The 55,535-nt window shown below is 45.6% G+C and overlaps 3 protein-coding genes across 5 annotated transcripts; 1 reads left to right on the top strand and 2 right to left on the bottom strand.

Moving 5' to 3' along the window:
- Positions 1–16,083: 16,083 nt before the first annotated feature.
- On the bottom strand, positions 16,084–19,296 carry LOC119276230 (amino-acid permease BAT1 homolog). The gene is made up of 8 exons (XM_037557253.1): positions 19,147–19,296; positions 18,800–19,060; positions 18,045–18,063; positions 17,741–17,960; positions 17,369–17,550; positions 17,003–17,292; positions 16,781–16,910; positions 16,084–16,627 (listed from the first exon to the last, which is right to left on the bottom strand). Exons 1-8 carry the CDS (start codon positions 19,269–19,271, stop codon positions 16,280–16,282), a joined length of 1,575 nt encoding a protein of 524 aa, XP_037413150.1. The 5' UTR covers positions 19,272–19,296; the 3' UTR covers positions 16,084–16,279.
- Positions 19,297–22,089: 2,793 nt separating this feature from the next.
- LOC119276231 lies at positions 22,090–23,377 on the top strand. Its single transcript, XM_037557254.1, has 3 exons — positions 22,090–22,396; positions 22,481–22,579; positions 22,656–23,377. The coding sequence occupies exons 1-3, from the start codon at positions 22,337–22,339 to the stop codon at positions 23,010–23,012; spliced, it is 516 nt and encodes a 171-aa protein (XP_037413151.1). The 5' UTR covers positions 22,090–22,336; the 3' UTR covers positions 23,013–23,377.
- A 7,114-nt stretch (positions 23,378–30,491) lies between these two features.
- LOC119276229 (amino-acid permease BAT1 homolog) lies at positions 30,492–39,876 on the bottom strand. 3 transcript variants are annotated; one of them, XM_037557251.1, is made up of 3 exons: positions 39,591–39,725; positions 35,733–38,038; positions 35,324–35,661 (listed from the first exon to the last, which is right to left on the bottom strand). In XM_037557251.1, exons 2-3 carry the CDS (start codon positions 37,626–37,628, stop codon positions 35,473–35,475), a joined length of 2,085 nt encoding a protein of 694 aa, XP_037413148.1. In that variant the 5' UTR covers positions 37,629–38,038; positions 39,591–39,725; the 3' UTR covers positions 35,324–35,472. The 3 variants fall into 3 exon arrangements, with proteins under 3 accessions (XP_037413149.1, XP_037413148.1, XP_037413147.1); XM_037557250.1 differs by lacking the exon at positions 39,591–39,725 and adding an exon at positions 38,487–39,358; XM_037557252.1 differs by lacking the exons at positions 35,324–35,661; positions 35,733–38,038 and adding an exon at positions 30,492–30,759 and having other exon boundaries at positions 39,591–39,876.
- Between the last annotated feature and the right edge of the window lie 15,659 nt (positions 39,877–55,535).

Here is a 55,535-nt window from a genome sequence, read left to right as displayed (position 1 = left end):
CCGGGCGTGCCCCCCTGTCTTGTGGGTCCCCTGATGCTCCACCGACCTCAACTCCAACTCCATATATTTCGTTTCGTGGAGAAAAAAATCAGAGAGAAAGTTTCATAGCATTTTACGATACGGAGCCGCCGCCAAGCCCTAATCTCTCTCGGGAGGGCTGATTTGGAGTCCGTTCGGGGCTTCGGAGAGGGGGATTCATCGCCGTCGTCATCATCAACCATCCTCCATCACCAATTTCATAATGCTCACTGCCGTGCGTGAGTAATTCCATCGTAGGCTTGCTGGACGGTGATGGGTTGGATGAGATTTACCATGTAATCAAGTTAGTTTTGTTAGGGTTTGATCCCTAGTATCCACTATGTTCTGAGATTGATATTGCTATGACTTTGATATGCTTAACGCTTGTCACTAGGGCCTAAGTGCCATGATTTTAGATCTGAACCTATTATGTTTTCATGAATATATGCGAGTTCTTGATCCTATCTTGCAAGTCTATAGTCACCTATTATGTGTTATGATCCGAGAACCCCGAAGTGACAATAATCGGGATACTTCTCGGTGATGACCGTAGTTTGAGGAGTTCATGTATTCACTATGTGTTAATGCTTTGGTCCGGTACTCTATTAAAAGGAGGCCTTAATATCCCTTAGTTTCCACTAGGACCCCGCTGCCACGGGAGGGTAGGACAAAAGATGTCATGCAAGTTCTTTTCCATAAGCACGTATGACTATATTCGGAATACATGCCTACATTACATTGATGAACTGGAGCTAGTTCTATCTCACCCTATGTTATAGCTATTACATGAGGAATCGCATCCGACATAATTATCCATCACTGATCCAATGCCTACAAGCTTTTCACATACTGTGCTTCACTTATTTACTTTTCCGTTGCTACTGTTACAACTACTACAAAACTGCTATCTTTACTTTTGCCACTGTTACCATTACTATCATACTACTTTGCTACTAAATACTTTGCTGCAGATACTAAGTTATCCAGGTGTGGTTGAATTGACAACTCAACTGCCAATACTTAAGAATATTCTTTGGCTCCCCTTGTGTCGAATCAATAAATTTGGGTTGAATACTCTACCCTCGAAAGTTGTTGCGATCCCCTACACTAGTGGGTTATTAGGCAGCAAGTCACGTATTGTATTGTTGCCATCGAGGATAAAAAGTTGGGGTTTATATCATATTGCATGATTTTATCCCTCTACATCATGTCATCTTTCTTAATGCGTTACTCTGTTCTTTATGAACTTAATACTCTAGATGCATGCCGGATAGCAGTCGATGTGTGGAGTAATCGTAGTAGATGCAGGCAGGAGTCGGTCTACTTGTCACGGACGTGATGCCTATATACATGATCATGCCTAGATAATCTCATAATTATTATCTTTTCTATCAATTGCTCGACAGTAATTTGTTCACCCACCGTAATACTTATGCTATCTTGAGAGAAGTCACTAGTGAAACCTATGGCCCTCGGGTCTATCTTTTATCATATAAGCTTTCAATCTACTTTTATTTGCATTTTTACTTTTCCAATCTATATCATAAAATACCAAAAATATATTTATCTTATCATATTATCTCTATCAGATCTCACTTTTGCAAGTGGCCGTGAAGGGATTGACAACCCCTTTATTGCGTTGGTTGTGAGTTCTTGTTTGTTTTTGTGGATGTGTGGGACTTTTGAGGGGCCTCCTACTGGATTGATACCTTGGTTCTGAAAAACTGAGGGAAATACGTACGCTACTTTGCTGCATCACCCTTTCCTCTTCAAGGAAAACCAACGCAAGCTCAAGACGTAGCACAGCCTAATCCTTGATGTGAAGCATCGCAATAGATGACGAAGTCCTTGCGAGAATCAGGGGGAGCAAGCACTGGGGCAGAAGTCAGCTTGTCCTTGAGTTCCTGGAAACTTTCCTGACACTTTTCAGTCCAATCAAACTTAACACCCTTGTGAAGCAGATTGGTCAGTGGCTTGGTGATCTTGGAGAAGTTCTCGACAAAGCGGCAACAATAGCTGGCTAGTCGGAGAAAGCTTCTGACTTGCTTGACAGTCTTCGGAGGGGTCCAGTCAAGAATAGCCTGAACTCGCTCTGGGTTGACAGCAATACCATCCTTGGAGATGACATGACCAAGGTAGGTGACTTTGGGAAGCCAGAATTCGCATTTGGAATACTTGGCATATAGCTGATGTTCTCGAAGCTTCTCTAGAACAAGTCGAAGATGTTCAGCATGTTCTTCTTTGTTCTTTGAATATACCAGGATATCATCCAGATAGACTACGATGAACTTGTCGAGGTAATCCGTGAATATATAGTTCATCAGATGAGAGAATGTAGCTGGAGTATTGGTTAAGCCAAAATACATAAATGTGTATTTGTAAGAACCATAATGAGTCACGAATGCGGTCTTTGGAATATCCTCTTCACGAACACGGATCTGGTGGTAACCCAACCTCAAGTCGAGTTTAGAGAATATCGATGAACCAGCCAGTTGATCATACATATCATTGATCCGAGGAAGGGGATATTTGTTCTGAATTGTAGCTTGGTTGATAGGACGATAGTCTTGGACCAAACGGTTCGTTCTGTCCTTCTTCTTGACAAAGAGAGAAGGTACTCCCCAAGCAGAGGAACTTGGACGAATGAAACCCTTGCAAAGAGATTTGTCGATTTCATCCTTAATTTCAAGGAGCTCATGAGGCGGCATCTTGTAGGGTCATTTAGCAATAGGAACGGTGCATGGTTTCAAGTCGATGACGAACTCGACGGCCCAGGTAGGGGGTATCCCTGGAAGTTCATCTGGAAAGACGTCTTGGAAGTTGCGAACGACTAGAATCTTTTCAATTCCCTCAAGAGGTGCTGCGTTCAACGCATTCAAGGCATAAAGTCGAGCTTCAGCGTTTTGAACCAGACGAGCATTGTAGCTTACTATCTCATCTAAAGGGTGCAGAAGGTGGACGGTTTTTCTTGGTGCAAACAATAGAAGCCGTATGTGCTTTCAACCAATCCATTCCCAGAATGAGGTCAATATTGGAAGACTTCAGAATAAAGGGGGTGCAAAAAATTCCAACCCTTCGATTTCAACTGAAACGTTGTGGCCAACCATGGAGGTTTGGCATTGGCCCGCGGGTTTTTTTTACCACTAGTGGATTGTGCATCTCTTCGTATTTAATGCCATGCATGAATGCAAACTCTTCTGATATGAAAGAATGTGATGCTCCTGAATCAAACAAAACGCATGCTGGTACTGAATTAACAAGAAGAGTACCCATCACAGTGGCAGGCTGGTCTTGGGCTTCATTCAGATCAATATGATTAGCCTGACCACGACCATAAGGTCTGGCATTGTTGTTATGGGGCTGATTGTTATGGTCAGTTGAAGGCAGAGCCAGCTGATTCTGATTCTGAGGGCATTTCTTGGAACGGTGACCTGGAAGGCCACACTTGAAGCACAGACCATCATTGGCATTGGGAGCAGGAGCTTGGGGTGGTACAGCTCGAAGAGGCTACCTCTCCGGAGGAGGAGGTAGACGAGGTGCAACATAGGATTGTCTCGGTGCAGGTGCAGTTGGACGATACATGTTGTGGGGAATCCATATCCGACGCTTCTGCACTGATGGGCCCAAAGATGGGCTAGCGTCACGGCTACGCCTGAGGGATCCCTGGTGTTCCTAAAGACCAGTCTCAACCTGAATAGCCTTGTTCACCAAGGTGGCGAAGTCGGCAAAGTCATGAACGAGCAGTGCTAGCTTGATATCTGGGTGAAGTCCATCACGAAACTTTTCTTGCCTATGAGCATCAGTTGCAATGCCTTCTTCAACATAACGTGACAAGTCCAGAAATTCCCGCTGATAAGCATCTACAGTCTTGTTGCCTTGGGTGAGGTTGCGGAACTCTCGCTTCTTCCTGTCCATGATTCCCTGAGGAATGAAGTGGGCACGAAAGGCAGCTTGGAAATCCAGCCCAAGTGATGACCGTTCCAGTAGGTAGGGTACGCCTGTGGTTGTCCCACCATTGAGCAGTGGGACCCTTGAGGAAGAAGGATGTGAAGGTGACATAGCTGGCAGGGGCAACACTAGCAGACTCCATTTCATACATGATGTCCCGGAGCTAGTCATCAGCATCAAGGGGCTGAGTTGAGCTGCGGTAGATGGTCGGGTTGAGGCGTAGGAAGTCCTACGGAGTAACTAGAGCTGGCTGCTGGTTCATATTCGGACGAGGAAACCGAGCCATCATTCCTTCCATGAACTGGCGGTTCAGCTCAAACTGTTGCATCATTCCAGCAAAGAATTCGGGCGGTGGTGGATCGTTGCCACCATGGCCACGACCGACGGGTCTAACCATCCTGCTAACATGTAACAGGGGTAGTTTAGCATTGAGCATTTGTAGATAAAAAGGAACATTCATGATGAAACATGCATAATGAAAGAGGTACGATGGATACCACATAGCAGTCAACACGACAGTGTGTGTACTATTCAAGATGTTATTCTAAGGAGTAACTATGGCTTATCCAACTTTGGGGTGAATGTGGTCACGGGATCCTAATGTTAGAGTTAGTAAATTCGTTTAACCCGAGTAGAAGAGAGTTCAGAGTCCCAGAGTAATGACGAGGAATAAAAGATCCTAATTCTACCCAATTGGCATCATGGGCCCGTAAACCACACAGCCATGTTAGTAAAAGTTTTTCAGTGACTAGACTCAACTTCGGCCAAGGAGATGGAAAGGGGGCTACCTATAGGCAGTCGGCTCTGATACCAACTTGTGACGCCCCCAATTCAATCATACACTAATCATACACGCAAATGTGTACGATCAAGATCAGGGACTCATGGGAAGATATCACAACACAACTCTAGACACAAATTAAAATAATACAAGCTTTATATTACAAGCCAGGGGCCTTGAGGGCTCGAATACATCATCTTGAATACAAACGAGTCAGCAGAAGCAACAATATCTGAGTACAGACATAAGTTAAACAAGTCTGCCTTAAGAAGGCTAGCACAAAAGCAACATTGATCGAAAAGGCAAGGCCTCCTGCCTGGGAGGCTCCTAACTACTCCTGGTCGTCAGCGTCTGTCACGTGGTAGTAGGCACCCTCGGGGTAGTAGCAGTCGTCGGTGGTGTCGTCTGGCTCCTGGGCTCCACCATCTGGTTGCAGCATCCGAGAAGAATGGAAAGAGGTGGAAAAGGGGAGCAAAGCAACTGTGAGTACTCATCCAAAGTACTCGCGAGCAAGGATCTACACTACATATGCATCGATATCAATGAAATGGGATGTATCTGTGGAATGAACTGCAGAATGCCAGAAGAGAAGGGGAAAGCCTAGTCCTATCGAAGACTAGCATCTTCAAGCAGCACCAAGCATCTTGCAGCATCAGATGAGAGATAAGAGTAGCATAAGTAAAGTAGTAGTAGTGTTATCAACCTCGCCAGAGATCCTTTCTCGACTCCCTGCGAGAAAGCAATCCCAGAGCCATACTATCCAGTTATCACCTCAATTATGCAGTTCTAGTTGTATCGATCAGGATACAACTCCAAGTGTTCGTTACCATAGGATAGGCTATCGATAGATGTTTTCTTCCCTGCAGGGGTGCACCAACTTACCCACCACGCTCGATTAACTCCGGCCGGACACACTTTCCTGGGTCATGCCCGGCCTCGGCCAAACAATACCCCGCAACTTGACCTAGGCTTAATAGAGAGGTCAAGCACGCCGGACTAAACCTATGCCCCCATGGGTCATGGGCCATCGCCCAGGGAACTCCTGCACGTTGCGAACGCAACCAATGAGCAGACCTAGCAACCTCCTTCAAAAAGGCAGGTGCTTACGCAGTCCAACCCGGCGCGCGCCGCTCAGTCGATGTCTATTAAGCTTCATCTGATGCATACGACGCAGAACGCCCATACTATGCCCATGTGATGGTTAGTTCTATTAGGCCAAAGGCCCCTCGGATCAATTATCCAAATCGTAGTGGATTAGGAGCACGCGGTAACAAGCAGAGACTCACGAAAGATGTGACCCCGTTGCCCCGTCTCGAGGACTTGCGGCAAGGGCTAGGAATGCCCGGCCATGCCTCGTAAGTATCTCGCGGGCACCTTCCATGTCAACTCGTCTCCACATCACTCGCGGGTGCCCCTCAGGGTCGACCCGCCTTTTCAAGTAATAGTTGTAAGGTCCAATTATCCGTGTGTCCAAACATCAAGGGGAAAACCTGAGGAATCACCCCCGGTGAATTCCACTCGATGTAATCATCAAGGTCAACGTAAGAGGATCCACCCTCGAGGTCCACACTTGAGGGGTTGCACGACAGAGTCGTATCGGAAGTGGTTAAAGAGGAAATCACCCTCGATGACCATGACCGAATAGCTACACTACAGGGTTTACATCATAAGTGTTGATGAGGTCTCACCCTTGGCACTTGATAGTAACCCAGTAGTGTCGAGCAACTAAGGGGAAGTGATGTGCGGTGCCGGGGCCTGGTCTTTGATCCCGTTGATCGGGTCTTCGATGATGAAGCAGGGGCAACAAGGACAAGGTGGGGTCACTGATGGATCACTAACCAACCTATACTAAGCAGTTTAGGATAAGCAGGTAAGGTACAACAGCAGATACAAAAGCAGGCTATGCATCAGAATAGGAGCAATCAATAACAATAGCAAAATCTAATGCAAGCATGAGAGAATGGAATGGGTGATATCGGGATGATCAAAGGGGGGGGCTTGCCTGGAAGCTCTGCTGAAAAGGAAGAAGTGTCATTGTCGACGTAGTCGATCACCGGGGCATCATCGGCCTCGGGGCCTACCGGAGAGAAGAGGGGGAAGAAACAGTAAATATAAAGCAAGCATAGCATCACAAAGCATAACATGGCAATATGTTGTGCCGGGGGTGACCTAACGTATGGCTACACGATAAAGGTGAAGGGGGAATTCAACCGGGAATGTATTCCCGGTTCCGGACCTATGTCACACAGATGAGCAGAGGGGGAATGTTCCATGTTTAGACATATAGAGGCATCTGACAGGTAAACGGATCGCGCATCCGGATTCGTTGGATTTTTTTGAGCAACTTTCATATATATAACATTTTCATCCGAGTTACCGTTTATTTTCTATGAATTTTCAAAGATTAAACCATTTTTAGAAATTATTTGACTTAAAAAAGAAATATTGCACCAGCATGACGTCATAGTGACGTCAACAGTCAACAGCCGCACTGACCAGGTCAAACCTGCCCAGTAGGGCCCACCTGTCATTGGAAGTGGGCTAACAGCAGTTCATTTTAATTTAGATAGAGTAATTAGTGACTGGACCCCACCAATCAGTGACTCATTAGTTTAGCTAATTATTTTTATTTAGGAAAATGTTTTAATTAGGTTAATTAGGCGGGGGACCCATGTATCAGTGGCACTGAGTGCCTAGTCAGCATAGTTGACCATGATCAATGTGGTCAACTGGGTCCAGGGGGCCCACGGGCAGTGACCCAGAGGCGGGCCCTGCCGGTGCTAGGTCAGCGCCGATGCCGGAGCAACGCCAGCGAGGCCATCCGCGGCGGCCGAACGCCGGAGATGGACGGAATCGCGCTACGGTGCATCATTTGAGCAGTGGTCGGGCATGTTCGGAAGCTGATGATCTCGCTCGTCGAATGGTACCAACGTTTGGGCCTGGGAATGGCCGGAACATCGCCGACATCGACGTTTGGCGGTGGTGGTTTTCGGGCGAGGATGGGGATCGTGCTAGGAGGCACGGGAGGAGGCGCGGACGGCTGGGAGGCCTCCTGGCAGCGCTACGGGCACGAAGCCGTGCTCGAAAGCAAGCTCGGTCGGTGGTGGCCGCGACGGAGAGGCTCGGCAGCGGCGACGAGTTTGGCCACGGCGGAAACGATGGCCTACAGGCATGGGAAACGACAGGGGAGTAGGGGGAGGAGAGGGAGGTGCTCACCGAGTGGCTAAGAAAAGCCCTCGATGGGTTAGGAGCGCAGGGGAAGGCCGAATCGACGACGGCGGTGTCGCGGTGGCCGGAGATGGGGACGAGGACGAAGGGCGGCTGCGGTGCTTCCCGGTTCCAGTGGAGGGTGCCAGTCGAAGGAGTCGACCCCGGTGGAGCTCACCGTCAGGGTCAGCGGGCGCGGGGCCGCCGGTGGCCGCGACAACGACGGAGGGCGGCGGCGACTGCGCTCGGAGGTGGACGGGGAACGAGGGGGAGGCGAGGAGGAATCTCGTGGGGAGAGGGAGAGGTGGAGCGGGGCAAGTGGTGAGGTGAGTGGGAGAGGCGCTCAAGGCGTCGCCCTTATCCTCTCCCAACGAGGCCGGCGAGGTGGTCGGGTGTCGCCGAGGCGCCCAGTCAGTCGAACAGTGGGAGGTGGGAGACGACAGGGGAGGGGGAGTGGGCCACATGGTCTGTTGGGCTTAACCCGGGGGGTTAGGCCCAGGGGGGTCAGGGGCCTTTTCTCTCTCTCTCTCGCCTCGTCTTTTTATTTTCCTTTAGTTTTTCTTTTTAAACTTTTTAAACTTCTGTTTCAAATAGTTTAGGCCAGTTAAACACTTTGCAAAAAAATGTTGGTTCACCACCAATATTAATTATGCATTAATTGGCACAAGATGAACATTTAGTTTTCATGTTTGAGCATTTTGAATTCCACACATAAATTGAAATTGAATTCAACTGGAATTTGAAATGGAATATTGATCAAAGTGACTAAGCACTATTATAGCAAATGATTAGCTTGATCTCAGGGATTACTATAGCATCATTACACCGGGGTGTTACAGGCTCCATATTAATTTTGTGCTCACATATAATGGGACTAATGCCCTTAAGATCATCAAAAGTATATCCAATAGAGGCACGGTGCTTCTTCAGAGTTTTCAATAATCTCTTTTCTTCATGCTCTGAAAGGTTAGCACTAATAATAACAGGATATATCTTATTTTCATCAAGATAAGCATATTTCAAAGTATCAGGTAACTTTTTAAGCTCAAACACAAGATCACCCTTGGGTGGAGGAGGGTCCTCAAGGATTTCAACAGGCAAATTGTGTTTCAAAACAGGCATTTGGTTAAATAATATTTCATCTAATTCCTTCCTCTCATTCATAAACATATCATTTTCATGGTCTAGCAAATATTGTTCTAAAGGATCAGTAGGAGGCACGGCAATAGAAGCAAGACCAATAATTTCATCCTTACTAGGCAATTCTTTATCGCGGGACTGTCTATGAAATTTAGAGAAAATAAAATCATGAGACACATCCCCAAAACTGAGAGTAACAATATCTTTCTCGCAGTCTATCTTAGCATTAACCGTGTTCATGAATGGTCTACCAAATATAATGGGACAAAAGTCATATTGTGGGGAACCAAGAACAAGAAAATCAATAGTGTATTTTACTTTCCCACACAAGACTTCAACATCTCTAACAATCCCAATTGGTGATATAGTATCTCCATTGGCAAGCTTAATAGTAACATCAATATCTTCTATCTCGGCAGGTGCAATATCATTCATAATTTCTTGATATAAAGTAAAAGAATTGCACTCACACTAGCACCCTCATCACATAAGCCATGATAACAATGATCTCCTATTTTAACAGAAACAATAGACATGCCAACAATAGGTCTATGTTTATCTTCATCATCATGTTTGGCAATTGTAGCAGCTTCATCACAGAAATAAATAACATGCCCATCAATATTATCAACCAAGAGATCCTTAACCATAGCAATACTAGGTTCAAATTTAATTTGTTCAGGGGGTGTAGGTGTTCTAGTATAACTCTTATGAACCACAGTTGAAGCTTTAGCATGATCCTTTACCCTAACAGGGAAAGGTGGTTTTTCAATATAAGAAGTATGAACAACATGATCATCATTATAAGTAATAGTTTCTTCTTCAACTTTAATAGGTTCTACTACTTTCACTTCAATGGGAGGATGATATTTAAACCACTTCTCCCTGGGGAGATCAACATGTGAAAGAACATGCGGTGCCCCCATGTTTGGTTTTGGTAATTGATGACAATCTCTATGGACTAATGGTTGCCTTGAGTTATATTTGAAGGATTTTTTCATAGGTGTTTTTTGAAGTCCATGTGTTCGTTTCAAGGAGTTTATGTGTTGACCAAGGTTCTATTAAGGATTTATCCAAAGATTGGTCATGTGTGAGTTGAGCTTATTGCAAGCATGTCTTGAAGAAGAAGATTGTGTGAACATTCATGTTTACCTTCAAGACATCATCTTAATGGAGAGAGTTGGAAAGATTCAAGGTTGATCATGACTATGTACAAAGAGTGATCCAAGTTGATCAACACACAAACTGTAGAAGATGTACCAAGCAGGATCAAGTGATCTCATGGTATGGTAAGCATTGTCCATTGCGCATTGTGTACTAACCCGTGGTCTATCTGAGAGTTGTTTGTGGGGTTAGGTATGTTTCCATGGTCGTGCATCAAAAGGAAGATATAATATAACCCATGGCAGATGACATCAAGTGGTGATCGTCATCAAGATTGCGGTGTGCAAGTTCAAGTGGAGTATCAAGAAGAGATCATGCTTGAAGCTTGCCATCCATTTGGTGACAATGAACTTGTGAAGATGTGCCAAAGAGTGGCTCACCCAAAGTGGAGTATGGCGGAGCAATCTACTTTTCGTCATCAAGCCAACGCAATCAAGAAAGGTGGTCCAAGTTGAAGAGGTCAAGATCTTCATCATCTAGCTCAAATGGATTATGCACAAGGCAAAGGTTTGTCCTTGATAGGTTTCTATTTTACCAGTCTCATGGTGTTAGTTGGGAGACCGGATTATAGGATCGCTAGTCGTACTATCAAGGGGGGGGGCTCTCGAGTGAGTAGCTTATTCGTATCGTTCATAGAGAGCTCAAACCTTTGCATATTTGGCATCATATTTCTTGGTTCTTGTTTGGCTTTTCTCTTTGCCAGATTTTAGAGCTTGTGGTTATCTTCGTGACAAGCTCTAGTTCCTCGAATACTGATTTCGTTTGCATCTTCTTTTGCATTTTTAGTGTTGGAGTTTTTACTGGTCTTATTTGAGAAAGGGTTCTCACCATTTTATTTTGGGTATTTTCTCAATTGCTATTTCTTGATATTTCTATCAAGATTATGTTAGGCCTTGTCTTTAGCTTTCCAACAAACTTGGTTTCATCAAATTCGGAGTTCGTTTGCAAAAGTTGTGGTCGTTTCAATTTTACCGGTTCCCACATCTCTCTGCCTAGTGCGGGTGCCCGGGGTCACCGTCCGGGTGCCGGGGGTCTCGCCCTCGGGTGCCCGAGGTCATCCGGGCCGCTCCCTCACCTCCTCTCCCATTCTCTGTCCGGTGCGGGTGCCCGGGGTTTGGGCCCCGGGTGCCCGGCCCCTCCCCACCACCTCCTCATCGCTCCTAGTCCGATGCGGGTGCGTGGAGTTTGGGGCCCCCGGGTGCCCGGCCCATCCCAGTAGCCCCTCTCAGCCTCCCTCGGGTGCCCAGCCTATCCTAGCAGCCCCTCTCAGCCTCCCCCGGGTGCCTGGTCCCCCTGCCCTGTTGCTTTCCTTGTATGTCCAGATGCCCGGGGTTTTACCCCCGGGTGCTCGGGGTTGTATGGCATTTTTCTCTGTTGGGTCTGGGTGCCCGGACCCCTTTTGTCTGGGTGCCCGTTGTGGCGGCTGTGTGCAACGGCCACATTTTTCTTGGGGGTATTTATACCCGCTTCTTCCACCTTCAACCCTAATCCTCTTGCAAGTTTTACCCCACCATTGTTGACCTCTTGGAGCCTTCTAACTCTTGATTCCTCCTATGATTCTTGATTCCTTTTTAGTGAAAAGAGAGAGGAGATCTAGATCTATATTTCCACCAATCATTTTCTCCTCTAAGTGAGGGGAACCTTGTGGATCTAGATTTTGGAGTTCTTTTGTGTTCTCCTTGTTCTTCCTCTCATATTCCTCCATAGCTTTTGTTGCTCTGGTGGGATTTGAGAGTAAAGGACTTGGGCACTCCATGTGCCCTTGCCATTGCATTAGTTGCATCGGTTTGAGTTCTCCACGGTGATACGTGGAAGTGAAAAGTTGAGAAACTAATTACTCTTGGGTGCTTGTTACCCTAGAGCTTGTTCCTCTGGGGTGCTTGGGCGTCTTAGACGGTTAGTGGTGCTTCGGAGCTCAATCATTGTGGTGTAAAGCTCCGGGAGAGCATCGGGGTCTCCAATTAGGTTGTGGAGATCACCCCAAGAAATTTGTACGGGTTCCAGTGACCGCCCCCAAGGGTTGCCAAAGTGTATGGGTTCAGTGACCGCCCCCAAGGGTTGCCATTTGTACGGGTTCGGTAACCGCCCTCAAGGGTCCCTTAGTGGAATCACGGCATCTTGCATTGCGTGAGGGCATGAGGAGATTACAGTGGCTCTAGTGGCTTCTTGAGGAGCATTGTGCCTCCACACCGCTCCAAATGGAGATTAGCATTCGCAAGGGTGTGAACTTCGGGATACATCGTCGTCTCTACGTGCCCCGATTATCTCTTACCCGAGCCCTTTACTTATGCACTTTACTTTGTGATAGCCATAGTATGACATGTTATATATCTTGCTATCACTTAGTTGTTTATCTTGCTTAGCATAAGTTGTTGGTGCACATAGGTGAGCCTTGTTGATTTAGGTTTTGTGCTTGACAAATTAAACGTTAGTTTTATTCCGCATTTGCTCAAGCATAAACCGTAATTATTTTAAAGCGCCTATTCCCCCCCCTCTCAGCGACATCCACGATCTTTTAATTGGCATCAGAGCCTCGTCTCTCTTTATTAGGCATAACCGCCTAGAGAGTAAAGATGTCGACTAGGAAATTAGGATTCTCTGACACTCTTAGTTTCGGTGGCACAAATTTTGATGTTTGGGTAATTCACATGCTTAATCCTTTTTGTAGCAATGGACAAGCCTGGACGAACTCTTATATAAAGCAAAGCACTCCCAAGGACACATGGGAATTACTGTCAAGCTAGTTTTCATCATGCTCATATGATTCGCGTTCGTTACTTTGATAATTTTATATGTGGGGGGACCGGTGCTTGGGTGCTGTTCTTTCTTGGACAAGCCTCCCACTTATGATTAACCCCTCTCGCAAGCATCCGCAACTACGAACGAAGAATTAAGATAAATCTAACCATAGCATGAAACATATGGATCCAAATCAACCCCTTACGAAGTAACACATAAACTAGGGTTTAAGCTTCTGTCACTCTAGCAAACCATCATCTACTTATTACTTCCGAATGCCTTCCCCTAGGCCCAAATCATGGTGAAGTGTCATGTAGTCGGCGTTCACATAACACCACTAGAAGAGAGACAACATACATCTCATCAAAATATCGAACGAATACCAAATTCACATGATTACTTATAACAAGACTTCTCACATGTCCTCAGGAACAAACGTAACTACTCATAAAGCATATTCATGTTTATAATCAGAGGAGTATTGATTATCATTAAGGATCTAAACATATGATCTTCCACCGAATAAACTAACTAGCATCAACTACAAGGAGTAATCAACACTACTAGCAACCCACAGGTACCAATCTGAGGTTTTGAGATCGGATAAAAGAGATGAACTAGGGTTTGAGAGGAGATGGTGCTGGTGAAGATGTTGATGGAGATTGACCCCCTCTCGATGAGAGGATCGTTGGTGATGATGATGGCTTTGATTTCCCCCTCCGGGAGGGACGTTTCCCCGGCAGAACAGCTCCGCCGGAGCCCTAGATTGGTTCTGCCCAAATTTCGCCTCGAGACGACGGCGCTTCGTCCCGAAAGCTTCACTTTGATTTTTTTTCCAGGTAAAAACCCTTCATATAGCAAAAGATGGGCATCGGGGGCCTGCCAGGTAGGCGGCAAGGCATGGGGAGCGCCTAGGGGGGTAGGGCGCCCCCCCCCCCCCCGCCCTTGTGGCTGGCTGGTGGGTCCCCTCAGGTGCTTTCTTCGCCCAATATTTTTTTATATTTCAAATTAATTCTCCATGAAGTTTCAGGACTTTGGGAGTTGTGCAGAATAGGTCTCTCAGATTTGCTCATTTTTCAGTCCAGAATTCCAGCTGTCGGCATTCTCCCTCTTCATGCAAACCTTATAAAATAAGAGAGAAAAGGCATAAGTATTGTACCATAATATGTAATAACAACCCGTAATGCAATAAATATCAATATAAAATCATGATGCAAAATGGACGTATCAGCACCCAGCAGGCGCACTGCAAAGGCAGCCGCCAGTGAGTACCACCATATGACCTCCACGGACGCTACATCACTGACATCATGGAAACTCGCGTGGGGGCGGGGCGCCGTGGGTGGGGGTTGGTCAGGGTGGAGTGGGAGGGCACCGTGGCCCGGGGCGGCCAAGGCCAGCCGGCAAGGAGCAGCCATCGCGGGGAACCGTCGTGAAGTGCTTGCAGAGAGGGGTGCGTGAGGAGGGAACCAGAATCGCGTGAGAGGAGCTCAGAGCTGCGCTAGGGGCCGGCCAGCGAGAAGGGCCGGGAGCCGGTGGTGCAGCATGTATAGGGCTCGCGGGAGGGGTGGTGGTGAGTGAGCACGCAAGGGGCCAGATCCACCCCTCCCCCCTCCCCCGCCACTATCCTAAGGTCCGGTGCGGCTTCGCAGGCTGGGCCTCTAGCGGCGGTAATGCGGGAGAGCACGACGAGGGTGGCTTCTGGCGGCGACAGCTAAGGTTCCCTTCGTGTCGCCAGAGGTGGGTGACACGGGGAGGGAGGGGGGATTTTGAATTGCATCGGTAAAAGCGTTTAGCTCCAAATCATTACATCCGGGCCGTCGACCTTTCTTTACTTGCTTCCTTCTGGCACTTGGATAATTGACAAAGCATTGAATCTGCGGTGCTCTTCAAAGTTCTTCAGATGTTGATGAGGACATGGCTACCTTGGATACGAACAAAAATATTGCATACATGCATATTTATGAGGTGATTTCTTATAATAATTATCCAATAATTTAATTATGTTATCCGGAACAAAAGTACTTCGCATATTTTATTTCATGCCTAAATGCAGAATTGTTGAAAACTTGTACGAATCACGTGTGAAGATAAAGGAAAATCAAATGATTAGGCGTTGTTCAACAAGTCCTCTCGCGTCAAAGGAAATGATTAGGTGTTGTTCAAGAAGCCACATCACATCACTTTTGGCTCAAGAGAAGATAGAGACTAAGTTCATCATATTCGAACTGCACAGACATACCTAACTCAAACCGTCAACAACTTTTACGTCTGGACACTGAATTGGGTGATTCTTTTTTCGTTGGAAAGTTTTTTTTGCTGTACTTTCAACCCAATTGGATTCACCTCCAAATTCGCCCGAAGAGTGGAGATATTTCCGAAACAGTCTGACGATGCAGCAGAATCCGAGTTAAACTACAAGTTCAATGGTGTTGTCTCACGTTCACTTGGGCCCATGGGCCTTATACGACCTAGGGTTAGTTTTAGGCTGCCTTGAGACGTTCTCCCACCTCCTTGGCCGTCACTCTTTGCTCCTATATAAATAGATCAATCTAATAGGTATCTGCTTGGGATTTGTTTAGTTAAAAGTTAGCCATTGCAACTTCGTGTACTTTGTTTGTGTGCAATGACAAGACCAAGGCCGCTTTCGGATCCCCACTTCTATCAATACTTCATCTATATTCGCAATATTTAAATTGCTTTATCATATTCTTGCTTGTTCTTCGATTGCATGCAGGAATAGACCTTCGTGGTCAGGTTGATTGTGCTTCCGGCGTCAGTAACCTCAGGAGATTGGTTTAACAATTGTTGAGGCATAACGTTGTGCACATTTCTAGTTGGATTGTCCAAGTAGTTCTCCATCAAATCTATAATTATCATCTCATTCAAAGATCGAGACCCTCGCCTCTGTCAGATGTATATAGTTGGAAGATTCAGGGTCCTAACAGAGCCCCGCCCTCGACCACACCAGTCCGTGAGTATCCAAGGCTAATCAACTTTGGGTATATAATCCAAGGCTAGTCAACTTGCTGGTAAATACTGAGAAACGATACAAGCACGGTAATGGGTAAGTTCAAAGAAGTTTCTTAGCCAAACATTTTGCCGGGTTAACTGGCAGTATGAATTAGTCCATGTTCCTATCTTGTTGAAGAAAGTAATTACAACGTCTCGTCGCCTCCACCTCATGTCTTGTGAGATACAACCAGCCTAAAGCGTACAACTAATTACATCACGTGGCGTTCCCACGTGAAATCACGTGACAATAATTCCACACGCGCGAAACTAGCCGCTCAAATTCGTGACGGGTCCCTTGAACCAGTGCCTGGCACTGACGACCCACGACGTGAAGACGAGGATGAAAAGCCCACCGACGGCGACCGGCGTGTAGTTGAGCGTGTCCTTGGTCACCGGGTACGTCACCGGCAGCGAGAAGAGCACGGTGATGGTCACCACCCAGAGCACGGCCACCCATCCCACCAGTACACCGTACCGTCCGAGGTTGAAGGGCCCCTGCACGAAGTGCTTGCGCGCCAGCGTCACCCGGAAGAAGATGGGCAGCGCGTACGCGATGTAGAGCCCGATCGTCGCGATCGACACCATGGCCTGGAACGCCACCAGGCTACCCAGCGACTGCAATCAATTTATTTTCAATCACAGACCAGGATTATCAGAGCAGGATCAATTTATTTGGAGGTACTCCTACTCTGCCGGAAATGAAATACTACTACAGTAGTATGTAGTAGTAGTTGCAGTGAAATGCAGTGTTGTCGAACAATGGTTTACCGGCAACGCCATGCAGAGGGAGACGAAAGCCGAGAGCCAGACGGCGTTGATGGGCACCTCGTGCTTGTTCACTCTGTGCCACACGGGTGACAGCGGCATCGCCCCGTCTCTCGAGAAAGCATACACCATCCTAGTCATTGATACAACGAGCGAGTGATCTCATCAGAACTACGTTCCGAGAAGAGAAATGCAGCGTGAAGCAAGCCAGCAGAGGACGATCACCTCGAATTACTCGTCACGGAGCTCATGCCGCAGAAGTATATGGCGACGGCGACGATGCCCAGGCAGACGATCCCGCCGACGCCGCTGCCGTAGCGGCTTTTGAAGGCGAGGTAGAAGACTTGGGCGATGGCATACCCCCCAGCTTCATTGTCAGGGCTCAGCAGGTAGGGTATGTCCTTGACGGCAAATGTGATCCCGATTATGTATCCCCAGCCGACCACTATGGATATGCCGATGGCGCTGATTATCCCGATGGGGCCGTTCCTGTCTGCGTTCTTGGTCTCCTCCGTCTGCATGCATACACGATCATATCAACACTGACAACGAGATGAGATTTCTTCTTCTTTGGCTTAATCAATTAATTACCATATGCGCCGATGCGTCGTATCCTGTGAGCGTGTACTGGCTCATGAGGAGCCCCAGGACAAAGATGTAGAGGTTGCTGTGTATTCCAGCACTGTTGTCAGTGTTGAAATGGGTGAAGACGAACTTGGCACTGGCCCTCTCGGTAGCAACAGCCGGCACGGCAATCATCAGGACAAAGACACCTACAGAGACAGAGAAGCGTGGAGAGCCATCCATCTCATCCGTTAATAAAGTGGATGCCAACTGCATGCTCTCTGATTATTTATTCTCTAGCTAGTAGCTTGGGTGAGAATCAGTGCTCGCGAAGTAGAGTAGTAATCGTGTAGGGCAAGTGCGAATGAAGAGAGGTACGTAGTACTAGTAGGAGAGAACCTAGCATGTTCCAAGCAGCCGCAAACTGGCCAAAGAAGGAGAGCCATGAAATGGGGAGGCTGTTGATGAAGGCGTGGCTGAGCAGGATGGCGGCGTGGAAGGCGATGACCACGTACTTGGACGCCAGGTAGCCTCCGCCGTTGTTGCCGCCGGTGCTGAGCAGGATGATCACCTGGATCAGCTGCGCCAGCGAGAAGTCCACGCTAGTTGTCACCGCCCACTGCAGAGCGTGCAAACTGAATCAGCACAGCAGTCACTCACAAAGTGAGAGAAGGCATTCAAAGTTGAGCCACTGGCTGGTTACCTGTCCAACGATGTTAAACCTGCATGCAGCACAACAATCCGTCATGAGAGGCCGGGAATAATTGGAATGGGGATGCATGAGCAATCAATAGCGTATATCTATCTACAGTAAGAAAAATGGGCCATGCGTATATGTGCGTTTGTTGCAAGGACGTCTTTGTCTCAACTACAAGAACCATGCTGATACTAGCACATTTTCAACCACAGGTCGCTGTCAAAATCAGACTTTATTTGCAGTTGGCACTGGTTCTGCTACCAAAATGTGGCCACGGGAGCTGCACATGGTCAAAGCACGCAAGCACATGACCTTATGAACACAAATATTCTGTTCTGCATTGCCAAGGAGCACGTCGTTAAACAACGACACGATTATTCTATTTTGCATCCCCGATGATAACGCTGTATTTGAATGAACTATTTGTACTAAATCAGGGATAATTAATACGCATGGATCAAAGGGAATAAATGAGTAATAAACTATTCATTCTGCAAAAAGAAAAAAAAAGACAAGCGGAAAAAAAGAAACACAGAAGAAAGAGATGCAGAAATTTCGCACGCACCAATTTGATGTCACACGAGACAAAAAGAAAACAAACAGAAAGCGGTTCGTTCACACGTGACATGATCCTCTCCTTCCGTTCTTCCCTTCCACATGATCCCAACCAGAGAAGAAATCGATATACATTCGAGAACATTGAGAGGTAGCAAAAGACAAGAAAGATTTGAGTGGAGTGCGTGTGTGATTGAGTAGCGTACCATCCGGTGATCCATGAGGCGAAGGGCGACCATCGGTTGCCCGAGAGGCGCGCGCTCCAGTAGTAGAGGCCGCCGGAGGTGGGGAAGGAGGAGCAGATCTCGGCCATGGAGAGGCCGACCGTCATGGTGAAGGCGCCGGCGACGAACCAGCCGAAGGTCATGGTGGCCGGGCCGCCGAAGTTGAGGCCGGTGTTGTACAGCGTGGTGACCCCCGTCAGCACCGAGATGATGGTGAAGGAGAAGGCGAAGTTGGACAGCAATCTACACACGCCCTCAATCAATCAATCAATCAGTTAAGAAGCGACGAAACCAAGGGAGAGGAGAGGAGAAGAAGGGTGGTGACGTACGAGAGGTCCCGCTTGAGCTCCTGCTTGTAGCCGAGCTCGCCGAGGCGGGCCTGGCCGGTGTCGCCGGAGCCATCGGCGTCGACGGCGGTGGTGCCGCTGCCCGCCGGGGACTTGCTCCAGGTCATGGCGCCGTCGCGTTGTGGGAAGAGATGGGGTCAGGGGACAAAATTACTGTTATGACCTTTCTGGCTAACAAAATTCCGATTTGACCTCGCTTTGGAAAAAATTTCATTTCTGATCTTTTTAGGTAACGCCAACATCCCTGGCGTCTGGGTTGCGAAGCAGACGCCACGAACCCTGGTGTCTGGCCCCTGGCCCGCATTGCCCGCCTGCCCGTTGACCCGCTGACGTGCCAAAGGGGCCAGACGCCAAGGACCCTGTCGTCTGGCCCTGGTAGGTTTACACCACGCGCGGGCCCAGCCCACCCATCCCCAACCTCTCCCTGGCGGCGGCCGAACGCAAGAACAGAGGAAACTTTTCTCTCGCCCCTCTTCTCCCTCACACCAAATCCCCCCTTGATCTACTCCATCCTCCACCCAAATTTGTGGATCTGAGGCCCCCAAACATTCTTGAGGTATTCTCCTCCATTCCCTCCAATTTGTTTTGATTAGAACATCTCTTTTTGGTTGCATTATTCATCATTGGGAGATGTTAGATGAGTACTTGTTGTTTTTGTTTTAGTAAATTTTGTGTAGTTGTTAGATGGTATAGTTGATTTGTAGATAGTAGATGATGTGTTGTTGAATATGTATGCAATTTGAAATTGTTTGGTTCATATGTAGATTATCCTATTGGCTTATTTTTTTTTGCAAAAGAGATGATGAAATTGATGGTTGTATGTGACATGATTTGTTTCACAGATTGGGTTGTATAAATTAGATGTTATGTATTTGCATATGTTTTTAATATTAGTGTTTTAAGGGAGAGAGATGTTGCATATGATAAAATTGTGCATATGGTTATGTGACACCATATTGTTTGAGAATTTTATTTGATTGAAAGATGATGTGCGTATATTTGAGAAGATGATGTATGCATGTGCTAGTAAATTAGCTATATGTTGAATATATAGATGGCATAATATTTGTTTGAATCTGAAAAGACTACTTTGGCAAGCAAATATATTTACAAAAAATATTATATGTGTGAAGTGGTATGACAATATAGTTGAATATATAGATGGCAAAGTTTTTTTTGCAAAGAGATGATGAAATTTGATGATTGTGTGTGCCATGATTTGTTCAATAGAATGGCGGATGATGATTATGAATTTATTTGATGGTGAAATTTGGTACTCTAGATGATATGTGTGCATATGTAGAAGAAAGAAATGATGTGGTTATGTGTGAGAAGAATGGTGTTTTTATATGGCATAACTTGAAGAAGGAAATAGTATTGTTTGATATTGTTCATGTATTCATAGATGTTTGTGATTTTGTTTGTAGGATGGCGGATGATGATGGACCTTGGTATGACGGATTAATCGATGAGTGGGATAAGGAGCATCGTGCTCGTGCCATTGAGAAGGGAGATGTAAGAAGCTAGACTTATCAATTTTCGTTGTTTCTCATTTGTGTTCTTGTATTGATTAAAACATCACTTTATTTACAGCTTGTAGTTGCTATGCGCATAGGGGTCATTCTGCTGATGACTTTACTTACGACCCGCGGTACGAGCCTTACATTCGGAGATTGGGTCTTCTCCCATTTGTGTTGCAGTTTAAGCGACGCGCTCCGCCGGTGAACCACGCGGCGCTGACCGCACTTGTGGATCGTTGGAGGCCGGAGACTCATTCGTTCCACCTTCCATGTGGGGAGATGACGATGACCCTACAGGACATGGCTATGATAAGCGGCCTTCCTATCAACGGACAAGCTGTTACCGGTCGTGTGAGCGTTGGTAATTGGCGAGAACGGACTGGCATTTTAATTGGTGTTGAGCCCGACGGCCCTCAGGAAGGCAAGGCCGATACCGCAAGAGTGAGGCATTCCTGGCTAAAACTGGTCAAAGGAAACACCAATCCGTGCCCTTAGGGTGCCAATGATGTGGTTGTGCAGCAGTACACGCGGGCCTATCTTTGGTATGTACTAACCAAGGTAGTCTTCTCAGATGCAACCGGGAACTCAACCCTCTGGATGTTCTTGGAGCTACTCAATAACTGGGATACCCAGTATAGCTGGGGTTCGGCCGCACTAGCATATTTGTATCGCCAGGTAAGAGATATTTGCAACCATTTATCTTGCATTTGTCATGCGCCTCCATATCTAACATGTTTGTTTGATTGCAGCTTGACTTGGCGTGTCGGAGGAAGGGAGATACATCCTCATTGTCTGGGTTTGTTTGGAGTCTATCCGTGTGGATGTGGGAGAGGATCCCGGTAGGACGGCCCGGTTTCAAGAACCCCCTCATGGCAAACCCACGGGGTAATCATGACGGGTTGCATGATGATGATCCTTATCGGCGCCCTACGCTTGCTTACTATTGGGAACAAGTGACAGTCTACACAGGAAGCTCGCATGTGCGATACAAGTGCTATATGAACGAGCTGGACACCTTGACTGCTGAGCAGGTTTTGAGAAGTTCGATGAGATAAAATTTAGTCAAGAATGAAACTTATGTAGCTAACAATGTATCTCTTTGTTTTGCAGGTATATTGGTTGCCTTATGTGGAAGATCGTGACTTTGATCTTAATGAGATGTGCACGCGTGATAGCCATCTTTGGCGGGCGAGGTGCCCAATGATATGCTTCTTCGCAATCGAGTGGCACTTTGTAGACCGTGTGGCAAGACAATTTGGAAGAAGACAAGGTATTCCAATTAAGGAGAGCAAGGAGGAAATTCTATCTCTGCATCGGTAAGCAAGCATGCCTTGAGTATGTAGTAGAGCATTGAATAAGTCAATGTTTGCTAATGCTTTGTCCCGTGCATCATTTGTAGGTTTGATCGAAGGAACAATCAGGATATATCGGATTGGGTAAACAAACACCGTGCGTGGATAGAAATTTGGAATCAAAGAGACACGTTAGTGCAATCAGAGAATAGACCTCACAATCAGTCAGCATATCAGAACTACCAAGTGTGGTATGCGGATCGTTACCGGTTAAAGCTGAAGCCTGGTTGGACTCATGAGGAGTGGTCGGAGTTGGTGTCTGAAGAGCCGGAGACTGCACAAGATTATCAAACCTTCAACATGGCTGTGAGAGACACCAGAGGGGCTCACGTTGACTATGCACCGATGCATGATGAAATGGTAGTCTGTTTGACCTATTCTAACATACTTGCATCATGTTGTCTTCTTTCAAATACATAAGTTTGGTGTGTTCATGAATTGCAGGGCAGAGAGTTGCTTCTGTGCGTCAACGATGCCAATGTTGCACTGAGTCATCCACCTGGTGGTGCATTATCTGAGAGGACTCTTAGGAGCACGATGGAGGTGTGATCAATATATTATAAAAGTTTCTTTTCGCGGATTATTTATGTGCATCTCATATCATAGCATATTTTTGCAGAAGTTCAAGAAGCGGTTTCATAAGATGGCATCAATGCTTTCTTGCCATGGTGCTCAGTCCAGTGACGTGTATGCACCTGGTAGCCGCGCCGCCACAGCTAATAGACGGCGTTATCTACAGAACAATGAGGACATGGAGGAGGAGTTCCATGAAGAGGAGCCATCACATCAAGAGGAGCCAACACATCATGAGGAGCATGAGTATGATGCAACACATGAAGAGGATCATGAGTATGATGTTGATGCTCCACAACCATCACAGGCTACACAACCAACACAAGGCAATGCTTCACAACCATCTAGGAAAGGCAAAGCCATAGCTAAGAGACCAGGCAAGAAAGGTAGAAAGAAGACATAAAACACACAATTCCATAGTCCGGAGTATCCTCATAAGCTTATCCCAATAGGAATGCAAAGATATAAGGCCAACACTGAGGCGGAGGAGGAGGCATACAACGAAGAGGAGGAGGACGAGACTAGCGAAGAGGAGGAGCCTGCACTTGCAACCATGGTGAAGAGAGGAAGGAGGAAGTGAGCTTCTTGTTCCGGTTTGGCCCACTCCAGCGTGGGAGAGGCGATGACGGTGGCGCACATTTGGTGTCTTATGTGCTATCTTCTATGTTCTATGAACCTGTCATACTATTATGAATTCTGTGAACCTGTGTATGCAAGAAGTGAGCTTGTTGTAGTTTGTTTCAATGAGCTTGTTCTAGTTTGTTTCGATGAACTTGGTGTAGTCTCTTTCCATGAACTCGTTTAAAAGTACTACTCAATGATGTGATTTATGTGAATTGTTGTTTCCTGTGATGTCTATGAATTCATTGATTGCCATGAAATCTGTCAAAAGGAGGACTCATTTACTCATTTATATGCACAGGGTAGGTACCAGACGCCAGGGTCCTTGGCGTCTGGCTATAAGTCAGGGGACCAAACGCCAGGGTCCTTGGCGTTTGGCTATAAGTCAGGGGACCAAACGCCAGGGTCCTTGGCGTCTGGCTATCGACTTACACCAGAAACAGGGTAAAGCAGGGGAGCCAGCATAGGGTAGGAACCAGACGCCAGGGTCCTTGGCGTCTGGATATAAGTCAGTTTTGTCTTTTCACTTGTAGTCTCGAATAACAAACATACATAAGCATTGCATAGTCTTTTCATACCACTATAGTTGAACACACACACAAGGTTCATTACCACGTTTGTCTACGATAATAGCAAATGACAAACATAGTTCATGACCACGATGGTCTACGATACAATGTCTCGAATGACATAGCAAATTACAAACATAGTTCAAATTACACAAATAGTCTCGAATGAGAAGTTCATCACATACAATGAACATCACATATAACTCGGTTTCCTGTAGCAATGCAAGTCAACAACCCTTTTCCATTTCCATTCTTCCAGCATTTCTTGGATCTTGTCATCATCAGTTATGTCAACCAATTTTCTTTCCCCGGGGCCATCTGACTGCCTCCTGCTGATGTAGTACACAAAATCCTCTTCCTTCAACCCTTGCTTCAACATGAATTTAGTCTTCAACCAATCGAAAGTGAGGTCCACTTCACTAACTTGCACAATACATGGAGACAAGCCTTGCACATGAACAACAGGGCTAAGCACCCACTGAGTTTCCTTAGCCATCTACAACACACAAATCTCTTAGTAGCTAACCTATGATACATTAGACCACGAGGAAAACAAACTAGGGTTTTCACAAAAGTATGATAAATTAAACCAACCATAAAATGGGGGTGGAGTTGATTTACCTTCTAGTCTCGAAATCCTAAAGATCCAACGGTGAAACTGGACCGATTTATGAGAGATCTGAGGGGGGGGGGTTAGGGTGCTGGATGAGGGAGTGACGTTGGCAGGGCTAGAGGTGAGAGTGGGTGGATATGAGTGAAATGAGAGGGGTAGAGGTGGAGATGAATGGATGAGAGGGCTAGAGGTGGGCCCAAAAAATCTTATCCATCAGACAGATAACTGCAAGAATGCTCTCTGGACACCAGATGCCATGGACCTTGGCGTCTGGATGGCCATCAGACACACCAGCCAGCTTGCCTGGTCACCTGCGCGAGCAAAGCAAGCCAGACGCCACGGTCCCTAGCGTCTGGGTATGGGAGGAAGACGCCATGGACCGTGGCGTCTGGGTGTCCATCAGACACACCATACAGCTTGTCTGGTCACCTGCGCGAGCAAAGCAAGCCAGACGCCAGGGTCCCTGGCGTCTGGGTGTGGGAGGCAGACGCCATGGACCGTGGCGTCTGGGTGTCCATCAGACACACCAGCCACCTTGTCTGGTCACCTGCGTGAGCAAAGCGAGCCAGACGCCAGGGTCCTTAGCGTCTGGGTGTGGACCTGGTGTTTTTACACACGCTTCTGTCTTTTGTTAATGTTTTTTCTTAGCAACTTGTAGCAAACACTGTTAAATATGAACAAAGCATGCTAGTCTCAACCAAAAATATGAACAAAGCATACTAACTAGTCTCGAATGACGAACATAGTTTGCACATAATCTCAAATAGTCATGGACACAAGGTCTCGAATAACAAGTTCATACATTAAACAAAGTCTCGACAGTTCATGGACACAAGGTCTCGAATAACAAGTTCATACATTAAACAAAGTCTCGACAGTTCATCATCGACGCCGGTGCCTTTCCATTTGTCTACTGAGTAGTACGGGGCCACTTTCCCTTCTTGTCACGTGCCTCGTCCTCCTCTTGTGCATCGCGAGCCCTTGCAAGTTTTCTTGCCCTCTCTTCTTGACGAGCCTCCTTCTCTTTGCGTGCCCTCTTTTCCTCACCTTCTTGCGCTCACGAGCCTCCTTCTCACGACGCTCCCGCTCCAATCCCCGTGCATAGGACTCCTCGAATAGGCGCTGCCTCCGTAACCAATCTCGACGTTGGTCCTCTTGGACATCTTTTGGTACCTCGTGATCTATCCAAGTGAAGTACTTGCAAAGTGGAGGAGGGGACTACATATAAACCATGTTTTTGTTAGACATATGAGTGACAACCTGTTGATGTTTTTTGAATGTACACCTAACATACCGGTGGTATGTCATATGCGTTAGTTGGCCTTCGACGATCATGTGCATAGTTGGGACACACGAAAAACCTTCTACCTTATGTCCATGACTTGTTGCGGTCAGTGGACACCTTCAGCTTACAAACATCAGCACACCAACATGATGGTGTGTGCACATCCTTCTCCTTCTCCTTGTCCAAACTGGCCTCCATCCACGTCTTCGGCATGTCCTCTTGGTCCGCGCACGCCGGCCTCGTCCTGGAACCGGATGAAGCCATGCCTACAAAAAGAACAATTGTTAACACAAGACATAAAGAGAGTAAATGCGTAAATACAGTAAATGAATAAATGCTAGGAATTGTATGAACAAATAAATACCATTATTATTAGATCAACCATCTGGATTAAGCAAAAAACCGAAGGCCGATCCATTATCAACCATTCCTCTACGACGACCACCATCTTGCATGTCCGCTCATTGTGTCCCCCTTCACCGCACACCCCACAGTTGATAGTGTCAGGAGCCTCCATGAAATGACCGCTATCAAATTGTTTCATGCCAGTGTATCTAGCCAGGTCATCCATATCACCCCTGAACCTCTTAGTTCTCCTTCTACCCTTTGTCTCCACCTTCAGAAGAGGGTCTGGCCTAATATGAGGGCCATGGTACTCAGGCCACTGTGATTGGTCCAAGAAAGGGCGAAATCTTGGCGCCCATGTCAACCTAGTAGCTTCCAGATGGAACTCTTGCATCTGCACAGTTTTTCCATCACAAACATGTATGTTTCTCGCCTTCGCCGCCGTTATCAAATGCGAGCATGGCCAATGATACTTACTAGGCCTCTCGCACTGGCACCACCGAGTCTTCAGTTTCACCTCAAATGCAGCACCATCATATTGTCTACCGTCTCGTGTTGTGCCACCTGGCTCATCAATTTGATAGATCATTTCAATTCTATCGAATATGATAACTTGTTGCCGTGAAGACTTGCTTGCTTGTAACTGCAACCATTCATCAACCTTTCCCGGATAATCTTTTTTTTCACCTATCCATTTTGCAGTCTCTTCAGAATGCCTCTGAAAGTACTCATTAAGCTTGAAGGTGTACTCCACTATTGCAGTCACCGGCAATGCACGAGCACCCTTCAACACATTGTTGAAACATTCTACCAGGTAGCTCGTCATGTCGCCATATCGCCAACCACCATCGTCATGAGCGCGTGCCCACTTGTGCTTCTCGCTTAAATTCCTAGTTAAGAAGTCTTTTCCCCCTTCGTTCACCGCTGCAAAGAGTTTGTTGTACCGAGCATCGAAACCTTGGGTGGTGAAGGCCACACATACATGGGTAAGGTTTTTGCTGAGCTCCTTGCTCTTACATGCCCGGTAAAAGTTGGCCACGAAATGCCTCATGCACCATCTGTGGTGAAGCTTTGGAAATCCTGAAATAACAATGTCCATTGCCTTGAGTATGCCATGATGCCGGTCCGATATAATGCATACCTCCCTAGCCCCAATCACGTTATGCCTAACATGACCCATGAACCACTCCCAGTTGTCTTGGTGCTCGGAAGGCACCAAAGCAAATGCACACGGCAACACATTGTCGTTTGATGAGTGCGCCATTGCTACCATTAGTGTGCCCTTGTATCTACCGGTCAAGAACGTGCCATCTATAGACAAGACCGGACGACAATGCTGAAACGCCTCCACACATTGTCCATAACTCCAGAAGGCACGGTGGAACACTCCCTCGTGATCCTCAACCACATGAAACATGCCCGGGTTCCTATGTGCAATGGCGGCCAACAACCTTGGGAGCTGGTTGTATGCTTCTTCGTAACCACCATACAACATCCTAATAGCATTTTCCTTTGCCTTCCATGCCTTCCCATACTTGACTTCATAACCAAATTGTTTTTTCACCGTCCGCATGAGAAACCTCACTTTCACAGTGGGATCAAAGCCTATGTCTTTCATCCATTTGTATCCGAGATACTCAGATGTGAGTTGACGGTGTGTCTTTCTAAGTCGTTTAGATGGAGGTTTGCATCTATGAGTGGCAACACAACTTTTTAACACCCATTCTTCGGTTTCTTTAAGCTTTCTTGCACGAACCTTCCATGGGCATCCTTCTTGCTCACACACCACGGTGTAACGCAACTTCATGTCGAAGTGCTCAACATAAAATGGCCTATGGTTTCGAATGGCATAGTCAGCCAACCAAAACTTCAGCATAGGCAAGCTCAGAAACTTCACTCCTTTCTTCAAATAAGCATTCTCGTCCTCATTCTCCACCCTTGGTTCTCCTGGATCCGGGCATGGTGTTGGCTCAATCGCCGTCATTCTCATTCCACCGTCAACAACAGCTTTATGGGCAAGGCTAAGATCTTTAAACAAGTGAGTTCTTTTTTGTAAGCCCGTCAGCTCAAAGTGGATTTGGTTCTCCTCCTTTGTGAATCCATCCTCGTCCAACTGTTCAACTGGACCCTCGTCATCCGAGTCATACGCATATTGACGCCTAAAAGGCAAGTCACGATCCATGTCCTTTTGTGCTATGTACGCATCCAAGTCACCAACATCATTACCATGAAACCCTTCCTCTTGCTCTTCGTCGTCATCATAAGGATCTTCATCCTCTTGAATTACTCCATCACTAGCAATCACCTCAACTTCATTTGCTTGGCTAGTTGGTGGTTGGCTAGAAGCATTGGGGGCATACAACTCAACCTCATTTTCTTTAATAGATGGTACACGGGGATGTGGTGGGGGATAAACATTGGGGGCGTCAACCACAACCCTATGCTCAACAAGTGGCACCATTGTCCTCTCGCTCATGTCATCCATTGGGGAAGAGACATGCCGGTTCAAATCAAAGGTAAACCGAGGAGATTCGACCTTGGTGGCAAACAGTTCAAGTGACTTGTCTTCCGATTGGGATACTTTTTCCTTGTATACATCCCAATGCAAATCCGAGGTGATAGGCATACTTTTCAAGCGAGATTTGGCTCCAACTCCAACATCATACCTTCCTATTAACTTAACATCAACATTGGTGTCCATCCACTTCAAAACTTGTCTCACTTTTGCAACAACATCCTCATAGCTAGGGCTTGTATCAAAAACCAATGGTTCCTCACCCGTGTCGGCATTGTTACTCAAGAATGCCTCCTTGTCAATGTAATGAACATTAACAAGTCTCTCCATCTAAAAATAACATGAATGCATTTAAGACTTCAATGAGAATTGGTGTTTATCCAAATACATCTTATTATATCCAAATCATATCAACACTAAATTATTGGTCATGTCCACAAAAGTATCACTAATTAACACACACTAAGCAAAGTTAACCCTAATCACTAACTAACCCTAACCACCAATCTTTCTACTCAACAAACATATATTCCTACTACACACCATGCATAGCACTATATTATCAAAGTTAACCAAGCCATTCACACTAACATATGGGGGAGAAAACATGAACTAGGGTTCCACCAACATGTATAAAATGCAACCAAAATAGCAAGATTTAACAAAAAATAATTGGATGATTTGGGGGAGATTACCAAGAGCAGCAAAGTGATGGAAAGATCCACCTAAGGGATGCACCTTTTGAAGAGGATTTGAGGGGGAGCTTGAGGGGTGGGAGAGAGTATGAGAGCTCCAAGTCTTCTTCAAGCTCGGGTTGTGGATTGGGGAAAGTGTGTGGGGTGGGTCCCACACACTCTCCCGTGGGGTTATCCAGTTACCGGGGCCAGACGCCAGGGTCCTTAGCGTCTGGCCCCTTTGCCACATCAGCGGGTCAACGGGCAGGCGGGCAGTGCGGGCCAGGGGCCAGACGCCAGGATCCGTGGCGTCTGCTTCGCAACCCAGACGCCAGGGATGTTGGGTCTCCTAAAAAGGCCAAAAACGAATTTTTTTTATAAACGAAGTCAAATCGGGATTTTGTTAGCCAGAGAGGTTATAACAGTAATTTTGTCCGGGGTCAGGGGAGACTAGCAGCGGTGATATATGTAGTTGCCTGCTGCAGAGGAGAGGAGAGAATCGCGGGGTGCAGTGAGTCAACTGGAAAAGTGCGGTGGGCACCCCCCAGATGTGGGGTTCGTTACTCTACTCTGGATGGAGAATCTGCCAACTAGGATGGTCGTCCCGTGGATCTACTGTGGATTCTTTCCCAAAAAGAATGTGGATCCTATATTTGGGACCCCTCTGCTAGTCTCAAATTGAAATACGCCCACAATATGAGCTTTCTAGTCATGCAGCATGGGCTCTTGGTTCCTGTTGAGTTGAGTTCAACAGGAGGCCCCATCGACCGAGCTCATTGTAAAGAAATGAATCAAAGCGATTTGCACGCTCTCTTTCCAGCAATCCAGCTGGGGTGCACCCATTCGATTCAACCCATCGGGATTCGTACGTTGCCATGTGACCGAGATTTGCACGCTTCACACGCGCCTGCTAACAAATTTTGCGCGGCATCCAGGCTTACGCCCCCTCCCATCCCAGAGAAAGGAAAGAAAATACTCCCATCGACCACGTATGTTTTGTGAATCCAAATATCGGCTTAGAATTGCCGATCGAGCACGTGATGATGATTATCCTTATTCTTACGTGCCACGACAGCAAAAAGAGGCGCATATATGCTGCTCTTCGGTACAAGAGACGACAAGAGACAAGTTTCGCCGACTGAATCAATCATTAGAGGCTAGTGGATTCGAGGCGACAAGGAGCTCCCTTCCAAAATAGATCCCAACTTTATACTGACTTTATTCAAAATGAGACATGCTGAGAAAATCAAACAAGTAAACTTACCAGCCGGTGAACCAGGAGGCGAGGGGGCCCCAACGTCGCTCGCTGCAGAGCCTGGCGCTCCAGAAGTAGAGTCCACCGGAGGTGGGGTAGCCGGAGCAGATCTCGGCCATGGCTAAGCCGACGATGATGGTGAAGATGCCGGCGATTGGCCAACCGTACACCATGGCCACCGGTCCACCAAACTCGAGACCTGTCCCGTACAACGTAGTGATGCCCGTGAGGACCGATATGATCGAGAAGGTCACCGACAAGTTGGACAACAGCCTGCATGTGCAACATGAGTCATCCAGCGACACAACACATCTTTATAAGATGCTTTCGTAAGTGAAGCATGTGGAGCGGCTTCTACGGCCAACACAACAGTTGAAATGAAGCTACATCGGTCCAAAACTAAATAATGAAGCTGCATCTTTTTTTTTTAGAGAAAGCTACATCTGTATAAACCTTTTTTTTGCAAGAAAATTTATGATCTATTCATTTAATAGAAATTACATTCAGATCTGTAGATCACCTAGCGACGTCTACCAGCACTGAAGCGAGCCAAAGGCGCGCCGCCGTCATCGCCCCTCCATCGCCGGACCGGGCACAACTTGTTATAGTAGACAGTCAAGAAGTCGTCGTGCTAAGGCCCCGTAGGACCAGCGCACCAGAACAGCAACCGCCGCAGATGAAGAATAACGTAGAAAGATCTAATCCAAACACACACGAACGTAGACGAACAACGATGAGATCCGAGGAAATCCACCAAAGATAGATCCACCGGAGACACACGTCCACACGTCCACCAACGGTGCTAGACGCACCACCGGAACGGGGGCTAGACGGGGAGACCTTTATTCCATCTTCAGGGAGCCGCCGCCGTCTCGTCTTCCTGAGCGGGACACAAACCCTAGCAAAACTGAAAGAAACGACTAAAAATGTAGTCCTCCCGCCTGCCCTTGCCGAGATCCACCGCGCCCCATGGCCCTAGGGCCACCGGAGAGGAGGCAGAAACCCTAATTTTTTTGTGAAGGAGGAGGAGGGGAGGCGGCGGCTAGAAAGGCTTCCGTATTACATCTGTATAAACTGATTTGGGCCGAATTTGTTATGCGGATAATTCAGCTTAGTTTTGGGGCTTGCATATGAATATGGAGGCTCCTATTTTACATGAATATCGAGGGCGCTACGTGCTAGCAAACAAGCCAACGCGCATCCCCCTTCCCCAATGCTTCCTTTTGTGCGGGTCGATACATAAGGCGGGACGCCCCTATTTTTTCATTTTGTTTTTCCTTCTTTCAAATAATTTGGGATTTGAAAAAGTTTCAAAATTTTAGAATTTTGAAGAAAACGTTCAGTATCGTAAATATTTGTGGATCCAAAAATAGATATTCATGATTTTGAATACATGTTCGTGTTTTCAAGAAATGTTTATGGCTTCAAAACAATTCAAAAAAAATCGTGGATTACATAAAAAATATCGATAAAAATAGTCATACATTTCAAAAAAGTATTCGTCAAACAAAAAATGATTTTCAAGATTCGTTCCCAAATTTAAAAAATGTTCGTCTATTCACAAATATTTGATCATTAATAAAAAAATAAAAATTCAGAATATGTTTGTGAATTCAAAAAATGTTCCCAATTTTAAAAAACATTCATGAATTTTTAAAAATATTCACGAATTTTAAAAATAGTTTGCATTTCATTAAAAAATTGTGAGTTCAAAAAAAGTTCACTAATTTGAAAAGATGTTCGCAAAATAAAAAAGAAAGGAAAAATAAAATAAATAAAGGAGAAAATGAATATGGAAGAAAGGATATAACAAAAATGGAAAATGAAAAAAAAGAGCACGAAAAACCAAAAATAAAAAAAACACAAAAAAGTGAGGGGGAAAAACAGTCTTGGAAGGCTTTAGAACCTTCCCAAAATCGGAAAGGAGTTAGTTGGGAACAGGCTCTCTATTGAAAATATTAGCACCATATCGTTTAATATAATCCATGAGTAAACGATGGCAATCACAGCTTGTAACTCATATTGATACCTAAGCATGTGAGCATGTATAGTACATAGAACCGAGACATTTATGAACGCAACATATACGGCTAGCATATGAACGAGTAAATAGGGGATAAACAAATCATACGCTCCGGTTGGCCAGGCCAACGCGACAGTGGCAGCAGCAGCCTCTGCGTCGTCGACCATGGTGTCGATGCAAGGAAACTAGTGTAAGAAGAGGAAGACGGAGACGGGGACACATCGGGAGCAATCGCGCCGAAACGCTCCCAAAAACCTTATTATCGTTCTCCCGGGCAGGATCTCGAACCACCAACCGTGCACGCGGTCATCGGGATGGGATCGCTGAAAGCAGCACAAAGAGAAACGGTAGATGACGGCTAGAGTTATGCAAAGAGGAAGTGAGTTACTTAGGGTTCACTCACTGGCCAGCACCTCCTGATATAGGCCATGACACTTCCATTAGCGGCTTGTTAATAAATTCACAATCAATTAACCATTCTTGACCAGAAAAAATAAGACTCGGCTCGACTCATTGCCGCAACTCGCAGCGCGCGCGCCATGACGAGGCTGGCGGCAGAGGTGGAGGAGCACGTATGTACAATTCCTCTTACCGAACTCCAATGACATGTGGTAGAGCAGCCCTTATAAAGGGGATCTCACTCTTACCACTATGGCAGTATGGTACTAAACTTTTCACCACTTGCCATACATCTAAATGGGTCTTAGAGGTTAACAAAGGATTATAGTCTTATATAGACCAAAGCTCGTCTATAATCCAACACCCTCAGTGTATACACATGGTACGCGCGCCAAATAGGATTGAGGATTGGCCATAAAAATGCCATTGGCTCAGCCAACCCTATGAATCAAATTGTATTTCAGTGACCATCAATCAATAAAACCCAGTGAATCATGCTCAAAATAAATAAATATGAAAATTCCTAGACAAAAATGAATCTTTTTTTTCAAAAATGTCATCTATTCAAAAATATTTATTGATTCATAAAATAAATTCCAAAATTGAAAATATGTTTGTGAATTCAAAATATATTCATAATCTGAAAAATATTCATGAATTCTTAAAAACATATTAGCGAATTTTAAAAAATGCTAAAAAAAAGAAAACAAACATGAAAGAAAGAAAATAATGAAAATGAAAAGGAAAAGAAAAGAACGAATGGAAAAAAGCAGAAAAGGCACGAAGAAGAAACACAAAAAAAGAGGAAAAATGTTCTGGGAAGGCTTTAGAACCTTCCCAAAATCGAAAAGGAGTTAGTTGAGAACCGGCCCTCAGTGTATACATATCCTACGCGCCAAATAGGATTGGCCATGAAAATGCCATTGGCTCAGCCAATCTTATAATCCAAATTGTATTCCAGTGACCATCAATCAATAAAACCTAGTGAATTGTGCTCAAAATAAATAATATAAAACGCCTAGAGAATAATGAATCTTTTTTTATTGAGCGAAACAAATGAATCCTACTATGGTATAAAAAGAGACATTTTACGGTGCATCAGATGAATTTTGGCCGTTCATTTTTCTGTATGGATGGCCCCGATATGAAAATACTACTTCAGATTTCTGGTAGTATATTTTGCGATCAGGGGTAGTTTCGGTAGTTCACTGTTTAACGAAAACGCGGGCTGGTTCCCCCGAAAAACAAGTGAAGGGCATTAGTGGAATTTAACGTCATCATTTGTTTTTTCAATAGCCATCGTCGCCCTTCCTCGCCCGCAGTCTGACGGCCGACGCACACAACCAGAATGAAAGGTCAAAGGAAAAGGGCGACCGATGGCGGCGCTATGGCGACAGGACGACGGCGAACCCCGGTCGCCGTGAGTGCCCTCCGCGCAGTATTTGCGGTCGGTCTGGTTTGGCGCCCCGCCGTACCCGGACGAGCCAGCACCGCGGGCGCCGCCCCTCCCCGGTGTCCTAGGTGGCTGTGGTCGGCGGCTAAATGTCCCCGCCGTTCGTGTTCCCCTCCTAAGCTGCGGGATGTGGAGCGGGTCGCCGATGGGGAGGACTAAGGCGAGACGTCGCCGGCATGCCCCGTCGCCGTGAAGGCCGTACGCGCCGCCGACCAGTGCCGTACAGATCTGTCGCGGCCGATGCAGGTACTCGCATCCGACCCATCGATCCATTGGCCCCCATTTCTTTTGTCCATTTCCTAAGCTAGCTTCTCCATCGTAAAAGCTGATCCAGCCATGGTCCTCGAAGGAGGACGAGTTCCATCGCACCAGCCTGATCCAGCCATGGTCCTCGAAGGAGGACGAGTTCCATCGCACCAGCAGATTTTTTTTTGTATGTGATATTAGTGCAGAGCATTTTTAGTCTCAGATTCCAGAGAGGATGTTTCTGTTTCAGTGCAGAGAATGTTTAGTTTCAGATTCCAGAGAGCATGTTTCAGTTTCAGTTTCAGATTCAGTCATAGTCATAAGTTCAGTCTAGTTAATTAGTACACCTGATAAACACTCAGAGGTTAGGCAATGGCTAGTTCCCAAGTTGGTGGCCAAGAAAATCCCGATCACCGATTAAATGGGTAAGCAAACAGGACAGCATTTGCCTATCATTCATTGGCATAATACAGAACTGAAACCCCAGGTTTAAAAAGAATGTGTTGCTTCCAAGGACACAAGTAACAAGGAAATTGCGACCGGAAGTGTAAAGCCACTTAGAAATTTGGTTTTTGAAGCACATCCTATAAACCAAAGGGAATTGCATCATTAAACAAAGAATACAAGATTTTGTGTGTGAAAGACTTTAATTAAAAATTAATGTAGATATTCAATGCAGATAAAAGTAGTAAATGTACGGCAATTTGCCGTATATATGAAGTAGCACAACCAAAAAAATTGTTTGATACATCTCCGCTGTATAGATAAAGTAATAAAACTGAAAACGGTGTGGAAACCTTCTTCGGGGCAAAAACCACACCACGCCCAATCCTATTAACTCTACCCTAAGTCTAGCGCCATACAACTATAGTGCGGAACCATCGTCTCCTGAGACATCTCCGCTGTCGTTGTGTCCGTCGTCACCTCCGAGGTCGAGGTCTTCTAAATCATCTTCTAAATCAACTGCTGGTATGGCCTTCCGAACTTTCAACTCATTGTGAGGTGAATTGAGCAAGGCAGCAGCAAGCCATCTTCTGAACTGTCTTATGTCATCCTGCATAGGAGGTAGATGTTAGGACCCTTTGTATATGTGAAAGTTAAGTTAGATAGGGAAGATGTAGGCACCTGGTTGAATATAGCCGACAATCTCACTCCGGTCCAATATTGGATGAATTTCAACACCCAGAGAGCACAGGAATAGCCATCTGTTTGCTGTGGCACTTCATAGTCTTTGATAGGCCACGAAGCCACTTGAGTGTCCGGCCATGTACTTCCTTGCATTCCATTTTGCATCACTGCTATATCAATATGTGTTTCCATCACGAAGTCATTCTTTTTTGCTTTCAAATTCTCCAGGAATGGCTTCAACCTCTTATTCGATTCTTTGGCTGGTCTGCCTTTGGGATTTATTATTGGTTTAGGGTCTTGGACTTGATCTGTAAACCATTGCCGCGCCCCAGAAAAATAAGCCGGCATAGGAACAAATGATGGCGTGCCAGTATTCCCATCATTTCTGTTGCCCTCGTCCAATATGCTCCTCAGGTACTCCATCACCTTTTCTGACTGCATTTCACTAGCTGAGGCCGTGAATAAAGCCTCACTAGCCATATTGCACAGTTCATGGTACTTATCCATCTGTTCTGACCATATATGTGTATTGGCACTCCTCACAGAACGGAAAGCAGGCTTGGCTTGCATTGTCCATCTAGCCTTCACACAACATGCGGGGATGGTGCATATCCCATTGTACTTCAAAACGCAAAATATAGGAGCACATGGAAAATCCTCGCTTTCCATCTTCCTACAACAACAATATGCACTTTCCATCTTAGATCCATAAAAAATACATGTGACATGGAACCTAACGTGCACCGACTCTTTGCGAGCAACTCCATAGCTAACCAAACCAGTGTCCTCTTCCACCTCAAGTACATTCCATCTTGATAAGTTGACAATCTCGGCCTTCATCTTACTGAACATAACAGGGGTATAAATAGATGAGGCACTTATCTCAAGTGGATCGGCAGTCAATCTAGTGAAGGGGATTGTGTGCGAAGCTACAGCGTCCAATGCTGCTTCATTCCTACGCAAAACTGACACACAGTGTTCAACGTGTTGCACGAGATCAACGAGTTTCATTCTCCTATTCAGGTGCACATGAAGCCTCGAGTTTAGAGACTCACTCCTCTGATTGCTCAACATCCCTAGGAAATACCTTCCCTTGTTATATGCTACAGACCACTTTTCTCTCAGCTCGTACATCCTGTGAATCCATGCATCTTTCTTTTTCCTTGTGATTCTGAATCTCTTCTTATAAGCCAACCAGCGTCTCTCAAACTCATGAACCTTCATGGCATAGTAAATAAATTTCCTAAATTCCTTAAGCTTTTCCTTTCGGAGGTGAAGCACCATATTCTGCTCGATATGCCAGCTGCACAGACGGTGATATGTGCTGGGCCGGACTGATGATATGGCTTTGGCCATTGAAGCGTCGCCGTCTGTGATCGCTGAAATGGGATGCTTCTGGTGCATTGCCTCCAAAAAAACCTGAAGCAGCCACTCATATGAGTCAGTCGACTCGTCGGATACAAGACCAACCCCAAACACGACTGTGCTGCAGTGATGGTTCAGCCCCACAAATGGAACAAATGGCAACCTATATTTGTTTGACCGGTATGTGCTGTCAAACACCACCACACCACCAAATGCAACATAGTCCAAGCGAGATTGGGCGTCTGCCCAGAATATGTTCTGCAGATGCCCATCACTGTCTGTGGTGTATCTGTAAAAAAAATCTGGGTCTTTCATCTGTTGTGCTGTCATGTAGTTCAGCATAAATTGAGCATCGCTACCTTCTATCTTTTTCTTCTTCTCCAACGCGACATGGTTATACAGATCGCGAGATATAAATCCAACCTTGCCCAAACCACCAGCCTGCTTCTCCATCACATCCATTATCTGATGTGTGCGAAGTCCACCAACCGAGTACTCAATGACATCCGCCTTCTGTGGATCGGTCATGCCACGATGAGACCACAAGAAAGGTGACAACTCAGGATTTATGAATGGATGGCTATGTTGGTCAACAAAATTCTTTACAAACCACAACCCAGTGCTTGCTTGAAGCTCAACCTGCAAAAGAGCAGGACAACCACACCGAGAGAGTGCCCTTGGTGTCCTTTTCTTGTCGGTTTCATCAAAGTGCTTTACGTCACGATACCCTTGTTTGCAACACACAAACGTCCTCCGGTATGCATTTTCTCTGTTTCCCTTATATTTCAGATCACCCTTTCGAACACCAAACCCTTTGTTCTTCGCATACCCTAAGTAGAACTTGTACGCTTCGTTCTCACTTTTAAATGTCTGCTGACCATCGAGTCGTACTCCATAAATTCATCTATCGAGATGCCTTCGCCAGCCATGCCGATATCCTGCCATAAGAAACAGCAAAACCTGTGACATATTTATATGAAAGAAAATACGCTGCAACTAAAACATATTAATTATATATTGTCAACGATTATAATCTGTAACTGAACCAATAATCTCTGACATCCTTACTAATTTTCTGAGCAGCCAAGAATCCTACTGACCATAGTAATTTAACCCATCGTTTTCATGTTCTAAGAAATCTATATTATGTTCTTGTACAAAGTAACATGCATCCCACAATATCAAACTCATAATCTGAGAGTTCTCACACACACTACTATTCCTTGCTAGGAAAAAAGAGAATAACTAGGAACCTCACACACACTACTAATCCAGCATCCACACGGACAGAAAACCCAGCAGCCATTTTCGAATTTGTATTGCGTGCACAGCCAGCATCCATGTGCGCCCAGCTATGGTGTTTGGGGAGCATCAGAGGCAACGTACCTATGCGAGGGATCTCAATCACGACGCGCGGAGGAACCGATCTCGGGCGCCGTCCGAAGATCCTTCGATGGAGAGAGAGGGCCGCCGGGCGGCGCGGGCCGGCTGCGCCGTTGAAGATCTTGGGGCCCGTCCAAGATCTTGCGGCGGCGCCCGCAGGGCGGGAGACGGAGCGGCCGCCCCAGTGCGACTCAGGAAACGGCGACCGATGGGCGGGGGAAGGAGCGACCGCAGGGCGGGAGAAGGAGAGGCGGCCCCTGTGCGACTCAGGCGACGGCTGCCAGGCAGAGAGGCGGCGGCAGGCGGCGGCAGAAAAATGAAGAACGCACGAGAAGTGAAACCTACGAACTAAGATAGGGCAATTCTATTCCAGCTATGATTACTTACGTTAATAATCACAGCAATTACCCATATTATTAATTAATAACATTATCATTAAGAAAGGACTAATCTACCCTTACAACCAATTACTAAAATGTCCTCAAGAAAAAAAAACAGGGATCAATAATGACCATTGGATCAACCATATACTACCCACTATTTACAGGAGTATGATGCACCGTAAAATATCTCTATAAAAACCTTAATGTCAAAGAATTAGTACGCACAATGTGTTCAAGAAAAAAAGTACGCACAAAACTTTCTAGAAAAAATTAAGCACAAATCCTCTCAACCATTTGGCGCATCTTCTACGAGTCCGACTTGCATTTGACAAAGCAAGGAGCACAGCTTCCGCAAGCAACCCATCCGTCGTTGACACTTGACAGAGCGAAACACGCAACCAGCAGTGGCTAGCTAACACGTAACCACATCAAACAAAGCAGAATTCAAGTACGCCTTGCCAAAGCACGTCTAAATGTGTTTTAAGTATTGCACATTTAACTGATTTTATTATGTAAAAATCTGTGCGGATGTTTTTATATATATATATATATATATATATATATATATATATATATATATATATAAGTCGCTTAGATATGCAATAGATGTGCCCTATACACCCATTGAAGTAAACTAAATTCATAGATCGACAGGATCGATGTGCCAGCTAAACAGAGCAAACAAGATCGGCATGTTCGATTTCTGAATCAGTGGAGTACGTACGAGAGATTGCGCTTGAGCTGCGGCTCGTAGCCAAGCAGCCTCAGCTTCTTTGCGTCGTAGTCGTCGCCGCCGCCGGCGGATATCACGGCGGCATCGTCGCCGGCGAGCCGGCTGTAGCTGCTCTGCCCTGTCATGCTCACTCTTCTTCTGCGACCTTGAGACTGGGAGGGACGGGTGATAGCCTACCTCAGCTAACTACCACTCCGAGATCCAGATGCTATGCCAATGACTCATGACAGTACGACGGAGCTTATAATGGGGAAGACGCCAGTCCGGGAGTGCGGCGAGCGGGGGACTCAGATTCCGTAGAGATTCTGGCCATGTGTGGCTGCACGTGGGGTCAATCTCTTGTCTCTGCAAGTGTCTCTTCTCCTCGTGGGGAATAATACAGAGGCGTTGTATTATGATACTTTATCCGTTCTATAATGTTTTGTCTATCGTGTATGAATTTGTCACTTTACTAGGACGATGCCCGTGCGTTGCAACGGGGTATAAGAGCATCTTCGGCCGTTGGCCCCCAGAGGACGCCTAAAATCACCGTCTGGGGGCGAGCCGACGCAAAAAAACGGCCTGGGGACGAGTTGGTCCTCAGTCGCCGGCTCCAGGGCCGCCCCAAGGTGCGTCTGATTTTTTTTTTAAAAACAAGTTCGACGAAGTTCGGTTAAACACGGCTAAATTTCGGCAAACTTTGGCATATATTATTCGCGATGCGTTACATAGCAAATATAACTAAAAAAATATCACTGAACGCGGAGTAGTCGCCGTCGTCGCCGCCATCCTCGCCGCCGTCGTCGTCGTCGGCCTTCTCCTCCTTGACGCGGCCGTCCCTGCTGGACCCCTGCCCGGCGTCGCCATGCCGAACTGGTGGCGGCGGCGGCGCGTCGTCGTCGTCGAGGACGACGACTCCTCCTTTGTCGCGGCCCCGGCTGCGCTGCTCGAAGCGCCGCAGGGCGGCGACCTGGCGCTCCGGCTCCACCCTCACAAAGTCCTTGCGCGCCCATTTCAGGGCCGCGTCGTCGTCGAGCTCCACGTATCGGGCTCCGTATTCACGGCGGGGAGCCTTGGCTCCGTTTTCACCGGCGCAAGCCCCGGCTCCGTTTTTGGCTTGACGAAGCGCGGAGGAGCCGACGAGGAGGCGCGCCGCCCGCCCTCGTTGATGACGATGCCAGAGTTGCGAGTGCGCCGGCCGAGCGGCGTCTCCGCCGCGGGTTCGGCCTTGACGCCGAGCAGCGCCGGAGAGCCGGAGGAGTGGGAAGAAGATCGCGACGAGGAGTGGGAGGAGGAAGACGAGGAAGTGACGAACCTCCTGGGCATCCATTGCCCGGCGCGTCGGCGGTGGGCCGGGGCGGCCGGGGGAGGGTATGCCAGCGGCGGGTCATTGCCGCCCTCAAGGTGCGCCAGCACGCCCTCGAGCGTACGGCCGAGGACGCCCCACCACACGCGGCGCCCCTCAATGTTCTTCGTGCGGTCCAGCACCAGCGCCCCATTGGTGGACGCCAGCCGCTGCTCCTGACGACGCTCAAAGTACGCCGCCCACGCCGCATGGTTGTCAGTGGCGTACTGGGGGGGGGGGCAAGCTGCTCATCGGTGAGGGAGGCGCGCACGAGCTCGACCACGGCGGCGAACTAGGGCGGGTGCGCCACGGCGTCGGGCAACGGGGGAATGAGCACTCCCCCGTTGCCGAGCCTCCACCCCGTCGGCCCGACACGCATGTCCGGCGGCGCCGGGATGTTTGCCTCGAACAGGAGCCACGACTCCTGTTCGCGGAGCGAGCGGCGGTCGAAGCCATTGGCCGCCGCAGCGTCGCCGGGGAAACGTGCGGCCATTGAGCGCACGGAAGAAGGAGAGGGAGGGCTCGGCGGCGGCGCACAGAAGAGGGAGAGGGAGGGCTCGGTGGCGGCGCATGGGAGAGGGAGATCTCGGCGGCAAGGGCTGGTGTGGCTAGAGGCGAGGGAGGCCACCGGCTTAAATAGCCGCGCCCGTGTGTACGCGTGGCGGGAGGGGAGGCGTCGCCGCGCCTCTCCGTGACGCGCCGTCCGTGAGGAATCAATGGCAAGGCTGACCGGTGGCGGCAGCGCGGCAGCCTTGGCATTGATTCCCGCGGGAACCGAGGCGATGAGGGCGACGAAATGCCTGTCTCGCTGACTCGGCGGGCCCGCGGCTGCTTCGCGCCAAAACCACCTACCCCGGCGCCCCCGGGCGCCCCCAGCGTGTCGGGTTTGGCCTGGGTGCGCCGGCGCTGATTTCGGTCCAGTCCGGCGAAAATCGGACTCCTGGGAGCGCGATTGGGCCATTTTTTCGGCACCGACGCGAAAAAATAGTCTAGGAAGGCCGTTCTGGGGGCGTAGCTGGAGATGCTCTAAGTATTCTAGTACGTTAGCTTATGATTTACACGCCCATACTAATGAGATTGTGTAAATAAATGTTTATAAAATCTTGTTCGGATTTGCCTTATATTTTGATAAAATGTTTGGTAAGTAAATTGAAGTGAAATTGCTTCCGAAGGTTGGGTGAAGGGGGGGCAAAAAAAAGTAAAGCATGAAACTTTTCATTCTTTTTAAGTATATAGTTAATTGCCCGTGCGTTGTAACAGAATATACATATTTCAGTTGTTCAATATAAATTATGTCCAATATATATCGTAAGAGCATCTCTAGCAGATCCCTGAAAAGCTCGTCGGCCCGTAAAACTTCGGCCATTTTGTGGGAACATGCGTTTTTGCGGCCTGAACAGATCCACTAAGTTTAAACCGGCCCGCAAAAAAATAGAGGCGACCAGCAAAACCGTCCCTCCAACGCTGTACCTACGGGTCCGGCCGGGATTTAATGTTACCAAACGCTATCACTCTGCCGCAATATCACCTACCCCGCCGCTAGCCATCTCGGCCTTCGTCGTCAAATCCCTCCCCATTTCCGCCATTTTCCCCTCTCCTCCTTGGTCGGTGCTGCTCACGGGCGTGGTGGCCATGATGTGCAAGCTCGCCCGGCGCGACGCGGAAGCTGGCAGCTCCAGCCGTCGAGCCAAGGCGGTTCAAGCAGGCGCGCGACCGCGGCAACTTCTCCCAAGTGGCTGGCAAGGCCTGTGGGCCTGCTTCAACGAGCTCCACAACAATCTTTTCCAGCACATCAAGTAGTACCGGGACGCTGCTAAGGAGCTCGCCGCCACGGAGCGCACGGTAGCGTAGATGATGAGTAAGAGTCGGACGGTTTAGTTTAGTTTCGGGTGTGATGAACTATGTTTTTTAATTTGTAGCGTGAATTAGTTTTAAATTTTTTGTATGAGATAGGGAATCAGTTCTGCCGGAACCTTCGTGTGTTGCCGCACAGTATCGGTTTTGACGGGACCCGCTTGAGTTGCTCTATGGATCCTCATGCATGCAAGACTTTCACAACTTCTCTTGTCGGCACATCACTCTTCCTCCAACCGAAGAACATTTGTACAAGTGATCTGTGAATCTACAACCATAATTAAATAATACGGAAAGCTAAAAATATTTGTACGGTGGAATTTAAACTGTAGAACATTTCTATAACTTGTCAACAATCTCATGAATCATAAAGGGCCGATAGCTCTGTGTGCAAAATAAATTGAATCAACTGTAAAATGCATTTGATAGGAAAGCAATCATGTGTGAGACGGGAAACAATGGCCATGATAACTTAGCGCCAACATCCCATTTATAATATAGTAACTCTATACCATTATTTTGTTTGAATTTCTCCTTAGTGACCACCCTGCTCTCTTTCATGCATAGACGTATCTCCAGTATCCATTTTCTTTAATCACATCGGACTACTTAATTTGGACATCCATTTTTTTAGCAAATACATTGTTTTCAATAGAGCAAAAGTAATTCCAATATCTACATTTGCAAATCTTAGAAGAAAACAAACACAACTAACTCTTTCGCAAAAAAAGAAAACAAACACAACTAAGAACAAAGAAACATCGAGGTTAGGCTGATAACCTACTTGTATGTGTGCGTGTGCGGCGGGGGGGGGGGTGCGTGCGTGTGAGCACCTCTTCTCTTAGAAGTAACAAGTCAACACTTGCCCACGATACAATTCTCTGTAACTTAATTAAGTGAGTTCTTACATGGCAGATCTCCTTGAATCTCCTCCGAGTACAACCATGGGTGTAAAGGAAGATGTGGCCACAGAGGAACACATCTAAAAGGCACGAACAAATACTATGTCACCACATGAAGTTCAGAGCAAAAATTCATATTGTTCTACATTGTTACTGTAATTCACTTCCTTATCACAAATGTGCACATCAATTCAGAATTGCATCATATAACCTTTTTCCAGACAATACCTAGAAGAGAGAAGCATTGCAAGAATACCTCCAAACAATAGTCCGCTAGACGTTGTTGCCTACTTACGAAGTTACCATTTCGGTAGTTTTTAGCAGCCAACAAATAAAAAAATCTCTATTCCGTAGTTGGGAGGTAGATTTATCAGCAGAAGCTATAGAGAATAAATAACTTGATCAAAACAAGAAAGAGTGGAATGGACGAGGAAGTAAACCAACAGGGTGCAATAAGTAAAACATTATCTGACATCTAATCATGTCATTTCCCCAATTCACATCATCCATCTGATTGGAATGGACAATAGTCAAAGATAGCCTTATAACGCTATCATTATTTTCTGCTCTTCCTTGCACCCTCAACAACCACTCTTTCACATCTCTAGTTACATATAATCATGATCATCAAATAACATATAGTTAACAATACAAACATCCAAGAATAGATGACCGCGACAGTTCTATAGTTTGTCCTTCTGAATGAATTTGTCCATTGTTTCGAGTGGAAGTTTCGGAGTTCAGAAGGAGTTAACCATCTGGTGATTTTAGGTAAACACACAACCTTCGGTACTACAGAAGACAAAATGGGCATCTCACTTCCCAATTTGATAAATCCATGCTTCCGCTACTAAAAGAACATCATCTATAACACTAAGCTCCCTAGGAATGAAGGCCTCTCATTCAATTGAGGTCACCAATTTGGAATTGGTCACCTGATACGTCCAGTTTGCATCATGCTTTTATATTGATATTTATTGCATAATGGAATGTTATTATATATTATGTTACAATACTTATGTCTTTTCTCTCTTATTTCACAAGGTTTACATGAAGAGGGAGAATGCCGGCAGCTGCAATTCTGGACTGAAAATGGGGCAAATCTGAGAGACCTATTCTGCACAACTCCAAAAGTCCTAAAAATTTACGGAGAATTATTTTGGAATATATAAAAAATATTGGGTGAAAAAATACCAGAGGGGACCCACCAGGTGGCCACAAGCCTGGGGGCGCACCCTACCCCCCTAGGCGCACCCCTAGGGCTTGTGGCCCCCTGGCAGGTCTCCGATGCCCATCTTATGCTATATGATGTCTTTTGACCTGGAAAAAATCGTAAGGAAGCTTTCGGGACGAAGCACCGCCGTCTCGAGGCGGAACCTGGGCAGAAGCAATCTAGGCCTCCGATGGAGCTATTCTGCCGGGGAAACTTCCCTCCTGGAGGGGGAAGTCGAAGCCATCGTCATCACCAACGATCCACTCATCGAGAGGGGGTCAATCTCCATCAACATTTTCACCAGTACTATCTCCTCTCAAACCCTAGTTCATCTCTTGTATCCAATCTTTGTCTCAAAACCTTGGATTGGTACCTGTGGGTTTCTAGTAGTGTTGATTATTGATACGTCCATTTTGCATCATGCTTTTATATCGATATTAATTGCATTATGGGCTGTTACTTCATATTATGTCACAATACTTATGCCTTTTCTCTCTTATTTTACAAGGTTTACATGAAGAGAGAGAATGCCGACAGCTGGATTCTTGGCTGGAAAAGGAGCAAATATTAGAGACCTATTCCGCACAACTCCAAAAGTCCTGAAACTCCACGTAAGTGTTTTGCAATTTATTAAAAATATTGGGCTAAGAAAGCACCAGAGGGGGGCCACCCACTGTCCACGAGGGTGGGGGGCACACCCTAGCCCCCTGGGCGCCCCCCTGCCTCGTGGGCCACCTGGAAGCCCCCCGATGCCCATCTTCTGGTATAAGGTGTCTTTTGCCCTGGAAAAAAAATCATAAGGAAGCTTTCGGAATGAATCGCCGCCGTCTCGAGGCGGAACCTTGGTGGAACCAATCTAGGGCTCCGGCAGAGCTGTTATGCCAGGGAAACATCCCTCCGGGAGGGGGAAATCATCGCCATCGTCATCACCATCGATCCTCTCATCGGGAGGGGGTCAATCTCCATCAACATCTTCACCAGCACCATCTCCTCTCAAACCCTAGTTCATCTCTTGTATCCGATCTTTGTCTCAAAACCTCAGATTGGTACCTGTGGGTTGCTAGTAGTGTTGATTACTCCTTGTAGTTGATGCTAGTCTGTTTATTCGGTGGAATATCATATGTTCAGATCCTTTATGCATATTAATACCCCTCTGATTATGAACATGAATATGATTTGTGAGTAGCTACGTTTGTTCCTGAGGACATGGGAGAAGTCTTGTTATAAGAAGTCATGTGAATTTGGTATTCGTTCGATATTTTGATGAGATGTATGTTGTCTCTCCTCTAGTGGTGTTATGTGAACGTCGACTACATGACACTTCACCATTGTTTGGGCCTAGAGGAAGGCATTGGGAAGTAATAAGTAGCTGATGGGTTGCTAGAGTGACAGAAGCTTAAACACTAGTTTATGCGATTCTTTGTAAGGGGCTGATTTGGATCCATATGTTTCATGCTATGGTTAGGTTTACCTTAATTCTTCTTTGGTAGTAGCGGATGCTTGCGAGAGGGGTTAATCATAAGTGGGATGCTTGTCCAAGGAAGGGCAGTACCCAAGCACCGGTCCACCAACATATCAAATTATCAAAGTAACGAACGCGAATCATATGAGCATGATGAAAAACTAGCTTGACGATAATTACCATGTGTCCTCGGGACCGCTTTCCTTTATATAAGAGTTTGTCCATGCTTGTCCTTTGCTACAAAAATGATTGGGCCACCTTGCTGCACCTTGTTTACTTTTGTTACTTGTTACCCGTTACAAATTACCTTATCACAAAACTATCTGTTACCAATAATTTCAGTGCTTGCAGAGAATACCTTACTGAAAACCGCTTGTCATTTCCTTCTGCTCCTCGCTGGGTTCGACACTCTTACTTATCGAAAGGACTACGATAGATCCCCTATACTTGTGGGTCATCAAGACTCTTTTCTGGCGCCGTTGCCGGGGAGTGAAGCGCCTTTGGTAGGTGGAATTTGGTAAGGAAAATTTTATAGTGTGTGCTGAAATTTACTATCACTTGTTACTATGGAAAATAATCCTTTGAGGGGCTTATTCGGGGTATCTTCACCCCGACAAGTAGAGCAAAGAGTTTCTCCTCAACCTACTGAACCTACTAAAAATGTTTACTTTGAAATTCCTTCGGGTATGATAGAGAAATTGCTAGCTAATCCTTTTACAGGAGATGGAACATTACATCTCGATATGCACCTAATCTATGTGGATGAAGTTTGTGGATTATTTAAGCTTGCAGGTATGTCCGAGGATGTTATCAAGAATAAGGTCTTCCCTTTATCTTTGAAGTGAAAGTCATTGACATGGTTTAGGCTATGTGATGATATTGGATCATGGAACTACAACCGATTGAAATTGGAATTGCATCAGAAGTTTTATCCTATGCATCTGGTTCATCGTGATCGTAATTATATATATAATTTTTGGCCTCGCGAAGGAGAAAGTATCGCTCAAGATTGGGGGAGGCTTAAGTCAATGTTATATTCATGCCCCAATAATCGCTCCATGCTCGATACTTCTTGTACTGGTTCTTTTATGATGAAGACTATTGAATTCAGATGGGACTTATTGGAAAGAATTAAACGCAACTCTGAAGATTGGGAACTCGACGAAGGTAAGGATTCAGGTATAACACCTAAGTTTGATTGTGTTAAATCTTTTATGGATACCGATGTTTTTTGTGAATTTAGCACTAAATATGGACTTGACTCTGAGATAGTAGCTTCTTTCTGTGAATCATTTGCTACGCATGTTGATCTCCCTAAGGATAAGTGTTTAAATATCATCCTCCCATTAAAGTAAAAGTAGTAGAACCTATTAAAGTCGAAGAAAAGACTATCACTTATAATGTTTGATCCTATTGTTCCTACCGCTTATATTGAGAAACCACCTTTCCCTGTTAGAATAAAGGATCATGCTAAAGCTTCAACTGTGGTTCATAAGAGTAATGCTAGAACATCTACACCCCCTGAGCAAATTAAAGTTGAACCTAGTATTGCTATGGTTAAGGATCTCTTGGTCGATAATATTGGTGGGCATGTTATTTACTTCTATGATGAAGCTGCTAGAATTGCTAGACCCAATACTAAAAATAAACATAGACCCGTTGTTGGCACGCCTGTTGTTTCTGTTAAAATAGGAGATCATTGTTATCATGGCTTATGTGATATGGGTGCTAGTGCGAGTGCAACACCTCATTCCTTATACAAAGAAATTATGCATGATATTGCACCTCGTGAGATAGAAGATATTCATGTTACTATTAAGCTTGCCAATAGGGATACTATTTCACCAATTGGGATTGTTAGAGATGTTGAAGTCTTGTGTAGGAAAGTTAAATATCCTACTGATTTTCTTGTTCTTGGTTCCACACAAGATGACTTTTGTCCCATTATATTTGGTAGACCCTTCTTGAATACTGTTAATGCTAAGATAGATTGTGAAAAGGATATTGTTACTGTTGGTTTAGGGGATATGTCTCATGATTTTAATTTTGCTAAATTCTGTAGACAACCCCATGATAAAGAATTGCCTAGTAAAGATGACATTATTGGTCTTGCTTCTATTGCCGTGCCTCCTAATGATCCTTTAAAACAATATTTGCTAGACCATGAAAATGATATGTTTATGCATGAAAGAAGGGAAATAGATGAAGTATTCTTTAAATAGGGACCTATTTTGAAACACAACTTGCCTGTTGAAATCCTAGGGGATCCCCCTCCGGCCAAGGGTGATCCCGTGTTTCAGCTTAAACCATTACCTGATACTCTTAAATATGCTTATCTTGGTGAAAAGAAGATATATCCTGTTATTATTTGTGCTAACCTTTCAGAGCATGAAGAAGATAAATTATTGAAAACTCTAAAGAAGCACCGTGCTGCTATTGGATATACTCTTGATGATCTTAAGGGCATTAGTCCCACTCTATGCCAGCACAAAATAAAATTGGAGAAAGATGTTAAACCAGTTGTTGATCACCAACGACGGTTAAATCCTAAGATGAAAGAAGTGGTAAGAAATGAAATACTAAAGCTTCTGGAGGCAGGTATAATTTATCCTATTGCTGATAGTCAGTGGGTAAGTCCTGCCCATTGCGTCCCTAAGAAGGGAGGTATTACTGTTGTTCCTAATGATAAAGATGAATTAATCCCACAAAGAATTGTTACAGGTTATAGAATGGTAATTGATTTCGTAAATTAAATAAAGCTACTAGAAAAGATCATTACCCTTTACCCTTTATTGATCAAATGCTAGAAATATTATCCAAACATACACATTTTTTGCTTTCTAGATGGTTATTCTGGTTTCTCTCAAATACCTGTGTCAAAAGAGGATCAGGATAAGACCATTTTTACTTGCCCTTTCGGTACCTTTGCTTATAGACATATGCCTTTTGGTTTATGTAATGCACCTGCTACCTTTCAAAGATGTATGACAGCTATATTCTCTGACTTTTGTGAAAAGATTGCTGAGGTTTTCATGGATGATTTCTCCATGTATGGAACTTCTTTTGATGATTGCTTAAGCAACCTTGACGAGTTTTGCAGAGATGTCAAGAAACTAATCTTGTCTTGAATTGGGAGAAGTGCCACTTTATGGTTAATGAAGGTATTATCTTGGGGCATAAAATTTCTCAAAGAGGTATTGAAGTTGACAAAGCTAAATTTGATGCTATTGAAAAGATGTCGTGTCCTAAGGACACCAAAGGTATAAGAAGTTTCCTTGGTCATGCCGGTTTTTATAGGAGGTTCATTAAAGACTTCTCAAAAATTTCTAGGCCTCTGACTAATCTCTGACAAAAAGATGTTTCTTTTGTCTTTGATGATGATTGTGTAGAAGCATTTGAAATACTTAAGAAAACCTTGATCTCTGCACCTATTGTTCAGCCACCTGATTGGAATTTACCCTTTGAAATTATGTGTGATGCTAGTGATTATGTTGTAGGTGCTGTTCTAGGACAAAGAGTTGATAAGAAATCAAATGTTATCCAATATGCTAGTAAAGCTCTAGGCAGTGCCCAGAAAAATTATGCTACTACTGAAAAAGAATTTTTAGTAGTTGTATTTGCTTGTGATAAGTTCAGACCTTATATTGTTGATTCTAAAGTAACTATTCACACTAATCATGTTGCTATTAAATACCATATGGAAAAGAAAGATGCTAAACCTAGACTTATTAGATGGGTTCTCTTACTACAAGAATTTGATTTGCATATTATTGATAGAAAGGGAGCTGAGAACCCCGTTGCAGATAACTTGTCTAGATTAGAGAATATTCTTGATGACCCATTACCTATTGATGATAGCTTTCCTGATGAACAATTGGCTGTCATACATGCTTCTCGTACTCCTCCATGGTATGCCGATTATGCTAATTACATTGTTGCTAAATTTATACCGCCTAGTTTCACATACCAGCAAAAGAAAAAGTTTTTCTATGATTTAAGACATTACTTCTGGGATGACCCACACCTTTATAAAGAAGGAGTAGATGGTGTCATTAGACGTTGTGTACTTGAGCATGAGCAGGAACAGATCCTACGCAAGTGTCACTCTGAGGCATATGGAGGACACCATGCTGGAGATAGAACTGCACATAAGGTATTGCAATCCGGTTTTTATTGGCCTACTCTTTTCAAAGATACCCGTAAGTTTGTCTTGTCTTGTGATGAATGTGAAAGAATTGGTAATATTAGTAGACATCAAGAAATGCCTATGAACTATTCACTTGTTACTGAACCATTTGATGTTTGGGGATTTGATTATATGGGACCTTTTCCTTCCTCTAATGGGTATACACATATTTTAGTTGCTGTTGATTACGTTACTAAGTGGGTAGAACCTATTCCAACTAGTAGTGTGACCATAACACCTCTATTAAGATGCTTAAAGAAGTTATTTTTATGAGGTTTGGAGTCCCTAGATATTTAATGACTGATGGTGGTTCACATTTTATTCATGGTGCTTTTCGTAAGATGCTTGCTAAGTATAATGTTAATCATAGAATTGCATCTCCATACCATCCACAGTCTGGCGGTCAAGTAGAATTGAGTAATAGAGAGCCTACATTAATTTTTCAAAAGACTGTTAATAGATCTAGAAAGAATTGGTCCAAGAAACTTGATGATGCGTTATGGGCCTATAGAACTGCATATAAAAATCCTATGGGTATGTCTATGTATAAAAAGGTTTATGGAAAAGCATGTCACTTACCTCTCAAACTAGAACATAAGGCATATTGGGCCATCAAAAAGCTCAATTATGATTTCAAACTTGCCGATGAGAAGAGGCTATTTGACATTAGCTCACTTGATGAATGGAGAACCCAGGCCTATGAGAATGCCAAACTGTTTAAAGAAAAAGTTAAAATATGGCATGACAAAAGGATACAAAAGTGTGAGTTTAATGTAGGTGATTATGTTTTGCTATACAACTCCGTTTAAGATTTTTTGCAGGAAAACTTCTCTCTAAATGGGAAGGTCTTTACATTATCGAGGAGGTCTATCATTCCGGTGCCATAAAAATCAATAACTTCGAAGGCACAAACTCGAAGGTGGTGAACGGTCAAAGAATCAAACATTATATCTCAGGTAATCCAATAAATGTTGAAACCAATGTTATTGACACCGTAACCCCGGAGGAGTACATAAGGGACACTTTCCAGAACGTTTCAGACTCCGAAAAGGAATATGTATGTGGTACGGTAAGTAAACCAACTCCAAAACAGTTCTAATAGCAATTTTTCTCCGTTTTGGAATATTTAAGAAAATAGGAAAATAAGAAGTAGTCCGGAAGGACACGAGGCATCCACGAGGGTGGAGGGCGCGCCCTACCCCCTGGTTGCGCCCCTACCTCATGGGCACCTCGTGTGTCCTCCGGACTCTGTTTTCTTGCACGATACTTCTTTTGGTCGGTAAAAATTCATTATATAATCTTCCGAAGGTTTTGACCACCGTACCACGTCGAAATCTTCTGTTTTTGTTTTGAGCTGTCTCTGCAGCAGATTTAGAGCAAGATGTCTTCTCAAGAGTCAGTCGAAGAGAGTCGAGTATCTAATCTAACACTGGGCCCAAGAGCAAACAGCGATGCTATCCACTTTGGGCCTTCAATAGAGGAAAAGATGGAGGCCGACTTAAAAAGGATAGATGCTATGGAGGAGGATCAAGAATTTACTTCTCGTCTCCAAGCCAGATTTCTAATGGAGGAACTCCAGAGCTCAGCAATTCCAAATTTGGTTATACCTCCCAATGCTAGATTTCTTTCTTATGAAAATATGAAAAAGAGTGTTACTTGTTCTCCCGCAGCCATGCAACATCCATGGGTGAAAGAAGCTTTAACAGTCGCGGATAAACTCCGTAAGGAAACAATGGATCTGAAACAGCAGGTCAATAAGCTTGAGGAAGAGAACCGTATCCTAAGGGGCATCATCACCAAGAATATTACATCACCACCTCCAAAGAAAGAGACATAAACACATGGGTATGGGCATTCCCCTTGGCAACTGCCAAGCTTGGGGGAGGTGCCCCGGTATCGTATCATCATCACACTTCTATCTTTACCTTTTTCTTAGTTCGATCCTCTTGGTTATATCTTGATCTAGTAGAATAAAGTTTAGTATGATCTAGCTTTGAGTTTTTGTGTTGATCCCTATCTATGTAATCGAGTCCGTGAGCTATATATAGTAAAGATTAGTTTTGAGTCGAGGGCTATGCTATCTTGCTATGATCTTGAGGGAATAAAAGAAAAAGAAAGAATAAAAAGAAATAAAAAAGATCGTATTGATCTTATGGAGAGTAATGACTTCACATATAAAGAGTATGATGAATAAAAGTTGTTTGAGAGTTGACAAACATAGTTTTGGTCATCATTGCAATTAATAGGAAGCAATAAAGAAAGAGACGTTTTCACATATAAATATACTATCTTGGACATATTTTATGATTGTGAGCACTCATTAAAATATTACATGCTAAAACGTTGATGTTGGACAAGGAAGACAATGTAATGGGTTATGTTTTCTTATATCCAAAATAAATTATATTGTCATGGATCATCCAACATGTTGAGTTTGCCTTTCTCCCTCATGCTAGCCAAACTCTTTGCACCAAGTAGAGATACTACTTGTGCTTCCACATCCTTAAGCCCAGTTTTGCCATGAGAGTCCACCATACCTACCTATGGATTGAGTAAGATCCTTCAAGTAAGTTGTCATTATTGCAAGCAATAAAAATTGCTCTCTAAATATGTATGATTTATTAGTGTGGAGAAAATAAGCTTTATACGAGCTTGTGATATGGAAGAAATAAAAGCGACAGACTGCATAATAAAGGTCCCTATCACAAGTGTCAATATAAAGTGACATTCTTTTGCATTAAGATTTTGTGCATCTACCCATAAAAGCACATGACAACCTCTGCTTCCCTCTGCGAAGGGCCTATCTTTTATTTTTGTCTTCTACCTTATACAAGAGCCATGATGATCTTCAACCTTCCTTTTTATACTTTATCCTTTAGCAAGCACTATGTGTTGGAAAGGTCCTGATATATATATATATATATATATATATATATATATATATATATATATATATATATATATATATATATATATGGGCCATTTGCATTTCTGCCCCTAACTCGAACCACCTACTCAGATTTGCCCCTAATTTCAAAGCATGCTCAAATTTGCCCCTCTGTCGTTAAGTCATTACTCAGAAATGCCCTTCCGTCCAGTCAAAGGCCTTTGACCGTCGGAGGCCGACGTGTACTGTAGCAAACGGAAAGTGCTACAGTATTGGACGGAAAGTGCTACAGTACTGTACGGAAGGGCATTTTTGAGTAGTGACTTAATGGCGGAGGGGCAAATTTGAGCATGCTTCAAAATTAAGGGCAAATCTGAGTAGTGGGTTCGAGTTAGGGGCACATATGTAAATGTCCCTATATATATATAGGAAGAGGATTTTCTATCATAGCTTGCCCTAGACATAGCTATCAGTACCGTTGGTGTGCTTTGTGATTCGTACTAGCTGTTTGTTGTAGTACCGTTTGAAGCCCATGTGCTCTGCTAATTGAGCTGTGTTGGCAAGCCTGTACTAGCAGCTTTATGCGTAATTGGCTGACGAAAAGCCTGTCGGACACGTGCGTAGGAAAGGGTGGCCATCGATAGCGTTGTACATATCAGGTTCCAACTACTGGGCAGCACTTCGTGCAGGTTCTTATGTGTACGGCGCACCGTTCCGTCCCGTTTTTCTTGCACGTGATGCCCACGACGAGACGGACGCATGTTCGGTCTGTATCCGCGACGGGTCCATGCGTATGCCTGGGAGGAACCTATGTGAGCCACGTGTTGAACCTGCTACACTATGTATACGTACACATGAGTGTCTTCTCGCGTGCAGCATGTCCATGTCAGCTCGCATGTCGTAAAACACATGTGGTCTGCCATCATACGGCTCATGTGATATGGTCTTGTTGGTTTGAAAAAGTCGTACGTGTGTGTAATGGAGCCGTACCTGTCACACGCCTGTACGAATCAGCCCTGCTGTGGCTTCAGTTTCATGAGATTGGGTTGGTCTTTGAATGCATGTATACAGCTTCACGACCTGCCGTAGTAATGCATGCCCATTTAGACTGCTGAGCGAGCACTTAAGACGCGTGCGTATGGGCCTGTGCGAGTGTCAGTTGACTCGTCCGGCAACGCAATTAAAAGCTATCTGTAAACTTTGTTCGTATAATATGCTCTCACGACCTCCCCCGTCGAGCGGTGCAGCCATCATACTAGTTAGCGTGTACGGAAACATGAGCCGGGATCCTTCAGGCTTCATGGTGCCAAGCGTGCACGATGCTGGTGTTGATCCCCTCCTCCGAGCTGAATGGATCCCAGACGGCAACGGAGGCGGCATTACGAGGTGGAAGGTAAGCTTTCATCCATGCCCTGCCCGGCGCTCCGGCCGACGTACATTAAGCTCGTGTTTTGACGCCACTTCTCCACTAAGGACGCACCGCCGGACACCTTGATTCCATGCACCGCGAAGCAGATAAAAGACATGGGCACAGGGATCATTGACGCGTCGAACTATCTCAGTGCAACAGGCGTGGAGGTGACTACGGTGAGTATTGAATCCTATATCCCCAAAGCTAACCAGACATATGTCTGACTCTTTCACTAATTGCAGGTCAGGCTGCTAGGAAAAATGGTCAATAAGCAAGTGTTTGATAACTCCGTCTTCTTCACCCTCCCCCCTAAATCCATCGGCTCCCAGGGTTGATATCGTTGGTTCCACCTGAGATGGTTTGCCTCGTCGGTTCCGAGTGTGTGATAAGGCGGTTCGCGTCCTCCGTAACCGATATCGGTTCCACGAACGAAAGGGTGCCCGTGCATCGAGGTTAACTTCGACAGACCCATCACTCGTTTTTGGCGGTTCCCGTACAGAGGTTACCCGACCCCCTCCCCCTAAATCCATCAGCTCCCATGTTTTATATCGTCGGTTCCACCTGAGATGGTTTGCCTTGTTGGTTCCGAGTATGTGATAAGGCGCTTCGCGTCCTCCGTAACCGATATTGGTTCCATGAATGAACGGGTGCCCGTGTATCGAGGTTAACTTCAACGGACCCATCACTGATTTTTGGC

The sequence above is a fragment of the Triticum dicoccoides genome, chromosome 3B (assembly GCF_002162155.2).
Source record: "Triticum dicoccoides isolate Atlit2015 ecotype Zavitan chromosome 3B, WEW_v2.0, whole genome shotgun sequence".
In the NCBI taxonomy this organism is placed as follows: Eukaryota; Viridiplantae; Streptophyta; class Magnoliopsida; order Poales; family Poaceae; genus Triticum; species Triticum dicoccoides.
The sequence above is the reverse complement of the archived record's forward strand: the minus strand, read 5'-3'. Positions and strand labels throughout refer to the sequence as shown.

Excerpts from the sequence above, each read along its gene's own strand:
- LOC119276230 (XM_037557253.1), bottom strand. The coding sequence starts at position 19,271 with ATGACCTGGAGCAAGTCCCCGGCGGGCAGCGGCACCACCGCCGTCGAC. Across the intron at positions 17,293-17,368 it reads ACGACGCATCGGCGCATATG|ACGGAGGAGACCAAGAACGC; the intron begins GTAATTAATTGA and ends GTATGCATGCAG. Across the intron at positions 16,911-17,002 it reads TCCGTGACGAGTAATTCGAG|GATGGTGTATGCTTTCTCGA; the intron begins GTGATCGTCCTC and ends ATCAATGACTAG.
- LOC119276229 (XM_037557251.1), bottom strand. The coding sequence starts at position 37,628 with ATGACCGATCCACAGAAGGCGGATGTCATTGAGTACTCGGTTGGTGGA. Across the intron at positions 35,662-35,732 it reads TGTCGGCTATATTCAACCAG|GATGACATAAGACAGTTCAG; the intron begins GTGCCTACATCT and ends CCTCCTATGCAG.
- LOC119276231 (XM_037557254.1), top strand. The coding sequence starts at position 22,337 with ATGGCTGTGAGAGACACCAGAGGGGCTCACGTTGACTATGCACCGATG. Across the intron at positions 22,397-22,480 it reads CACCGATGCATGATGAAATG|GGCAGAGAGTTGCTTCTGTG; the intron begins GTAGTCTGTTTG and ends CATGAATTGCAG. Across the intron at positions 22,580-22,655 it reads CTCTTAGGAGCACGATGGAG|AAGTTCAAGAAGCGGTTTCA; the intron begins GTGTGATCAATA and ends ATATTTTTGCAG.